The following is a 62,000-nucleotide window of genomic DNA, read 5'->3' as shown; positions in this document are numbered from 1 at the left end:
CCACGTTTAATACCAGAAGTAGAAGAGTTGTTGCTTTTGCTTTCAAGAGCTGGGGGGTGACAGACTGAGCAAAGAGGGACAAGGTGCAGGGCAGGCACTCGGTCCTTGCTTAGCTTAGCTTAGTTTGCTTAGCTTCCTTGTAGTAGTATTAGAAACCTGTTTGTGAGAAATGCATGAAAGTTAGCTGTTCTGTGAAGGATGCACTTCCTATCCCTTCAAAAGTTCATTTGGAAGGCTGTTAATCTGTCTTTTCACTCTTAGGAATGGATGAGAAGACTGCTGTTGATTCCCAAATCATGCATGTAAACATGCTAAATATAGCAATCCAGGCAGCCCCCCCCCCCCCCCAACAGACTGTCTTCCCTAGGAAAGATCAACTAGCTTTCCATATGAAAAGGGCAGTAGCTCACTAACCCACTGAAGCTCCTTTTATTAATTATAAAATCTTCTAAAATGCCATGTGGTTTTTAAACATAGCCTACTTCTCTGCAGTCCTAAAGCAAAGCCGAGGATGGTATGCAGCCACAGGACTTTCTCATTTATAGACCAGCATGCAGGTGTAGCTTGCGGCAGTCAGGATGTCAGAAGATGGGAAGCAGTGGTGGCATGAAAGGTTTTGTCATAGGATAATTCCATGGATGATTTCTCCTGAAGTAAGTTTGAAAACCAGACTATTTTGGTTTAAGACAACAGCCTTTCAGTGCAGAAGTAACATTACAGCACTTCCTGAGAAGTGAGGCCGAGATGGCTCGGACTCCCATTTTTCTCTACAGACTGGGCTCTAAGAGGGAGGCTGGGCATCAGGGGAATTCTTAGCCCTCGGGCATCATCACAGACATTAGCTGGGAAGCACTGGGTACCCCGTAAAATAAATGTAATAGAGCAGAAAAAACCATGGGGAGGAAGGTGGATTATTTTGTGGCCTGTTTTGGAAAAGCTGGGTGTTCCCTTTGGTTCAGGTCATGGTTCAACAGCTTTCGTAACAGGCCCAAAGGTACCACCTTAACCCTGCCCCGAGGGATCAGGTATTGGTTTTAGCAGGGAGGACAGGAGAAGACGGTTTCTTTCAGGCAAAGTATCGAGAAAGGAAGAAGCTTATGTCACTTAGCTAGTGCGCTGTAGCTTCTCCGCAGCCTTGGTTGTGTACGTTGATCAGTACATGCACTTCGCTCCTCTTCCTCCCCCTCAGCCACACGGTATTAATTGACAAGACTGTCAGACGCAGAGCTGATTCATTCGACCAAGCCTTTTATGAATATCTAAATCCCTGAGAGGGTCAAAGTGGAAAGTGGTGGTCAGGGTCACAGCTGACACTTGCAGAGAAACCTGCTGGTGAAGAATTCTAATCCTCGCGGTGAAGACTCACTGGCTGGCAGCCTAAAACTCAAGTGTTGATGCATCCAGCCCAGTTTATAAAGCTGTAGGAGGGAGGGCTGGTCTGTTGGCTAGATGTTGATGAATTCTGTGAAAAAATAGCCGCTAACAATATTTTTCAGCTCTTGTCTTGCATAACAGCTAAGGCTGGAAGGTCCTTGTATTTTATGAAGGAACCAGCTGAAGTTCCATCTAATAAACGGATCTGATCACAAGTAATAGATGTATCAGATAGATAGAAGAAATTAAGTCCTGACATTAAAGCTGGCATTCTTCATCCGTTGGGAAATGTTTGATTTTGTAAAGTGCCAATATTCGAGCCACTTAATTAAATTAAACATTAATATTTTACATGGAATAGGAAAATGGGTTTACTTTGAAACAAACATTAAAGGCTCAACACTACTATGAACACAGGTTTAAGCTCATTGATCCTGAACAGATAGTTACAACCACAAATTTCAGTGAAGTTTCAACCCATTCTCTCAGTGGGCCTTTCTCTTCCCACATCAATTGTGGAAAACCCAAGTGATGATTCTTGCACAAGCCATTCTCTGCAGAGGAAAATAATGCTTTTGCAAATTATACCTTAAACTTGTTCTACTATCAAAACCCAACTGGACACAGTCCTGGGCAGCCTGCCCTAGCTGACCCTGCTTTGAGCAAGGAGTTGGACTGGACAATCTCCAGAGGTCCCTTCCCACCTCCGTTATTCCATGATTCCGCTCACGCGGTAGTTTTTTCCGGCAGGATATTTGCAAATCACCAACCCGAACTGGATATATGCTAGTCCAAATAATCTATTCTGCATACCATTTCCTTACAGCTGCTTAGGAGAAATCATTTTAAGTGATCTAAGAAAAAAACCAGCTATTGCATTTTATGAGATTTAGGCCTTTTTTGTTCTAACATGGACCTCATACCTCCCCATTCCTCCAGACAGATTTCCAAGCCTCCTTCCCGAGGTTCTGGGGGCAGTGGTGCTCTGGCTGGATCAGGTCTGGCGACAGTAACTGGGGGAGACACATCCCAGTGATTGCCGGACAGGTCCATAGTGATGAGACAGGCCTGAGGTGAAGCCAGCCCACAGGCTGGGGTCAACAGGGTCCATGGCCATGGACAGCTGTGATGGAGCTCCTCCAGCATCGCCCGGGTGGGGGCCGAGGGCCCAGGGCTGAGCTGAAATAGAGCCCCTGGGCAGGGGGTGTGGGTGGAGGCCCCAGGTGAGGCTGGTCAGGGCCCTCCTTTCCACTTCTCACATGTGCCTTGCAAAGTGATTTGCTCTCTTTTGCTACCAGCAAAAATGACAAGAGCCACATCAGGGTCACTCTTATAAACACGAGGCACACGCAGCAGTCTCATCCCATCTTTCGCACTGCTGCACATCATGAAACAGGCACTTCTGCAGACTTTGGCCTCCTTTTTCTGGTCTTGATCTGCAAGTCTGAGTCTAGACAAATGTCTGTAAACTGGCCCGTGACACTTTGCCTTGGAAGTCCATAAGGTGTCTGGATGACAGGTCCCTACCACGTCACACTTCTTTCCTTCAGCTCTCGATGGGTTTTGATCAGCCCTGAAGAATGGATGGCTCCAAACTGCCTGTTAAGGGCTACAATTAGATTTGTACATTGCAGTGTTTCTCCTGAGATAAAATCAGCAGCAGGATGAACATGTCTCTTTATCCTGGCTATTAGAGCTCCCATGCTTCTCGTCCCTTTTTCCAGGTGTTCATCTTGACTGATGACCTCATTCTCCTTAGGAATCATAGTCTTTCCATGATTTGAGCCAACCTTCTGTTTTTCCTCTTCCAGGTCACTGAACGTCGTAAATAGGGCACAGAACAGCTGTAGCTGTCTGCTGTAACCCGTGTCCTCTGGCTTGCTCGGTGCTGTGTGCAGACTTCCAGCACCCATTACTATCATCCGACGTTCTTTACAAGGTGTTTTTCTTCACTCCTTTTCTTCAGCTCATCTCCCACTTGGTCTGCAGTACAAGGTTTTGTTGCCATTGCCAAAGACACAAACTCACAAATCCAGAGTCCAGCTCGGGTAAGCTGCATCTCATGCACAAACATCTGAAGTCCTCAATAACCCACAGCCACCGGCGGAAGGACTGTGTGGACAGGCAGTATTTGCACAGCGGTGTCAGCCGTTGTAGCCCAGCCGCCTTCTCTTGGGGGACTGTGTCAGCACAGCGAGCAAGCCTGAACGAGCGCTCCTGGTCTATCAGTAACACTCTGGCTAAAGAAGGCAGCTACACAGTCTGTAGGCTTACTCTGGTAAATGCACAGAGAAGTGTTTTTTCTCCGTGTAAGGAGGCTTACAAAAATAAGGTTTTATTTAGCTTTCTTGTTTGCATCTAGGTTTTTCATTAGATTTAGAAAATCATGTCCAAAATGTGTCTAATTCAGTCAGGGTGCAACTCCACTAACATAACCCATTTTACAAAACAATTAATTTACTAGGCTCAGCTAATTAACATCAGCTCTCTAAAACCATACCAAATCAGCAGCCATTTAGACTTTAGACCCTAAGCCTGTGATTTTTTAGGAGTGTGAAAAAGGATCTCACATTGGCAAGAAAAGTCCCACTGTCTTTCACACACTACATTTGGCCTACCAAAAGCCAGAGCAAATTTTTAAAACAACAAGAAAACCTGCTATGTTTTCACCTGACAGTAACTGATCCAACAAAAAGAAGTTAAAAGAAAACAAGATCTAATAAACAACAGCTGTTTAGAGCAATGAACGTCAGCTGTATTGCTGACCACTATAATGGCAGGCAAGACAAGATTCAGGTTGCGGTCTGAGCGGTGTATATTAAACTCAATTCTGATTATTTGTTTTGCTAACATACGAGGCAGCAGTGGACATATTTGCTCTCTGAAGACCCCCTGTATTTTCCCGTAGATTCAACAGTAGCGGAGCGGAGTGCTGAACGCAGGGCCAGCTGGTTTATGTCTGCGGGTGATGGAGTAAGCAGGACGGAGGGTTTCAGCACTGGGTGCTGAAGGTAAATGGTCAGCTTAGAAAATGTGGGACAAAATCTGTTCTTCCAAACCCATTCTATCCGAATCATCATCAAAGCAGAATTTTTCCTTCCTTTGCTCATGACAGCCGGTGGGCTCTGATGAGCTCATTTCTTGCTGGCGTTTGGCCCTCCTCGTTTGCCTCGGACACTGACACTAGCCTGGCGTGTGTTTCTGGTCGCTGTCACTACTTAACAATTCTGAGCAGCACCGTGAAGGTGTCACAAAGCAGCACTCACATTGAAATACGTCTTCAGATATGCTGAATTTCGATCGCTGCAAAAGCTAGCGCAGTTTTAACCTTGCCAATGCAACAATGTAGGAGTGGCTGCTTCAGCTAGATAGCTCCAAGGGGTTTAGAGAGCAATCTATTGAAACCCCAGGTAGGAAATTGGATATTAGTCATCGCAGAGTGATAAGGACAGGGCTCCTGATTCAACATCTATTTTCATATCTAGCTGGTCAGAAAAAAAGCAAAAGGGACCCACAGTTGTAAGACAAGATGCAAATAAAATGTATGTATTTTCAGAGGGCATTTCAAAATCCCGTGGATCGAAAACAAAAAGAAACCCAGCAAACATCCCTCATATTAGATGCAGTTGTAGGAGGAAATCTCTCTGCTGCCATCTTTCCTCCCGCTCCAGCCAGAAGAAGGTGCCAGGGCGTGCGGGACGGTGCGCTGTGCAGAAAGGGAGCTCAGACCCGAGCCCCCCGACGGGGCTCTCTCCTGGCCCCAGGGCTGAGGAGCGAGTCGGTTCCCGCTCCGCTCGGAGCAGCGGCTGCACAGCCCTTCAGCTGGTGTTTTCATGACCACACAACTGAAAGCAGAGGGGTGGCAAGCTGTTCTAGCAGAACAGCATCAGCTCTCTGCGACTCGTTGTGACATTAGGCAGGCAGAATACTAAATAATTATTTCACTGCCAGGCTCTTCTGGTCCAGATCTTTAATCATCATTTGAAGCTTGAAATAAGCCTCTGAGTGTTTCTTTCCAGCACAAGTTCCAGCCTGCACTGTGTCTCCTGCCCACCTATGTGTAAGTCTCCCAGCACCTCCTTGCCAGCTTTGATTTGGGAGAATTAACAGTGAGTCTGCTCCTTGGCTTTCCCATCACATCCATTCTTCCTCACAAAGCGACACAGCTGACAAGCGTTGGTTTCAATATTGAAATGAGTTTCTCTACTGAGAAGCAGCTTTGTAAAAGTAGCACCAGAAAGTTTTGCTTTTGTTAGCTGTCCGTAATGCTGTGCTCAGGTTTAAAAACATATATGGATGTTTTAAAAGTAATTTTCAGGGATGGGAAATGAGCTTCATTTGCATTTAGAAAGGATGCCTCTAGGACTATGCAAAGAGGCGCTGTGCATTGCTGGTGGTAAGAAAGGCAAGACAAGACACTCTAATTACAGCTGAAACACAGACAGAGGTGTGCGCCGCGGTGACCTTTATCATACACAGACTCCACACAGCCCGGAGACCTCACTGTCCAAGGCTTTTCATCAACATAAAAAGCCCCCCGAGGATCTCCTTTCCTCCATCTCTCTTCATCATTTGTTTTTCCATTCAGTCCCTACCAGCAGGACACTGCATTATTTCAGAAGCCATCGAGACTGATTTTCAGATCTCCTGGTGAGAGTTTCTCAGTGCCTTTCCCTGCTTTGCTGATGACAGCTCTTGCATAAGAAGCTCCTGATGGGCAGTAATTAATTAGCGCCTCACACAGACAATTCACTTTTCTTTTGTTTAGGATAATTAGCGAACAGAATGACACCTGCCAAAACCAAGCGGTTTTCCATCCATGAGGGTGCTGCGTATTTCCAGTTTGGCTCTTCTTGAAAGGAAAGGATTTTTGCGTGTCCTTTTGGTCTTCCTGGGGCTGCGTGCCAGTAGCGCAGTGCTCCGTTGTGAGAGCCACAACGCTGCCGCCGAGTCTTTGTGCCCAGCAGCATCTGGCCACTGCGTCACGTGCTGAATCTCACTGTTTTGTTGTTGCACGTCCGCAAAATCTGTATGTACCCCAGGGCCTGTGCATTTCATACAAGCCTTGACAAAATTAACTCCTGTTGCTTTCCCAGCAGAAGGATGACTGGAGGAGTGGGATCCTTCCTCTTACAGAAGGTCACACCAGAAACCTGCACTTTAATTACTTTTTCTGCAATGGGGAACACATAAACTGGAATATTCCCAGCAAAATCACAATCTGGGTAACTACTGGAAGCATGCATTGCTCACTTCTGTATTTTTAAATCGCCTCCCTTGACAGCCCAGGGTGCCGGGGGACTTCCTTGCCCCAGGAGCACAAGGCTGGCTCACGGCCAACTCAGTGTCCACCAGGACCCCCAGGTTCTTCCCTGCAGGGCTGCTTGCCAGCCGGTTGGCACCCATCCTGCACTGGTGCTTGTGCTGGGGGGTGATTCCTCCCCAGTGCGGGACTTGGCATTTTTCTGTGTTGAACTTCATGAGGTTCCTGTCGTTTCTCCAGCCTGTCCAGCTGTGTCAGGCGCTCCTCCGGCCCCGAGTGCGCGTTCCGTGGGAGAGAAGGTCATACAACAGAGCTGCTGAGCTCTTGCAGAGAGAGAGAAACGGGGTCTCTCCTGCCCTGTGCAGATTTGGGGGGCTGGTAGCTCACTGACAGGCTAAAGGCTCTTGGAGTGTCCTATGAGGCTGGCGATTTTATTACATGAAAGTAGTTTCGTGTTATTATCGTAAAACACTGGGTCGGCACACTGGGATTTAACCAGACAGAACAGATCTCACTGGTAGAAGCAATAGAAAATCAGACCCCGCGTCTCGGAGAGATGCAGGGATGCTCGGCGAGGCGGGGGGGGGTCTCCTCTGCCCCCGGCCGGCAGCGACCCACAAAAAACAGAGCAAGTGGGCGACAGCGGGGGTTTGGATGGAGCAGCAGAGCGGCTGCAGGCATGCAGGGGACATTTCGTCTCTACTTCATGCCATCTCCCCGCCACCAGCTCCCCCTGCACAGACCGGTGTTGTGTGCCACAGGCTGGATCCTCTGCCTCCGCTGCGGTGGGAGGTGAGGGTGACGCACAGGCTTGGTGATACCCCATTCCAGCAAAGAGGAATCAAGAAAATTAAGCACAAATTCTGGGCAGAAAGGAGGTACAGAAATAGCCGTTCTGCTCAGCAGCTTGGCCCCAGCTGGTACCCGCAGGTTAATTTGCCTAATTTGCCAAGGGGTGGAAACCTGCCTGAGGCCAGTGATTACCCGCCTCACCAAACCTCACCTGCAAGCCTCCTAAATATAAACTGCAGCGAGGAAGAAGATAGTGCATTTACAGAGACAGCGCTCCTTACCCCGTAAAGGCACTACAGCCCCCAAAGCCTCCGTGCTCTGGCCGTACCCTCTCATGTTGCTGTCTCCCTACACTCGTCCGTGGGGATAACTTATGATAGTGGTAGTTTACTGCACTAAAACTATAATCAAGTAGAATAATAAACCCAATTGTATTGTACAGAGTATTAGTACTCAAAGTATTAAAAGAACTATAAAAACATACTCCAGAAGTGCTGTAGTATTTACTACAGACAACCTTAGAAATCTCCAAAACTTAATACTCCTCCCCCAGTTTTTATTTTGGTGGGTTTTTGTTTGCTTTTTTTTACAGGGAGGCACATAAAAGGAGCGTGTCCTGTCTCCTCCTGCCTCCCCATCCCCATCGAGTCACTGGCTGCCTGGTTTGGAGCAGGTTCCCCGGGCGCCGGTCGGGGAGAGCACAGCAGCGGGTGATGCAGAGGAGGGAGGACGGTGTGGATTTCAGTCCTTTCCCATGGAGGTGTCAGGGAGATGGTGGCTATAAAAGAAATACCTACAGAGGTCATTTTACCTCTTCCGTGTTTATTTAAAAGCGAAAACCCCCACCAGCCCACAACAAACTAGCTATGTATTTCTTAGGACAAATCAACTTTTAATGTCTGCATTGCGTGCCTCCATCGGTCCCTCTTCCCCTCCAGCATCCAGCTGCAAATCCTGCTTTGCATCACAGGACTTTTCCTTACGTCTCCAGAAATAAGCGATCCATTGATCCCCCACGCTTCCAGGGGCAGAGGGGTGCCACCCGGGCTGGTCACACCTGGCGTGTCCCCCCCAAGGCTCTGTGGTGCCCGCGGGGAGGAGACAGTTCCTGGGGGGGGGGTAGACCCATACATAAAGCAGGACTTTGCAGCGCCAGGCGCTAGCCTGGGTGCAGAGCTTGTAAAGTAAAATAACTCGGTGTGGGGACATGGGGGCTCCTTCCCCACACAGCCCCACGCCAGGCAGCAGCCCGCAGGTGGCAATGGCTCCTCGGGCGAAGGCGTGAGCGGGGAAGGGGAGATGGGGACAACTTGGCTCCCGTGGGACTCGGTGGCTTTTCAGGGTGCTCGAGGGCTTCGTGTTGCCGTTTCTGTGCCAGATCGGCCGGAGCTCTGTGACTGTGGGGCGAGGGAGCTGCTCGCCAGCTGCTCACACCGATGCCTTTGGCAGCTTGCTCGAAATAACACAGACCCCCTTGCAGCGTCTCATCACAGGAGAATATTTCACTCAAAGCAGGGAGGGAAATGCCAAAACCCAGGGCAGACACGGAGCAGGTGACGTGCTGTGCCAGCCGCACTAACGAAGGAGGGATTTGGGCAGGGACAAGGGAAAGAAATCTGCTCTGTACATCAGTTAGTCCTGGACACAGAAGGACCAGGTGTGTGTGCAACAAATGAGAATCATGGAATCATTTAGGTTGGAAAAGACCCTTAAGATCATCGTCCTCGCGAAGGCGGGGCCACCTGCCCCTGATTCCTCTGAGCTCTGCCCTGCGTCCGGCTGCGCAGCGTGGGACACTGCAGGACAACAGTATGTTACATTTCAAGAGCCAGCCGATAGAAACGTTACGTATTACACAGCAACCCTGGTCTCTTCAAGGTCCAGTTCCAGTAAATGGCAAAGTGAAACACCAAAGATTTTCCCAATTTAAAAAAACACGGTCGGTGATTGAGTTCATCGGTGGGAAATGCCGGGGGGGCAGGACTGGCTCGCACAGGCTGCTGGCTCCCACACGAGGCGAAGGCTCCCTAAGACCTCACAGCTATTCAACAGTAAACATTTTGTTCACAAAAATAACTACAGAATTACTCTGACACTGTTAGAAAGTGGTGTTTCAAGTTCCACTCTCATCAGTGGGAAATAATTACTGTAAACGCTCCAGAAGTGAAAGCCACGTACAGAAAAGTAATTAATTCTGTTTATGCAAGGGGGAAAGAAAACCTCAAACCCTGTTTTAGTGCGAACTTTCAAACCCAAGGCTGATTGCATGGATCAATGGCTCAAAGACAAACAATCTACACAGGTACAAAATAGGAAAACCTGTTCCTTGCTGCGTCAAACGTCGATTGCAGGTTAAAAAAAAAAAAAAAGGGCATTTAACTGTAGCTGCAAGTGACATGTAAAAGGAATAATGACACATCTGATTGATTGATTTTCTTAGATAAATGAGCTATACTCCTGAACGCTCTTCAAAATTAATTTGCAAGAGCTTTATATTAGGGCTTAATACGTACTTCAGAAGCTGTGCATGTTTCCTGCTAATTGCTTGTCCAGTTTGAATTGAAAGGGCCTTTCCTGGTGGGTATGAAGCCATGGCAAAAAAAACCCCATCTCTCTGCAAAATGACCAGCTTTACTGGGAATTACCACTGAATTATTTGTAGCAAAGGCAGAGGTGTATTTATGGGGAAGCGTTAACAGTTCCACTGTTAGAAGCAAACAAGAACTGTGCTGGGTTACTCCCGCAGCCAAGCCGCGGGTTTTTGGTGGCACTGTGCTCTCAGGACGCTCCGAACTGTGTGTCTGCAGTGTTTCTCTTCCCTCGCCATGCCCTGAGGGCGGCGAGGCCCGTGGGCTCTCCCGGCACCCAGCCCAGGAGCGGCCCTGGCTGGAGGGGACCGCATCAGGTTGGAAGCGAAGATGGAGGTCATCCGCTGAAACACGCGTTGCCCCCAGCAACCCTCTTCCTCTGATGCAGACCACGGCCTGACCCCGTTCCCTGCTCTCTCCCTGTTTCTTGGCAGGGACTTGCCGGGTCTCTGGCCGATGGGGCCGGAGCCCAGAGGAGGCACCAAGCGCGGACTCATGGCTCCGTTCTGTTTCGGACAGCTCTGAGTACACAAGTCCCGGTGTAAACCTCTCCTTCCAGCCCTTCGCTGGGGGAAAGAGCTGCAGCCCTTGGCACCCGCTGCCTCAGCGGACAGTCATTTTGAAGTGAGTGGGAGCTCCTATTCCGGCTATGACAGTCCAGCTGTCCGGAAAAACCTTCCGTGGGAGATTAATACAGAAGTTTTTCCTCCTCTGATAACTTTTAATTCTAAACGTGTAATAGTATATTTAAATTTCACTGTCTTTTGTAAGAAATGTGCATGAAAGAGGGTTGTGTTTGCAGGTGGAATTGCTGTATAGCATTTCAAGTTCCTGTGTACTTAATGATGATGTATCTGCTCTTAAAAATCAACACTTTTGCTGGCACAAGCAAAACCCCGTTGCTGTGGGTGGAGTGCGTCTCCAGTACATCAAGGGGGAATTGAGTCTTGGGTCTCCAACAACCAAAATCTAACCCTGACAGACCACCAGCTGCTCGGCACACGCAGCCGGCCGGGCGCCCGCTGGTCCAGCCCTCCTTGTGACACGGAGCACCAGACACAAAGCCACGGAGAGAAGGCAGGAGGGCTGCCTGCTTGCAGCTCCAGAATTACCTTACAAAATGCCTTTTTCAGGCACCGTACCTACCCATCTTCGTCTCACCCAAGAACAAGCAAATGAGATTTTGCTCCAGCGTAAAGCACGTGTATCGGCTGCCCTGTGAAAGGAGGAGACCACTGTAAGCACAGCATAAAACACCATTATCTAACATGGCATGGGCAGTACTCAGCTTTGATAAACAAAGTGACCCGAAGTTGAGGGAAAAAAAATAACGGTGAGAAAAGAATGCAGTAACTGACCCCCGCTCTTAATTTCCTCTCCCAAAGGCAGATGCTGCCCGCAGAAGGGGCTGGAGCTGAAACCGTAACCGGAGAGCAGGGCAGAGGCTGACGGCAGCAGATGGTGCATTCAGGATATGCAGATTTTGGGTTTATACAAGGGGGAAGAAAGGTGAAGGGCGGGCTTGAACGGCCATTCGATACGGATGAAAATGCCAGACTGAGCGCCAGTTTTAGGAAGTATTTATTGAATAAACTCGCACAGCTGCGTCCTGCCCTGCACTAGGGGCTGGGACCTGGGTTTACCTGCACTAGCAGAAACGTGGGGATTGGAGACACAGTGCAGAGGGTGCTTCAGAAAAGGCACACCTACGTTAAGGGATTAAATCGCTTAGTTCTACAGTAACTATACTTCAAATCTTTTTGCTAAAGCAGAAGAGATCAGCAAATATTTGCAGTATTTCTTACATTCACAGCAGGGATTTTTGTAAATACCACACCGATTTGTTTTCCTAAGGAGCACCTCCTGCCCTGGCCGTTAGGAAAAACCCATGACTGGGATGGCAGAGGGACACCTGGGAGGGCAGGCTGGACTCCCGAAGGTGGCGATACCTGGGCATCCACACTTCCATCGAGGGAAGACGTTCTGCACTTCTTTTTTAACACAGCAACCCTCGAGCACAGCTGCGGGCATCGTGGCAAAGTCCAGGCTGCAAACACGCTCCTGCCATCAGCTCCGAAGCACGTCGGGGGACAGCAGATTAACTCCTGCGTTTTCCCATGTTCCCAGGAAAGCCTTCCCTGGTTCACTCAGCTGATCGTTCCCATGGTTAACGGTACTCCTGTCCTTACAGAGTTACTGGATAAGGACTTTGTAAGGGGAAATCAATGCGAGCTTTTCATTTCTCGAGAAGGACCATCTTCAAACGCAACTAAGTAATTTTTCTGGACACTGTAATTAAAGAAATCCAAACCTCACCATGACCCATGCATTTATTAGTCCCGTCTACAGAGAGCTGCACTACAAAGAGCTGCACTACCCTCTTCCCAACAGCAATAAGTTTCAGCAGACGGGTGTGCCGCAGGGGCACAGGGAGGGAGCCTCTCCTCCAAACGGAAGGTGATACGGTTATACTCCGGCAGCCGTCACAAAACCCCATGGCAATAGCTCACGTTACCTCTGCATCCCCGGTTAACAAGAGGTTGACGCGCAGGAATCTAGGTCTTTCACCCCAAACGCAGTTGCACGACATGAGGGATGCCTGTGGTGCCAGGGTTCGGTGGGGCGGCCGACCTACGCTAGCCTCCCCGCACCTTCAGACTTCAGGGGATGTTGGATCCAGTGGACAAACCCTTGGGAGAGGCAGAACCCACCACCCGAGTCCGTTCCCGGGGCGCTCCTAGGGCCCTGGAGGTCATGCCACGTCAAGTTCACGTGCTGCAGGAGTGAATTTCTTTTTCCAGATGAATTCTAAGTTCAGCATTCCCCTGGGTTCTAAGCACAGCTTTACTCCTGGAACTCTACAGGAACCATTTTCAAGACTTCAGGTTTGTCCCTGCAGCCTTCAATCACGTTTCCAAGTGTCAAGGAGTTGTGGGTGCTTACACAAAACATGTTTTAATTCCCCCCACCATATATAATATTTTTGAGACCAGTACATTAGATTTGCGTCACATTGAACAGCCAGAATCAGCAACACCCAGCAAGAGCCACGTTAGCAGCTTGTTTGAGAAAAAGCAGTGGGGTTTTTTGTAAAGCTTAAATTCAAAGTGCAGATAAATACTTGCTTTGGTCCCTTTTGCTCTGTAGGATTTCTTATCGCTAATATATTAAAGTGTTTCCACACCTCCCCTACCATTTCCTACTGTTGCTGGGGTTTGCCCTTTTAATTGCCTAGGTAAGTTTTACATAAATTTAGCTTTGGATTACACAATACATTCATCTTTCTTAGCTCCTCAAAATAGTTCTTTGAAAAGGCATGTATACAAAAATATTTACTAACTATGAAGTAGAAAAAATATATTTGGCTTGCAAGTAAGTGTGGTTTCCTTTAGCTGCTTATCCCAGAAAACACAGCTGAGATGTAAGATTGAATTTTCCTCCCCTCTGAAGCTTTTCAGCTGAGCGGAGCAGGGCTTGGGAAGGCAAACCAGCTTCTCCGAGCCCATACAGCCAGGCTAGCTCACCGAAGATGGAAAATACAGGATCCTTGGATCAAATTACTACCTTTTCTACTGCGGGCTCTTAGGAAAGGGGTTTGGAAGAGACGTTCGCTTTACAGCAGTACCATTTGTACTAGAATCTCATGTTCAACAACAAAAATGTGGACGTTTTACTTCCACATACATCATTTTACCCAGGTAACACCCCACAATTAATGGGGCCAGAATTGTGATTCTCCTCCTCTTCTTGCAGTACCGTAAGTTTTTAGCTATTGGAACAGGCGCTTCAGGGAGCGTTTTATACACCGACGTGTTGTTCAGCACGTCTCTGACCTCACACTCTCTCTTACAGCTCTTCGATGCTACTGATGAATATTTTCATTTTACTTTAAAACAGACCCTGTAACAGCAGCCACCCGTTCGCCATCACTGGTCAGGGCCTCCCTTTCAACAAGAAATACAGCGTTCTGACTGCTTTTTCACATGGACCATCCATGTATTTGCAGACTCAGTTTAACATAATGTCAGCTATGCAATAAATATATCAGGATTTTGGAGAGGAAAAAAAAAAGCCTAACAAATATATTTGGTATTTGTACAGCACATCCATTTACCACCAGTCCAAGCGGATACCGATGCATCATAACCTGGCAGTCCTTCTGAGTGTCCAGTGGCTGCACCGCACCCAGGTTGACTCAGCCTGTCCCAAATCATTCCCAGCAAAATGACACATTCAAGCTTTTCCCCCTCAAAACACCGCACATGTACATATTTCAATCTACATATTAGGTCAGTCCTTTCTACGTTGCCCTTGGGGCCTTGAACCAACCCTAAAACAAGAACAAGCTCTTTCAACACAGTTTGCTGACATGTTTGAATAAAAGAGATACTTTACTCCTGAACAGAGAGAAGCAACGCGCGTGTGGGTCTCTACTGCCACGGACACACTGTGCTCACCCCTGTGGAAAACATGTTTGACAACAATAAATGGAAAGAAGCCCGCTGCCACAGAACTGTGCGCAATCCACATGGGGACTGCAAAGGGCCACTTAGTAAACGCGTAAAAAAGTAGCTATGTCCATTTGGTGTAGGCTGCTTGAATCCTTCCCAGCCCTTGAATGTTTGGGAATCTCTACACCGAGGCCTGCAAAAGCCCCGACCCCTCGACCTCTTCCAGCCGGAGGAAGAGTCTCTTGTCATCACTGACAACACCCGGAAGGTGCTGCTGTGCTCTGCCTGCCGACGAGCAATGCGATGGCCGGGTTCCTTCGTGGCAGCCAGCGGCGGCTACAGAGGGCTTACAGATCCATCGAAGGCTCTGCCCCGGGGACAGACCACAACCTCGCCCAGAGCCTGCGGCCTGAGCATTAGCACAGCCTGCCTCGGGATCCCATCCCAACCTCTCATCCAAACGCCTGCGGCACGGAGTCCGATTTCAGGTGCAGTTCTTTATGGGGGTGCTCAGACATACACCTAACAGGCACCAACGATAGATATTTTGGCACCAGAGGGTAACTGGACACAATCAAATCTCTAAAGGAAGGCCTCACGTTTGAATTTCTTCCTACTAAAAGCCTGGCACTCAAATATAAAGCCAGTTACACAGCTTCAAAACAGGAGAGCTCCTGAAGTCAGGAGAGGGAAAAACAGGGGAACATGTCAACACCAAAAAACCCAAACATTAAGGGTATCAAATTATGGGGCAATGACTTAAGAGTTTTTCTCTGTGGTCTCTTGCACCTTGGCAGCAGGCATCTGAAACTGCGGCATGTATGGCACAACGGCTTTATACTTAAGGCTACTTTGGATAAATGCACTTAAATTAGGAGGTGTATGCTGAAGAAACCCCACATCTTTGAGTAGATCGGTTGTATGGAACTGACACATCACCCCGGAACTTTCTGTTAAAAAAATGTCATTTTCTCTTTTTCCCAATGATGTTACCCCTAGGTAATACAGGCTCCGCTCAGGACTATCTCCATCTGTGAAAGCGTCACCCTGATCTGAAGGCTCTGAAAATCCCTCTGAAGAAATAAGGGAAAGGGAAAGAGTCTTGCTGGGCTGCCTGCCAGGCGGGTCAGCTAATATGAGGAATGCTCCCTTTCCCACCGCCCAGGAGCTACTCGAAAAGGCGCCTGGAACTAAGGGATCTTCAGCTAAGAAGCATCTATCAAAACAACTTCTTAGATTCATTTTCTGTTCATAAAGCCCACTTGATCTGGAGTTACTGACGACAGTAGCATATTTAACATCAGACTGCCTTGTAATTTCTCCACTGATTTGGTCATCACAGGAGCTCTCAGAGAAGCTGCTACTATTGAAATGGCTGCTAGAACAAGCAGAGTCATGTTCAGAGTCTTCATTTTTTGTAAACATTGAATCAACTACTAAAAAATCTTGTGTGTCTTCTTTTTTCAAGGCTTTAGTAACACTGATGTCTTCCAGCACTATTTCTGGTTCCAGAAGAAGAGGCTCAAACGACATTGCTTCGGGGTGCTTGATAAAAAGATGCTCAAAAGTTTCAGGCTAGAAGAAAAGATATATTTTAATGCTCATCTATTATTTAGTAGGTTTATTTCAGTATGAAGCTACTGATTTTAAGAATCACAGACAAAAACCCCATAGTTTTAGTAAAAGTATATAGTTGAAAATCCTCTAAAACACATTTCCTATTTTCTTTATGTCTGCATGTAGGTGAAGATGGAGGGACAAGACAAAAAAAGCGAGAACCCGTTTGTGTGTCAAGTGCTGCCAAGCGAGCGTTCCGTGAAGCGCTCAGTACTCCAGCCAGGAGAGCTTATCACTTCAGCTGAAACAGCAGCAGCTGAATGGTCCCATTCATTTCAAGATTAATAAACATGCACATATTGTTAAAAACACGTGCAAGTGCTTTGCAAGACAATGGTTTTATACCCTTAGATTTCCTTGACTTTTTATTTAGATTGTATAAACAATAGTCTTAATCATTTACACATCAACTAAAGTAACCTTCCCCGCTAGGATTATATTATTTAAGGTCAAATTCAGCCTTTCCATAGTATTTTAAGAGCATTCCCACCTGAAGAGCAGCTGTATGTTTGAACTGCAGGAAGAAAAACACACAGTTATTTTGAAGAAATGTATGCTTTACTACTACCTAATATATATGCATGTAAAATATACAACAGCATGAACTAACAGCAAAACTGGAACTCCTAGCTACAAAGGAAAATTCACTTGAAAAACATATATTTCCTAATGAATTCAAGACAAAACAAATAGATAAAAACAGATTTTGTGTATACAGGCAAACCATATTTTACAGCAGGAAAGCTGCCAAAACAACTAGGAACATGTCAAAATACTCAGACTAGTATACTATTACTGAAAAGAGTAAACTAACTCGCATATCTTAGGCTACTACTTTAGCCTAGACTAGTTGTCAGTAACGCCTATGCCCTCATGCGGCAAAGCTGGCGAGCAGGTTTCTAACCGCTTTGGTACTTGCACGAGCCCGTCACCTTCCCACACTGAAACCAACCTGCAGACTGGGATTTCTCCTTGTCTTCAAAATAATCCAAATAACCGCATATAAAATTAAGTAACTATTGAAATGAGCTGTAGGCTGCTACCATACCGTATACATCAAGCCATAATAATCATAACTTATACTGCGCGATGAAAGCTATCTTCCCTCTCCCAGGTTTGCTATGAATTGACACAGGAACACAGGCACAGGGAAGCTTCTGGGCAACCAAAAAACCGTGCTTCGCCCCGATACACCTGCCCTCCTACAACCAGCAGCTGGTTTATCCTGAACAGAGATGGTTTATATTCCCTCCAAAACCTGCTTGCTCCCTCATCCCACCCCCAGTATCTGCTCTTATTAATGCACATGGGTACCACAGAAAACACACAGATATTACTGCCTGCAAAGATTAAATACATCAGCAATTACAGAGTAAGCTGGGTGAATAGTGCTGTATTTCCACAGTATATGCATGTATGGCATAATCTGGGCACAAACTGTGTTAAACAACTGGCAAAGTAGTTCCATAAAACTCAGGAGAAAAGTCATAGTCTCAGTTCCCAAACTCTGCAGACCAGAAGAAATGAGATCCAAACAAGGAATTTCAAGCAAGCTTGTATTTTGCTCTCCTGTTCAGCCTAGGTTTTAAGTTCTATTTGTCTCATAAGCACCAGACTACCTCTGAGCTGTAAGCCAGTTACCAGCCTGAGACAGGTTCGAGTCAAAATTACTTTGCACTCTGGTTCCTAAACACAGCTACATCAAAACACGCTATTGGCTGAATTCTGCCATGACCAGGTTTTGACTTTCACATATATTTAACTTTACATATTGCAAATAACCGCATGGCCATAGTCGGGTAATTTAGATATGCATGAGTATTTGCAAGATTAATATGAATTTCCCTGTAAAATATGTGTAGTTGTGCTTAAGTAATCTCTCCAACATTAGGTCCCTAAAGCTTTTTTGGTTTTATTTACTATTTTATTGAGCAAATAAGAGGAATTTTTAGGATTTTGACATCATGCATACATGTAAAGGCTTGCAAGATGGAGTCTAGATGCAAGACTTGCCTGGTTTAGATTATGATTTTAACCTCTTGCTGCTTTGAGCGATACAATCAGGATAAAATAATACTCTATAAATGCAGTCCTGGAGTACCAAATACCAAATGTGCTATATCGAATACACAAGGTAATGATCAGATGTTGACTCAGGGGTTTGGTATTGATATGCACCAGGACAAGACAGGAGTTCTACATCAAATGCCTTCAGAAAGACATCAGAACTTTCCAGTAGTGGTATATAGGTTATTGAAGTAATCGATGTTTATTATGGCTAAGGAAAAATACCACTCAAGTACTGCACACTGCTTTCTCTACTGGAAACTCCATGCACACATACAAAAGCAGGATTTGGCCCTAAACACGCCATTTCGAAGACTGTGTTCTGGCCTTGGACGCTGACGAGGTGAGCGAGAGTTGATCATGCTGATCTGAGGACAGGCACTGTGCCTTCTGTGCAGTTAACATTAAGCAACATTTTCCCGTAAGATTAGTACAACGTACGGAAGAGGCATGCTTTCTACTGCATAACAAGCTGTCAAAAATCACGTCAAACTTCAATTTCTTTCATACTTGCATGCATCATTTCTTTGCCATTAATTATGGAACAAGGCATATGAATACGGAGCAGTATCACCAGGGTGTCAGCTTTACCCTCCTTTCCTAGTTAAAACTTCAACTGTCATACACTTATTTCGGCTCTACCAGTCGGCGAGGAGAATCGCTTCCAACATGCTAAATCCAACATGCAAATTTCACGCACCTTTGCAATCGGGGACAGTGGGGATTGTCACAAGCTCCTTTTGCTAGAGATGAAAAGATTAAATAGACAAACACAGGTGCACCAGTGCAACTTATACTCCTGCAATTAACAGCTATTCAAAGAGCCCAGCCCTCCCCAGGATGCAGCCATGGAAGCAGACACGTCAGACTGATCTGGGATTTAACAACCTGCGCAAGTAAAAGACACTTGGTTTTCAAGACCAAGCCTGAGGCATGGGCTCTGCTAACGCCAGCTTTTCGCTCCATCCGACCACAACTGCGTCTTCCCCAACACAAGGATTCCCAGGAGCTTCCTTTAACATATAAAGCATACAGCATGATGCATCAGAGAAGGAAGTACTTCCGAGCATTAAAAAGCCACAAAAAATTATAAGTAAAAAATAAGCAGAATCTGCCCTAACACCACCAAAATCAGATTTTCCTTGAGGATTTCTGGCTCGTTTTTTCAAACACAGATCTAATGTTAGCGATTATTCAGGCATCTGCATTGATGTGGCTGCATGTTTAAATGCTAACAAATGAAGAAGCCATATAAATAACATGCACATGGGTATTTTCAGGAAAAAGCAAGCAAGCAAACAGAAAACCAGTAAGGCACAACACCCCTCCAGTTTCTGCATGCTCCGAGTTGCTGCTACACCCAAATGCCTGTAAAAAGTTCAAAAGACCATAATGGGACAACCAAGTACTTGTGCAAATAAGAGATTTGATCACTTTGATGTGCCTGGAGTCAGTGGAAACTCCCAAGCTAGCTCTCAATGAGAACAAATACTCAATTCAAATAAAAAGACCACTTTCAATGAAGTCAGTAAGTGGGCAGATCTTGCACTCAAGCTGGATAAATCCCAAACCAGTCTGATGTCTCTGCTTCCATGGCTGCTTCCTGGGAAGGGCTGGGCTCTTTCAACTCCTTTTGAAAGCCAGGGCTTGAAAGTATTCAGCCCGTTGCCAGTCACAGCCTTAGTCAGCAGGGCAGTAAACAACAGTTAAAAACGCCAAACCTGAAGTGTGTGCTCCTGCCTGTGCAAGTGACAAACCCTGTTCTGGTCTGTAGTACAGCACTTGCTCCAAATTTTTGCGAGGGCATTTTAGATTTTAGACAGAGCTACTTCCAGGATTCGTTACATTTAAACGAATCAGCATTGTATTGTATCTGCACTTCCTGTCTTCTGAATATGAACAGAAAAATCTTCTAACAATTCTGTATAGGAAGCCTGGGAGCTGGCCCAATGGTTCAGCAGGCAGTGACCATGATTAGACTTCAAAGAATGTCCATTCTCTGTTTAAATGAAATGAAATAAAAGATGAGAAAAGAAACTTTCACTGGGAACATAAATTAAATACCTGAAAGATCTTCTGCCATTAGACGCTCTTTCTTTTAGAAATAGAGACCTGAATTTCAATTATTGTCTCAATGGTTAGACACTGTCAAACTCTGGGACCATGAGAAACTTCGCTGGTGCAAACTGGCTAAGTCCATTTAAAGGCTCTTACTTGTCACAGCTCATCACACCACAGCTCCCGATTCACACGCCAAACGGAGAAGCAGTTTACCCCAGCAAAGAATTTGGCCTTTGATACACACAAGGCACTCAGTGAGGTGCATAAGCATCACACCTCTGGGATTCTGCAACTGATTTACTAATTGCCCTGAAATTTAAACACCTCCTGCATTCAGAAGAAGTCTCTGGTCCTGGCCGATTTCCAGATATTAGCTTTCTGCAGCGGAGAACATCGCTGTACTGCTAACTTCAGAGGCTCTAAGGTGCTTTGTTCAGTGATTCAGGTAGGGTCTAGAGTCCAGTACTGAGTGAACAGCAGTCAGACCCATAGGTAGGGGAAGAAGCATCACCAGGGAAATACACACCTTCTGAAAATTAACTCCTTGCGCCCAGGAGCAATTCTTGGGGTTTGGAACATCTTCCCAAAACAGCTTCTTCATTCTGAAATATCAGGTAAATTCTGGAGTTGGTACTGTTCTCATATATTCTGTACTGCTGTCATTCAGTTTTGCTATGTCAGAAAAGGAACCTGTGTAATTTTATTTATCCAGAACTCTATGACAATGAAACAATCATTTTAGATATTATACATGGCCAAAATTTAACAGAAAAAATAAAGAAATAAAGAAGTGACATACCAGGTGGCAGTTTTGCAAAACATAAAAGGTACAGGCAGTCTTTGCTGAATATGACCCCAACCCACCTTCCACAAAACTCTGAGGGATCTTTTTTTCAAATGGCTTTTACTTCAGACCTTAGTTTGTGATGACAATTAAATATGGAACTCAGAGTGCTTTACAAATTCAAAGCACATGACACTCATTAACTTGCCCACAAATCACTCAGCAGAAGTTGGAGTATGTGGTACAGGCTGAAGCAATGCTTCCCAGTGAAACAAACAGCACTGATCATCACCTCACTGCAAGGACACCAGACCCGAAAGGGCAATGGTCTGACTTGTACAAGGTAACAAGCCTCTGCGCTGAAGACACTTTAATTCTTGGTGCTGTATTCCACAGCGTCCACTGCCTTTCAGTACAGTACATCAAATATAAATAAAAATAATTCCTAGCTTTCCCCAGAAGGAGCCTGCCCACCAGGTCTGCAGACAGGCATCATCTAAACTGCATCACCTTCTTCTAAAGGCCTTCCGGGACTTTTACACGACAATGAACAACCTACCTTTGGTGTGAAACCAGCAATGCTCCAAGCAACACAACTGAGGTTGAAATAACTATTGGCAGAACCATGTAGAGGCTGGCATTATTCTCATTTTCATATCCACCTGCAAATAAAAGGAATTCAGATAATAATGCGGTAAAAATAATTTGTCTGTGAACAAATAGTTTGTGATAGGGAAATAACAAACAGTAGAAACAACAGCTTAAACACAAAAAACCTTGATAAACAGTTTTATTGCACATCAGCAAACCTTTACCTTGAGAACAGACAGACAAAAAGGAAAGAATTATTTTCAGTACCGAGGTGACTCCTCCATCCCTGTGGGAGGTGCTCACTGCTCCTCTGCTACTAAGGAATTAAATCAAAGCATATGAAATAAGAGAATAGTCCACAGTTGGAGAAGGAAGAATCACAGGGACCTGGGATCTCAGCTATTAAGTTAGATGCAGGGAATTCAGGTCCCTCACTCAACTAATCCCACAAAGAGTTTTCAAATTAAAGCAACTGAAGCCTAGACCACTGTTTATAGTTGTATTACAATTACTTTATTACTGACATTTTTTTTTCTGATAAGATACAGACTTCTCCTGCATTTAAAGTTTACTTTTACAAGCTCCTAATTCATCAACAACATGGAGAAAGATCCTGTAAGTCACCTTTGGTAAACTGATCCGTTGCTCTGGATTTGCCAACTCCTCCAGCAAACACAGGGTACAGGCTGAACTGGTACTTCTCAATCAGAATAAAGTGATCTAGAAAGAGGAAATCAGCCTTTTGAATCAAAACTATTAACCTACTTTTAAACAGTTACCTCCACAGAGGCTCTGGCCACATATCGGAGTTCAGGTCAGCCCAGAGAGGGGAATAATGAAAGCCATCTTTTATAGACACATACTTCAATATCAGAAGATTAAAACTATTCATCTATACTGGATAATCTAGCATTATCCTGTCATGAAATTAACACCTTTATGGAGCTATTGTAAAAATTTCGAAGATTAAAGCCAAAGTGCAAATGGAATGCACATGTTAACTTAGATAATTAGCTGGTGCATTCAATATTCCAGAAGTAATTCTATTGTATTGCCAAAAAACAAACACACTCCTGAACTTCTTTGTTAACCTGATGATTAATGGAACAGTCGATCCTTTACAGTCCGTCCTCTAATGACAATCAAGAATTGCTCTACTGGTCCTTACCATAAAAGCCATCAGAAACAGAGAGGCGGGAAAAAAGGAATCCGAGAGCTCAGTATTGCTACATTTTTCTGTTCCATAACAGTTAACATAATGTATTGTATTTTCAAGTGCACACTCACCATAAATAAAATATTTACTAATATTTGGAGGAACTCGCACCCATTTCATCTCCTCTTCTTTGTTAAGGTTCTTCCATTCAATAATAAAAGATGTTATCACATATATTGGAGATGAAAGCGTCCAAATCAAAATCACACAAGTGCTGTTCACCGGGTAAGCGCTAAGCGACCGCACAACATTCACTGGCAGAACAAGGAGAGAACAGCCCTGAATTACATGAGCTCGGGCAGAGGTGAGATGAGAGCTGGGTTAGCAGGAGAGGTGTATACTATCAACTACGTGCACACGAATGACTGCTACGGTTTCAGCACTTTATCATTTACTTGTTTAATTACTATCTTCTACATAATAAAGCCTCATCTTTAGTTCACATAAGCAAACACATTTCTCTTTAAGGCAGCAAAGCTTGGTTTACACCAACTAGTCCCAAACACTAAATAGATGAAGTTTCTTACCAGACATCAAACAAATATCCTGATTCTCACGTGCACCTCCTTAATTATTACTCCTTAACCAAAGAACTACCACCACCTACTGAACTGTCAACATTTAGCTAGTAAAGCATGCATTGAGAGCCCTGTAAGCTAAATCCTATTAAATCTCGCTAATACACCAAGATCACAATCCAGGTGGACAAACGCTTCACATTACATCTGTTACCAACCACACGGTTTCCAGAACACGCTTACACACAGTATCAGAAAGAATTTTATCCATAAAAATGCTTTTAAAATTGCATTACAGCAGTAAAGTTCTACGAATAGACTGCAGAAATGTTTCCCGCAGCATATATTTGCATATGAATATTACATAATTGAAGTATTCAAAAGCAATAACCTTTGTTTTATTAATAAAGCAGAGTGCAGTCAAATCAATGAAAAGGCTGCTTAGGAAGTAAAGCCAAACCTCTGAAAACTATGTACTCTGGCAGCCTGTCAGGTGAGCAGCCAGAGAAACGAGACCATAGTTCATTTTGGAAACAACAAAACATTCCCTAGGAGGAATGTTGGGTGTTCCCAAGACAAAGCAGATGAAAGATCGGTTCTACAGTTAGATTTTATTTTTCTTTGATTAATTACTTTATATTCTGTTAGGGGAGGGAAGATAGCCCAGTGAAAGACAACTCTTTTCCCAACCCAAAGATCATTAAGATTTTCATGGGATGGAAATTTCATTTTTCAAGTAGCTCCGCTGGTGAGATACAGAATCTGTTTCCCATATACAGCCGAACTTATCACCATAAAACACTTTTTATTCTAACAAAGATAATGTTATTAAAAAGAAAGCTTTGTCCAAAAGCATCACAAGGATTCCTAGCATTTCCCACATCTTAAAATGGTTACTAATTGATGTTCTTACCTGTGCTCATTTGCTGTGACAGAGTTAAATTAAAATTAATTGAAGAAACTCCAATTGAATTCATGGCTAAAACTGTAACAGTATGGGTGTGTTCAGTCCATGGAAATGAACAGGTAGTGCCATTATCAACATATTCTGACCACGTAGTGTTTCCTGATGTCTGATGCTTTATAACGTATTGGCTCACACTGCACAATGAGTGATTCTTCATCAGCGGCTGCAGCAAACATTGGCATTAATTAATTTCCCAGTCTTTGATTTCAAAAGCAAATGTTATTTGGGCAGAAGACATTGTTCCAATTTTAAGAAAATATGACCCAATAAAGATACTCTATAGACTGGCTACTGTCCTTTTAGCAAAGGCACTGTAACTGTAGTCCATTTAAAGACTTCATTTCTTCTGTCTCTGAGAGCTGACACACTTCCTTGCTATCTTTCTAGTGAAGGGAGGGCAGGGGGGACAAGGAAATACAAACTTTCAGACTCCTGTAGTAACTCACTGGTTTATATTAGTATTTTTCAGGATTGAAAACCAAAACAGATGACTGTTTGCATACTAAACATGGGCAAATGGGAGTGGGCAGTCACTGAGGTACTTTTTTTTCCCTCTGTCCTGCATTAACCTTTTAACGTAGCTTTGCCCAGTTTACATGCAGTTGCAGTGGTGTTTATATGGGCAGCTGTCTAGGAGTCAGTGGCACATTCTGCTCAGAGATCTTGGTCAGCAGAACTTGGCAGCTGAAGACTACATCTCTCTTTATGACTTACAGTCTTTGATTCCACGTTATTCTTTTTTCTGAGTATTAGAACAAATTGCATTTTAAGTCTCTGTTTCATAGCATTTGCACAACTAACACTGAAAGCATAGGCTGACACGCATGTGTCATACAGCGTTGACACTTCAGCTGCAGTAGTGCAAGTCAGACAGCAGGTCTGGTCCCTGCACAAACGCAAGGAAGCCTGCAGCCTGCTCAGAGATCTGAGGGCTCTCCTAAAGTAGCAAAGACTGTAAGACTTCAGGACTAACAGAATGTTCCACATGGCTGCGATGCAGCCCCACGTGCAGTTCAACATGGCTGTGGTGCACGCAACTGAACCTGCGCAAGAACAATTTGACTGCAACCTCAGATGGGGCCACTGTACAAAAATCAGCACACTTCAGAGGGCTGGCCTGTGAGCTTCCTCAGCCTGGAAACACGCCTGCTGCCAGCGTATGTCTGTCCTGAGCCTCACCTGCCTCTCAACCATCCAGAGCAATCACACAGCACTAGGGAAGTTTTTGTCCTACTACGTTACTATAAACTCAGTAATGATTAGGGTACAAAATGAGGTCCACTCGTGCCAGCTAGCTGCAGGAAAGATTACAGAGAATAAAAACAGAAGCGGGGGGGGGGGAAGTAACAGCAACAGAAGGGAGTAAAGTACAAGACAGGCTGACTGAGCAAAGAAGGCGGAACCCTCTCACCTTGTATCACAGTATTACAATCCATATTCATCAGCAACCTCTACCTGCCTCTAGTATTAGCCAAGCAAGAGGCAGTAACACAAAAGAAGTCATATCCCAAGTGCCTTGCATAACAAGGCCCATGAACAGTGACTGCCCAAGTTCGCCCCCAGGGCAGCACGTGCTTATCACACCCCCTTTTTAGCAATTCGACCAATGGTTTTTGGATCAAAGCAAAAGCTCAAAATCGTTCTCACCTTCCACAGGAGCGTAACATTCTTCTGCCTCCTTACCGGATCTTCAATAATAATTCTCCAAAATTCAGGGCCTTGTAAGGGAGCTGCAAGATTAGACAGTTTTGAAAGACCAGCGTCACACCTCAGTCAGAAACTGGAGAGACCAGAGTGCGCTCTGACAGCACACGTACCTTTGATATCTTTTACAAGCGTATAGGCTGATCGGCTCCAGTTGCTCCAGTAACCTGACCCATCCAGTTCTCTGCACCGGACCTGAACAACATACTCAACACAAAGTTTGTGAACTTCTATCACAGCTGATCTTGTTGGTGCATTTGAAACTTCATAAAGCTGTAAGAGAAAAGTCAAAATATTCAGAGTAAGAACAAAAGGCTGTTAGGCATCTGTTACAGTCAAAACTCCTGAAAATGAATCCAATGAGAAAGTGACCTAATTGGTAATATTCCTTTGCTAGATAACACAAATGTTTATAACTGTGATTCATTGCAAGCTACAAATTCCACAAAAACCAGCTAAGACACTAAATGACAACACTGCAACAAGTCATGCTTCAATCTAGATTCAGAAAGACAGTACCTCCCATGTAATTTCTTTCCTGTTCACAGCATACCGAATCTGAAATTTAAGATCATTGTTTGTAAATACTGGGTTTGTCCAGCTCACATTCAGCAGCCCAACATTCCTGGTGATTTCTGCTTTAACGTTGGAAGGAGGAAGTGGCTTTACTAGAAAATTGAAAGAAAAGGAAAAAAAAACCCGACTGTAACGGCTGCACCGACATTTCTCATTAAATCCAAACATCTCGGTTTACTTTCTTCTGTCCTAAGGGTGGCAGGTAACACATTGTGGCCTCTGCTATTCCAAGTAAAGCTGGACTGTAATGCAAACATAACAATTCCCCAATCCAGGCTGACTGGCCCATTCACTGCAGACAAAAGCATTGCTGACTGAGAAAGGCAATGTTTGTCTAACGGGAAATTCATTCCAATTTTGACCCAAACTAAAAATCATCAAAGAAAATCTTAAGTTGAAATGTCAAAATAAAAGTTTCTTACAGAATAAACATTTAATTTGTAAAAAAAAAAAATCCATGGGCAAGTTTCAGTACATTTCATTTTAACTACAACAGCTTATATTGGTGCTAGCACCTAGTACCTCCCCCGGTACAAACAGCAAAAGATCTAGCCTGGCACGAATGGGGAGCATGACTGTGGAAAGTAGCGGCACACATGGCCCAGAAAGGCAGCTCCTATAAAGGACAGTGACAGCCATTAAGCAGTGATTAATGGAAATACTAAGTTAAATTTTTATTTTACTAACAGGAAATTCCATCAAAATTGAGCTTCTCCAGCAGACTGCACACAAATGTCACAAAGCCCTAGTTTGTTAACAAAGCAAAGTTAGAATAAACTTGTTCTGATTAATCAGATGGTGAATAAGGAAAAAACAACAACAACAAAAAAAATGCAATAAGCTTTACATTTTGGGTGGTGCTAGAATGAGTATGTTTTGTTTTACTATGATACAGAGCACCTGTCATCCAGTGTAGGTCAATTCTCTTCATTGCTTTTTATTTAAAGTGATGGCTTGAATAAACCAGACCTCTAAAGTTCTGCTAGAATTCCTCACTGGGCAGCACCTTTCCCCAAAAGAACACAGCCAACTGAGAGCGCAGACGTGCCTGACCCAGACTAATGCTACAGCTGACAAGGTGCCAGGTTCTCCTGGCAAATTGTCTAAGCAGCAGAAGTGCAGGATCTCCACCCGCCATCCCTCACACCACCCTCCTTTCTGACACCCAAGGCTGCCAAGAGTTCTCTGATAATCAGTGAACTTGCTTGGCAAAAAGGCAAAAGCAAAGTTCAAAGCCCTCTTTGAACTAGACAGGAGCGGCCTTCAAAACCACAAGGCCACCAAATTAATAGTAATAGTAGTAATAATAATTCCCATACCCCACTTAGCTATAATGCACTGAACTTTGCCCTTCCTTCCTGTGACATTCATTTTTGCTTGCTCTATTCAAACTTTGAAATCCAAAGTTTGGTTTGGTTTATGTCCTCTGTATGCATGCTTCCCCACACAGATAATAAATGTATTATATTATTCTGCTTTATTTCATGTAGCACTTATGTAGAGCGAAAACACAGCAGCTAGACCACAGATGTTCACATTTGTGTCCAAAAAATACATAGTCCAATGAACGCTCCGAGTCATAGACCAGATATTAAGACGTGCTTTGCACATTTTGAAGTGTTTGAAAACACTCAAACACTGTTCCTGCCTCTTGCTTTTATACAAATTTAAGTGCTCTATGTGTCACAAAAGAAACTTTGCAAAAGCATGCAAGAGCCTGAACAGTCCCTATGATTTTAAAATAATGTGTAACTGTGTAAGTAATATATATAGTGCTACACTGCATCAAAGTATAAATTTAACTAATTGAAGACTTCAGAAAAATTAGATAATCAAGAACCTTAAAAATGAGACTGCCTTTTGAAATATAATACTTGCATTTTCTGTAGATGTCTTTGCAAAACGCCCGAGTGGAGAAACATGCAAAACTGGATGTTTCATTTTATAGGTATTAGCTGCAGCTACAATCTGTTCCTGTGCCAAGCAAAATGTATGGAAATCACATTTAATCCAATGTTTTTTAGAAGACAATATCAAAGTTCTTGTGCTTTTATGTTCTTTCCACAATCTAATTTATTTAAAATGCTATGAAGAAGTACTTTACCTACACCATATAAGGAATGAAATCCAAGGTCACAAGTGAAGAAAGACGTGCACGAATCTTGACCTACCCACATCTGCTGGAACGACACAAGTTGGTGAGGATTCAAGTGTTCCTAGTAAGTGCTTAAACTCTATCCACATGGTATATCCAGATAAAAGAAAAATAGGCTGAAATGTGCACTCATAAGAATGATTCTTCTGTAAATGGCATTCTTTCACCTCTGATTTTGGAGAAGTACTTGGAAAATCAGAACAATAAATTCTGCTCCTTAAAAGAGAAAAAAAAACATTCAGTTAATGCACTGCAACTCTAAGCTGCTCATGGCATCAGGAAAATAGAACTCTGAAGGCAATCAAAACGAATGGTGTCACTGGAACCATCTTGAACTTGAGTCTGCCCTAAATGGATAAATACCACTGTGGTGTTACTCCTTAAAGTTTTCACTCTTAGCGTGAAAAAAAGGCAGGACATGGAAGGCTCTCCCCAGTGCAAAATCTCTTGATAACAGACTAACCACGGGAAGAAACAGATACAACAAGAGCAGGCATCTCCAAATACTCATAAATCATGTTACTTGAGTGGTATGTATTAGCAATAAATGTAGCAAGGCAGATCTCTAGCCAAGAATTTACTCCAGCCAGGAATACGACTTTCAAAATACCAACGGGCATCCAGGGGAAAGCTGCCACGTGGACCCATCGGACACATACAGTGAAGTCTCCAGGAGATGGAAATCCCACAGAGTATCAGTTCTGGAGGGTGGTATTAGAATCCCACATACAGTCAGTATAATCATCTGGCAACAGAAGAGAGGAGACCTGGACTCTGGATAAAATGGCACCGGACATCTTATCGGTGATGGAAAGTTTTCAAATTTCTCCTAAGCTTCTGCACAGCTCAGGCTTGTGGTGAGGATGGCTAGATAGGGTATTAGTTATTCAGCTGAACCACGAAAGTTACACTTAGCTGAATCTCTCCTCTTCCTGTCAACATAGCTAATACCGATTAAACCGGTGCCTTGTGCTTTGAAGGTTTAGCTTAGCATTCTGCGTTTTTACAGGATGATCATTTCTGTGCTGTTTCTGTTGGCAGCACTGACTGTAGAGGAAGATGTAGTAACAACCCAACCAAAACAAAACACCAGCAGCAAAGCTATCACACATTACTGTAGAGCGTTGGGTTTCAGCTGTAAAATCTAACTGCATCAGTAACTAAGAAGAATAGCCACATGCTCCTGGAAAACCTGATGTGTCTGAAGTCGATGCAACACATCTGAGTTCCAACTTTCATCCTGAGGACTTGCCTGTGTCTAAGCAAATACTAGCAACTCTAATATATTTATGGTGCCTCTTACAATCAAGCTCGAGCAATTAAAAAACCTGACCATTTCATTTGGTCTCAAGCTTGTAAACATGCAAGTTCTTTTTGTATTTTTGTTCCCAGTACGCAACAGAATGTTATGCAAATGATACTGCGGTTTTGGTAACTATAAATTTTTAAACATCTTGTATGTCAACTTTTTGGTAGTCACTACATTCATGTGGTCCCCCCCATGATTTTTTTTTTTGATTTTTTAATTTCTCCTCTTTCAGATCTTACTATTAACAAATCAAAATAAAAAGAACAAAAAGAAAGATCACAATAAATACTAGCATCTGGGAAGCATTTTCAGTCTGTGTTGATGATGTTCACTGATCTAGTACTGTAAGAAATGTACAGATTATCACCTCCTATTAGAAAATAACGTTTTTAGCTAAACTTGAACAGTGAAAAAATGGGAATAAAAAACATGGCTAGAGCAGCATGGTTTTTATTTCAAGCTCCCTGCCCAGCAGTACTCTCATTATATTCATATTTGTGAAGACAGTTGAAACAAAGCCTACCTTAGCAGTCAGCTAGTCGCTAATCCTGCCCTAAAAGCCTCCACTTGAAATCTCAAGCATTCCAGTTATTACTTTAGTCCACAAAATCCTGAGAAATATTCACCTGGCTACCATGATAGTTCAAAACTTCAGTCCACCTCCAACAGAGAAGACAGTCCAGCTTTCCAAAGGATTAGGCCCTCAGGGCTGATCTAAGCTTGTTCGCCAAAACTTTTGCATATCAGCGGAGCAGTAAAACAAGATTTTTTTCTCCGGAAGGGCTGTCTGTCTGTCTATCCTGTTTATGTAAAGACTAACACGGTTCTAGGACACTCTCAAGCTCAATACATTAGTAATTCAAAGGGATTTTTTTAGTTTCATGGTAAAACAATACTATCACAGGCAATATTTGTGCACATGAATGAAGATAAGAATGATCATACCACTGATTTAATTATCAGCTTTGTATTTTGCAAACAATAATGTGTTTGCCCCATACCACACCTCAGTTCTCCTGCTCTGTCCAGAAGACAGACAAAATTAAACCAACTATCTCAAAACAAGCTAGGCCAAAACACCTGACCAAACCCAGGAAAACTAAGAATTGCTCTAGCCACCAAAGATGCTACCTTCATAAAGCAATATTCCCTTTATGAACCAAGACTTGATTCTCTCTTTATAAGCAAGTTTATTTCCATCTGGGATGAATGAAATTCCATCCCTGTATTTTTATCCACTGTCTGTATACAGAAAAAAACCATACAAAATTATAGAAAAATTGAAGACTGAATGGAGACCTCAGGAGGTCTAAAGTCCTACCTCCAACTCAAAGCAGGGTTAAATTCAAAGTCAGATGAAGTTGCCCAGGGTCCTGTCCAGTCGAGATCTGAAAGTCTCCAAGGACAGAGATTCTACAGCCTCTCTGGGCCACTGCTCCAGTACTCAGTCACTCTCACTGTGAAGGGTTTTTTTTCCTTATTTCCTTACAATTTGTAGATACGAGCAACTAGAATAATAATTTTTATAACTGATACAAGCAAACACATCTACTTTAAGAGAACTGACTTCCAAACTGCATCTACAGGTTTTACAAAAGCTGAAAAACATGGTAAATAGAATCCATGTTACATACTTGGGTATCCATTGTCCCCTTTTTGCACAAGTAGTTAACACCTCTGGAGTTCCAGTTGGGAAAAAGTCCAGCTTACAGAAACTGAGCACATTTTATAATTACATCTATTCAGAATTCTTTGTTGTAATAGTATTTCCAGAGTCATGCTTTCCAAACATACAGAGTGCATTAAAAGCTATACACACCTGTAGTATCTCAGCTGCAAGGAACTCCCCAGGAGCAACGTGTTTGGGTTTGCAGACCATCTGCAAGTCATTTGAGTTAAGTACCCATCCGTTTCACATGTGATATTGATATTCACATCTAATTAAAACACATTGGAAGTTTATATTAATAAAGATATACTTGTTTATACAAAAAACTACGCAATACAAGGCATAACTGCTTGATAAAATCTAACTGGCGCTTAAAATGGAAATATTCTTACTATTAAAATGCACCAAAATTGTAATTTAAAATCATCTGGAATCTTACCTACTACATATAATTCAGCGTATCTATGATGACATTCCCTATTTTGATGACAACAGTACAATGCGTTATAGAAGAAACTTCCTCTAGGTTTTGTTGCTTTCAAGTTGAAAAGAGTAACTTTGCTTACGCGATCATTCACAAGCGTATACTGACTTTCTGGGATTTCTTCTGCTAAATTCAGCCACCAAACAATCTTCTTGGACGCTACAATCTTGGTTTTGTTTTTATAGATGCAATGAAAGGAAACGTTAGAACCAACGCTGGTCAGTATCTTAGAAGGGAAGTACAGGACTTCAGCTACACAGAGGAGGGAAAAAAGGAAAAAATAATCCATTGAGATTAGAATCAGAACCAAAAAGATAATATAAAAGCGTATGTCACCAAAAAAATATTATTATCATTCAGTTGTATTTCTAAATTTCCCACTTCTTAATTATTATTAATGACTATAGGGGAGAGGGGAAGAAATGAGCCCTTGACTGTCTCCCCCCCATAACTGGCATTGTAAATTCTGACAATCTTTAATATCCTCAGGCAAACAGGAATTAAATGAGCAGGAAAAAAAAAAAATCACTGGAGGGTACAGTGAAAGCAATACACAGCAGCACAAGGGAAACAGGGAATCATACAGGCTCCTGTAAATTAAATCTTGGGAAACTAGATTAACACTGCTGCTTTTTGCTCAGCCCACTTTAAGGCATGAGGTCAGCTTATTTAAATGCTGCAACAAGTACTTGCAACCTAGACAGGGTTAGCTTCTGTAACTCGTCTCACAAACACATACAGCGCAAATTTTAAAACTGTAAAATTGTCCTCAGGTAAAAGTGAGAGAAGATCCAAATAAGAGAAGAGCAATGTGTTAGTTCAGGGAAAAAAATAAACCAACTCTTTGAACTTTGCAAGGATGTTGAAATCATATGTTAGCCAAAGCACTACTATAATACCGAAACACAGATTTTGAGAAAATTGCTATTCAGAACTGAGGGAGAGGAGATTGGAAAAAATAAAAAAAATAAAAAAATTAAAATCAAGCTTTCCAATAGTTACTAATCCTGCTCCTATTGAAGTCAGCAGGAGACTAACATCTCAAAAACTTGTTTTACAATCTCAGCAGTGTAGTTAATACCAAACGGTAGCAGTGACACAGTAAGTAATTCACCTAGGCATAAAAGACACTGAATTTACAAAGTGTGTAAATATGCATAAGCTCAGCCTCAATCTGTCAGGTACTTAGGGAAGCTACAGGTGTTATACACCTGCTGAAAAGGAACAGTTTGCCAAAGATCAACCCAAAGCCAGCATGAAAATCCTTAAAAGGTCAGGTTTGCTTTCCATAGTCGAGGAACCACGTCAGATATTTTTAGGATTTTTCCAAAGTACAGGCCTCCTCAGATAGCAGAGCAGACTTACAATATTGTCTTTGTCAAAGACTTTCATGTTAAATACAAATCAGAACATGAGGCTCGTTAGCCGTACAAAAACGTAACTGCCTGTTTTCAGCATTTACTCTCCCAGTGTTAATGTGCCTCCATGAATGCAAGGCAGTGCTCCTGCACCAGCTGCCTCACTGCTCCCAGCTGCGCTGCATGCTCCACTGTTCCTCCCTCGGCTCATCCCAGCATTGCCCATTGGAAGAATATGCCAATTTGAGCTTCCTGCAGTGAAGAAATTAATCCCTCTAAGCTGCCATCACGTTTGTCACAACAGGATTATTCTGCTGCTGAGATGTATGTTTAATACAATTACATATCCCATAATAGGATTCATAAAAAATAATCTAACAGTATCTACTGCACTTCTTTTACATCTATTTCTCAATACACTCATAAATCCTTTCTGAAAAATAAGAGTATATGTGTAAGACAGAACAAGCATATGTATTTACCCCCCAAAAATCTGAAAGCTATATAGTTTTTTATATATATACACACACACAAACACTTTTTTTTTTTTTTTTTTTTTAATATCTAGAGATATAAAATCCAAAAGACTACGGGGCCAGTTAGGCCTCTAGTTGTATAATCAGACATCCTGTGTTACATGCTCAATAGACATGAGAGTCTGTGTACTTCCAGCTTTCTTGGACAACAGTTCCTTCTGCAAAGTTTATTTATTCACCTTGGTACTTGATTTAAGCACATGCATTAAATTATTTTGGGTACAGCAAGCAGGTGTACGTGTATGCACCTAGGTAAAGCACTAGTATTGCCGTGTAATAGTTCAGAGGTCTGTGACAACACAGACCAAAACATTTCCAGTTAACTATAAGCAAAGCATGGGAAAATACAATGCAAAAAATCCCGAAATCTTTAGGCTGACCCAAAACAGAGCAATCTGCAAAGCAAATCAGCAATCCTGATAGCTGACCAAGGATTTGCCAAAGAAAATTTCCTTCCCTTCTTATATACTCTGACCATGAATAGAGAGCCATTATGATCTATCATTTTAGCAGGAGCTATGTTGATATAAGGGACCTCATTAATTCGTAAGAGCCCTTTACTCAGTCCAGGAGAGCTCCTACTGTGTGCGACACGTCAAGACCTCACCCTATTTGGGTAGTAAATTGATTACAGTATGTAAGATTATATGCTTAACACTAAAGCCACATGCATTGAAACTGACTGACCGGGGCTATTAAGCAGTTTATGAATGGGGCTCAGCAGTACAAACCAAGATGGATCATGTTAAATCTACAAACCCGAAACGGTGTTCTGCACTTTTAGTTCAGCTACAAAGCCTCATACTGAACTAAAAGTTAGAGAAAGCATTAGGAGAAACATCTTGTATTGAGTAGAGGTTAAACACTGCCAACTGTCTTTTGAAATGGAAAAACTCTTTAGGTTTTTTCTGGGTCTGAACAGGTGCTTGGTGAGCAAGCAACAGCGCCAGACAAGGAGGTGTCACAGAGCTGACTGTGCAGTCTACACACATTAGTGCAGAACTCTCTTAATGCAAGTCTTTTATAAGAAGGGAAGAGCAGAATCTCAGGCAAAGCCATGCAGGAAGAGAAGCAGAAAGGGAAAGAACTTCCATAGGATTTTTCAGCCCAACTTATGCATACTGTACCTCCCTGGATAACACACGCTCTCAAATGCTCATCCCACAAAACAAAACAAACTGGGAAAATCTGTTCTATTCCAAAAGACTACTTACCGCACATCAGTGACTGCACGTGACCTACCTCCCAAGCTGAGATTATACGGTGTGCTCCAGTCACTCCAGAACCCTGGACCATGACGATTCCTGCACCGCACTTGAACTAAGTATGAAGAGTCAAGTAGTGTATTATCTATGGCCAGTGAGGTTTCTAGAGCAACTTGAACCATCTGTTGGATTATCAGAAGCCGTTATTGTTGTGTAATGAAGCAGGAAAAAGAAAGAAACAGAGGGATCCAAAACAAATACTCTACAGAGTAGTTTTTAGGTAGCAAGTTGGGTTAAAAAAAGCTTTCTTCTTTAAATTTACTGTAAATTTGAATATGGTCGAGGTTGCATACCTCTGCAGAAAACATGTTATTTCATTATGGAATGCTAATTAACAGCTGCTTTTTATTCCAGAGCCAGTTGCGTGGTAGCAACAGAAAAAGCAATTCACTAGTAAAAGCTGTAAGTATTAAACATATACATGTGTCATGGAATTCAGGGTTTGCTGAAAGGAGACAGCTTTGCCTTTAGACTTCACAGAATCTAGCATTTCATCCAAAAGGAAAGATGGGAGTTTGTTTGTAAGACCCAACAGGAGACGGGGTCTTTCATCATTGTGAGATGGCTCTGCTAGTGTAACAGATGTGAAGTCCAGCTTGCCAGCTCTACCACCCTCTGTTGATGTTTACCAGAGACTACTGCACACCAGCTCAGGAGAAACCAGTGTGCCATGCCCAGCTCCACCAGCCCAGCCACGCTGCTCAGCCCACCAGAGCCACTGCCCAAAGACAAGGAGGGTGGTAAGAAATCCTGAGCTCTGGAAGAGACCCACCGACCTGCACCGCTCCATCATAAAACAGAGCGAGCAGGGCTGACTCACCTGCCAGCCATTTTGACGTGAATTTGCAGAGATCTTCACTTCGTACTGAAGTGGGTATGGCACCAGCACAGGGTCAGACCAGCAGATTCTCACTTGACCCTTCTCTGTCATTTCCAGATGCAGGTTCAAAGGAGGTTCAGGCTTTACTGCGGACAAATTAATTGGCAAGTTTACCACTAACCTTATTGCCTGTGACTGCAGGCAGTAATGGCTTTTTACTGAGTCAGAAGTCTCCTTCACGCCTTTTCTTCAAACTCAGCTTTCAAGAGCGGCTCTACAGCTAGTGTATGACAGACTAACATGTAGTATCACTGGAAAAGTGCACCCTGCACTGCGATATAGTTAGTTATCAGGACACGCTGTTCGACCTGACATTTGCCTTAAAACTACATGAATTTCTTGCCTTGGGCCATGATCCTCCCCAGTAGCCAAGCACTAACTTACCTGTTCTGCTGAAAAGAGGACTGAGAGGGATGGGACTGCTGAGCAAAGCAATTAGCTCAGCTCCCTAAGAGATAGGAGATAATGTCCTCATATTCTATGCAAAAAATTTCTAAATATTCCCACCCCTTCTACAGTGATTATGGCTATGAAAGAAGGTCTCCAGGAGACCTACATTAGGGCAAAGTAAAAACGGAGCGTTTCAGAAATTTCCCACAAGGATGAAAAGAACTCTCTGGAGAGGGAAATGGATGGGCAATTTACGGGATTACACTCTCTCTTCCTCAGAAAAAGGCATAGCTTTTAAACCAAAAGGCAGTAACTTCTACATCACACTTCCGTGACTCTTACAATACAAATGATGTCTGTTCTACTGATGCCACCTGTTCTACTGATATCATCTATAAGCAAGTACAAATTGTTTATACATTACAGAAGCATTCATAGCTTTACTTTCAAAATAATTTTAATTGAGCTAAATCTTGGCAGAACATATACTAATATAATGTATTTTTAAAATATACTTCACTAAGCAGAACAAACTATGTCATTTTAAACACTGGCAGACGCAACTCTTAATTTTTATTTTTTTCCTGCAGCGTAATTTAAAAGCAGCATGATGATAAATGCAACCTCTCATCTTCAAAACTAGCCCACCCAGAGACTTTTAACTTAGTCTGACTGCAAAGCACATCAGTTAGGGAGAAGTTTATAAAACTTCTGGTTTTTTCCCCACAGCTGACAGAGTCCCTGCCTTTTTGAAATTTGCCAAGATCTGCAATAACTTTGCATATTGGATAGCAACACGTATCAAATCTGTAATGTCAGTATGCTTTTAACTTGATTAAATACGGCAGAATGTTTTCCAACTTGGAAAATGCTGAAACTGTTATGTGTAAGGAAGAAAGCATCAGGACAACAGAGCTGCTTGAAAGAAGAGGTAGTTTTATTTCCTAACTAACTTTAGGAACAGCTTTTTTTCCCCTCACTTTTTAATTTAAGCCCTCAGTAACATAGACAAATAAGCTCCACCACTGCCCCAGACTCAGGCACAGAGCGGTCCAGATTAGAAATTAAAGATCAAGTATGTTGACAGCCTGGCCTTTGCTCAGTATGGTTTTGTACCAGAGCCCAGACAGGCATTAGGCGGCTAAGAAACGTGTGCAGCACCACCCTGAGCAAGCCAGACAGCACCAGGAAGCCTTTTCCTGTTCTGTCTGTGCGCTCCTTCTCCAGAAGAGACATCCTGCTGCTGTTCTGTGTTAAAAAAGGTTTAAAATACAGGTCAGGCTTACCTATGTCTATGGGCTTGACTGACATCAAAGGTGACCACAGAGGCATTACACCAGTCATCATCTTCAGCCATATGATGTAGGTGTAGTTGAGTCTCAGAGAAGGCACGCAGCACTCGCACTTGTCGTACCCACTACAGTCACACTGAGCAACCATGACAGTCCCCTTTAGAGAGCTCGTAGATACATCTGCCAGTGACAGCTCTGATCTACAAGGGAAAAAACAAACCATAAACCAAAACGGACCAGCATTTCTTTCTATACTCTATCTCAATAGAGGAGGTTTGTCCATCTGGATAAGGTTTATATACCAAAAAAACCCCCCAAATTTAAAAGTAAAAAAGGCAGTAATTGTAACCGATTGCTTTTACATTTTTTAAATGGTTTCCAAGTAAAGTAGTTCAAATGAATTCATGAGAAGTATTCCTAAGGTTTGACTTTAAAACAAACGTGTTACGATACTAGATGATACCCGTAGCTTGGCCAGTCTACTTTCCGATTCCTGATGGTAACTATTACTAGATACTTCTTAGGCACACAAAGTTAGTTTACCTTACAGTGGACTACTTGGCAGCTCTCTGCCACCCCCACAGAAATTATGTTCTAATTCCTATTCATGAGGCACTGAAATAAAATCTAAACAGATTTAATATTAATATTCCTTCCACCTTCTGCTACAATTAAGCATTACAAGCAATATAACAACCAAAAACAAGTAACAAAAGGCTAAAGAACTCCACCATTCAGAACACATTTTAGTACTCATTTTCAACAACTTCCAGTATGGGGGGGCGGGGGGTAAGAAAAGACACCTGTGTCCTCCAAAAGTCTTAACTTTCTGCAGTTCATTCTAAGATAAGGCTTTAATTATTTTTACGCACCGCATGTCTGTCTCTTAGACAGTCTGATGTTTCCTAGGAAAGCAAATTATTTACTCACATGCATTACTACTATTGTCTTGGATAGGCTCACAGAAAGTATTTAGTAAGTAACTTACTGCATTTTGCTTTTATTGCTTCTCAGAGTAAAGCTCATGGGACTATTTTTGACTGAACTTCACATTTACTTTCAAAAGGGGGACTTGCTTTTTTTTTTTTCCTTTCTATTAACACTCCTTCCTTGAGAGTTTAACATACGCAGTTTTTGATTACAGAATCCACTGCAAAAATTGTATGGTCTAAGATAAACTTCTGAAGTTTTAAACAACTAATAGCTGCATGGGCATAATTATACGTTTCATAAACAGTTTAATCAGATTTTCTAACAATATGATTTCAATATACTGTAAATGAAATAAGTTACAAAGTAGTGTATACTGACACAAGCAGTCACACTTTATGTCTCTTGATGCTAGCAAATGTTTTATAGGATACAAAAACAACATATGCATTCACATTGAAATACAGGCCATCACATTTAGATTGTATCTAAAACATACGATTTTCCCTGGGTCAATGTCAAGAAGAAGCACGAAGACGACCCATACTATTTCCCACATACACATCAGTACACAGATGCTTTTCAAGTATGTTTTACAGGCATTTTTAGAGCAATCCTCATGTGTATGATTACTCTTTTATACATGTTTTCAATCTCCATTGACTTCAGTCAAACTATTCTCGATTTATGAAATAAATACCGCACAAGTGGGCACAAAGCTGCTTCTATTCTGAGAGCAGCCAGCAGTACCCAAAGTATTTTTCTTTCTCATTGCTATCCCACAGGTATTCTTTAGGCTCTTTCAGACACAGATACACGTTTATGGTGTACTGCAGGTATTCAGTGACACAGGTCTCCTTAAGGTAGTGAATTTAATAGCGTGAATACTTTGTGGCCAAACTTCTCACAGCAGCAAAGCCAAGACAAATTCTGACAGTTAAACCACCCTGGATTCTTTCCTGCTTTTGACATTTCACCCTTACAAAAAAAGCTTACGTTTTGAATTGTTCTGAAGTAATTTTGGAATTATTTCTGTATAGCAAGGGTTTTGTTTTACTAATTCAGAGAAAGAAGTTGAAGTTAATAGAATAAGAACCTTTCTGTAAAAGTTTTAAGTAGTTTTACAGTTGGTATGACTCATTGTAACACTTGAATTCAGGGAGGGCAGAGAACTCTACATTGGAGGAGAAGAAAGGACAAGATTTTCTGCTTTTTTTGGTTTTAGTCAATTTGGTATCTAGGACATTTAATCGTCTGTAGAGCACAGGGGAAATGGGCATGATTCACCGATGACGTTACCATAATCTGCCTTACTTAAAAAAGAAAAGGTCAGAAACTGAGGAGAGGCTGGAAAGGAATAAAGGGCTGATGAACAATGGGGAAGAGCGCGTGCAAATCATGCTGACTGGGACCGCAAGGGAACCCACAACGTATGCACATGGATCTCCTCGAATCAGAGCCCCACTCCCCTCATTGTTCACTGATCACACACACGCACATTATGCATCCACCTTGGTTTTAGGACACTCTTTGAAGCTGGTAACACAAGGATCTTCAAAAACACTATGCCCTCATAGCACCTGTACTCTGCAGTAATGACCCCATAAGCTACGCAGGTTCACATGAATATGTAGTTTACATTTATTAGTGCTACAGTCAGTCAACACTGACATCCCTAAAATAATTTTTACCAGGACTCAAGAGATTTTAGGACATGAGAATTATGGAACCTTATGCTGATGGTATCTGGCAGACACACAGCTTTTAAATTACTTGGAATATTTTTGTTTTTATAGTTGTGGCTCCGCTTCTTTCTCCTGAATTTCCTTTCAAAAGACTTCACAGAATTTTCTTTTAAGTTTCCCTGCCTTCTGTTGTTGCTTACAGATTTTATTAGTCTCAAAAAACCCACAATCAATCCATAAGAATGTAGTCTTTTCATCAAACCGTGTCTTTAATCTGATCTATCTGGAAAGCAGTTACCACCACACCACCCCCCCATCTTTCTCCTAATCACTCCTAACAATTATTTCAATTTTTAACTGTCAAACTGAGCTTATTTGTACCCAGAAGACCACCTGTGCACCGGGGAAAAAAATGCTAGAGAGCTCCTCCCCATGTTGTGTTGTGCCAGTATTGTGTTTCAAAGGCCACTGATTTGGGAGTAAACAGGCATGGGTTGTTATTTCTCGCTGCTCCCATCGCACAAACCTTTTCATTTGTTTACTGTATAAAATGCTGCATGTAGGGCTGCAAGGGTAACTGGAGGAAAACCCTGTGGCTCCATGCCAGGCAGGTCTTCCACCCCTTGTGACAGAGAGAATTACCAGCATCTCCCTTCTACGCTGAAGACTTCTCTTATGGCTCACTACCTCTGCAGGCAACCAGCGCAAAGCAAGGGGAAAAACCAGGCTACGTTATCGGACGCCAGGTCTGCTCCCAGAGGAAGATCCGCCGACACTAAGAAATAGGGTAACAATCTTTGCATATCCGCCAACTGGCAAGACACAGGGACTGTCTCACAAAACTGAGTTTGGGATAAGAGAGTAGATCAATGGAGGCCATGATCATGAGGGGCCCCCACATCAACTTCTTCCAAATTGCCAAGCCTGGGCTAAATGTCTGAGACCTGATTACAAGCAAAACGACAGAAAGCCAAAGTATTCTGAAGCCTGGGTTTGCACGAGCAGCCTGTCTTCTTCAGTTTGGCTGCAGATGGATCCAGTCACAGAATAACCATTGTTCCTAAAACTGCAGATACTTACTTTAGAGGAGCTTATGCTTATAAAGCACTCACAAGTTCAGGAGAGGTCAGTGCCTTCATTCAGTAGAATGAGAGGAGAAATTTTGGGTAAGCTTAAAACAAAGCAACAGGCTATTAAAACCTGGAGTTTTCCATCAGACTTGCAGCATACTGAGAAAGGCTATAAATCCTGGTTCAACAAGCACTTTACATCACGCAACAGTGATCAGATCTAAGCCAGATCCAAACTGGGGGCGGGGGGGGGGGGGGGGCGGTGGAAGGAAAATTAGAGTGCTTATAAAATATATGAGTATGTACTATGTCCCCATTCAGTTTTATAGTGCTGGCTGCTGCTGGAATTGGAGAGATTTGTCTTGGCACAGAGAGGTAAGCAAAAACCAGATCGGTACTAAGTGTATGAACTTCTGTGAATGGATTACCAGAGCCCACCTCTGAGATTCAACAGAAAACTAGTGAACTGGACTTAAGTTTTAATGACTGGCAGAGAAGGGAGGGAGAATGTGCAAAGGCAATATGACTTTAAGCTGGAAACATGGGACTAAAGCATAAGGCACTGCAGAAGAGGGAAAAAAAAGTAATACTGCATGCCCTGAAACAGAGAAGTAATTAACGTTGCAACAAGGGCATGTGTCCAAGGCTTGCTTTTCTTTTCCACTGCAAGCACTGCACTTTTCAGTTGTGCACAGATAGTTCTTTTAGTCAACACCTTAACACCTCCTAAATGTTTTGTATTTTTGGTGCACAATTCAACCATACTTCAGAAGGTGTTGTTACTTATGCTAAATTAATCTGTGGCCCTGTGGTGAACTTTTAAACTTTAAATTAGAAGCTGCAGAATGTCTTTAATGAGTTTCAATCAACTTCTTGCAGTTGGAACACCTCACCAAAACCAAAAGATCAGCATTGTTGTAGGAAGAAATACATGAATTTCTACAATTCCTCTCATTTCAGGAAAGGTACATCATCACATTTAGGGAGCTATGTTGAGGCATATCAGAAATAAGGTCACCATTGTAACTCTGCTTTCAATATTTCTACATACTGTGTTTGTGCAAGCGCTACCTTGATCAGGAATTGACGTAGCAAAGCTGTCTGGGGTTCTAAGGATTTTCAACAATTATATCTCAATGTATTTGATATATAGTAGCTCTAGGACAATAGTTATTTGAACAAGCTGCCCCATTACACTGCAGAACATCTGATAGCTGCCCAGCTCATGAGAGAGTAAGTCTGTAATGAAAAGTTAATGTTCTCCAGCTGAAGAAGGCTCAACGTATAACTGATGCACTCAAGCAAGCCACCAGTCTGGAGGCAAATTGCATGATTTATCCTTAAAAACATGGGAGCCTAGGCCCAGAACTAAAGGAGAGCCTCACAGGTACGTCAAATAGGTCAGAAATATGAGCACACCCTATACACCACCATCTGCTGAAAGGGCAAATTATAATCAGTGCTCAAAATTGAACTGGGAGCATTCATCTGTGTCACTACGAAAGGATCCCTAAGGCTAAGTGATTTCAGTTAATGTAATTAACCACCAGGGTTTACAGCATTCCTAGAATACATACAACTGGAAAGATCATTCACTTTTGGTAGACAATTAACCTCATTTGTCTAATTAAGTTTCAGAACAGTCTTTCCCCTCCCAAAGACATGCTGCTAGGGAAGGTAAAAGCCCTATCACTAGCCTTGCTTGAGCCTCTTACAGAATACTGTCATAGCACCGTTTTGGACAGAACAAAACATTTCCTATTCAAAGTAACTTGGTATCATTTACCAGCAGGCAAACTGTGGATGTGTAAAATAAGAGGATACTTCTTTAATGCTGAAAAAATTAAAAGCTGTTGAGGACCCAAGGGGTTTTTTTGGTAGATTCTTCCAGGTCATTACTTTTCTACATTGCCTGTCCTATATGTGAGAATTCTGGCTTGATCTCCGGACTCCTGGGGAGTAACACATGCCAGGAATGCATATTTTTAAAACTGGGAATGTTTTCAAGGTATTTTGGCTCATGTGAATAAAATGCTAAGGTGTCAGCAAGCCAACAAGGAAAGCTGTCACCTTACCAAAATCTGAAATGCTTTGCTAGCTGTTCTCTGAGAATGTAGGGACCCTAAAAGAAAAATATTAATATGGAATCTGGGGAGTGAAGCAAGTTCTCCAACATCAGGGACTGCACTGCATCTCGCCTTTGCAGCAAAAAGTAATCAAATACAGAAATGCCACAAGGACTCTACTGAGTCTATAGGGCCTGCTCCCATAAATTGCATGACACTTACTGAATTCCCTGCGTAATACAAAGAACCTCTTCATCCCAGCTGGGACTCGAATCTGTTGTTCCACGGATGTTATCAAAAAAATTCAATATAGAGATTACTACATTAGGGTTACTGGCAAAGATTTTTCTATTGCAGTTGAGACTGAATGGAACAGAGACAAATTCAGATCTACTTCTCCCACAAACACACAAGTAATGGTATTTCAGAAGTCAAAGTCATGAGGAACACTGGAAATGGGAACCCACTCAAAATCTGATCTCAGCTTTAAAGTATTATGTCAACTAAACAACCATATTTACTACCAATTAATACACTTCTTTTCTACTCTTGACGACAGGGATAATTTATGGCAAGTGATATCTGTCATCCAGTTCTGGCTTTTTAAGCAGAAGTCATCACCTGTAAATTCAGCTAATTCAACTATTTACGTTTAGCCTGTTCCCTAAGGAAATTAAGTCTGTGTGTTCATGCCATTCCTTGCAATCTGTGAGTAACACAGAAAAAACCAGTGTGGTTTCCGAAGTGGAATCAAATAGATGTTTTTATGATCAAATCAGGCAGATCATGTATACAAGACATGCTCAGCCCGCAGTCAGTAAGATTACCATCTATCACCATTCCAGAGAGTATTTACCACAGTGGCAATTGCATAGATGGGTGCCCCTCAGAGGCAACAACGTGATCAGAGTAGCATTTGGCATTGTATTAAATGTTGAGTAACATAATTACTTCAAGAGAGAGAACATTATGGTCAAAAGCATAAAAAAGCCAGAACCAAGATCGCAGCTTTAAAATTAAGCAACTGTAAAAGCAGAGATATTTTATCAAGTCAACACCAATTTCATTAAAGCATTTTAAGAAACATGGAAAGGACAGAGGAGGGGGACTCTCCATTCCAACCATTTTTCATTCAAAGACAGAGACATAAACTTCCCATATTGTTCAAGATTACTTTTAGATAAGACAAAGGTACAGAATGTATCATCTGCTTGCAAAGCTACTGCTACCACTGTGTGGCAAGCTTGAGAGGCCCATGTTGATGTTTTAGAAAATGCTTTCAGATTTCTAATGTTATAACAAGAGTCTGTACTTACACAGCATATAAAAGATTAACCTTCAAGTCGGCTCTCAAGTACAACGTCAAAAACCGCAGGCTACAAACTAACAGGTCCAGCTTGCCTTTAATCCAACATTCAATGTTCCAATTTGAATCTAAACAAGATTAAAGGGATTAAACATTTCTGAACTATATTAAAACCAAAAAAAACCAACTGAAGAGCCATGATAAAATTCACTCACAAAGAGAGGACAAATAACAGATATTCCTGAAGGTGAGGCTGGACCCCAAGTGTGCAAATGTTTACAAATAATCCTTGCTGAATTGGGCACCAGTATATGCCCTTCAACACTTAAAAGGCTACCAACCTATGTGATGCTGCTGCATTCTAATTATTAGAGAAGGAATATATTTTACCTGGCTTTATGGACAAGGCCACAAGGGGAATAAAGAAATTCAGCTGCTGCTGCTGGTTGAAGGTTTTGGTACTGTTAACTGGTACAGCCTCTATGTGGCTGTCCTGCATACACTTTGTGCACACATATGCAGCTGTACTCCATGCACAACGGCAGCACATCTAGCGTGGCAGTCTTTAACAGAGATTTATTTGTTCCATAGGGCACTTCTTGTAAAATGAAATTCTACTCTAGTGAGGTCAGTGACATTCCTGCCACTGATAGCAGTATGCCAACAGGCCAGTATGCTGCTTAGAGACTGTGGTTTACAGGAGGAGAAAACAGTCTAAGAAAAAATAATTCAATCTAATCCATGTACAGATATTTGCTAAGGCCTCACAATCCAGGCAGAAAAGCTGGCACTTGCTCTCCATCTCCCCCACCTCCTGAAGGAGTTTAAAGCCCACATCCACAAAAATATTTAAAATATTTCTAATAGCGTCTAAACACCTTTGAAGATCTGGGCTTACGTCCTAATATGCATTGCTACATACTTTATTCAGCATTCCCCTAGACAGACAGCCAACTATTTTTTTTTCCCTTTGAATCTGTGCTATACAATTTCCTTCACCCTCCACTACAGTATTTTGTGAGGAAGGATTTTACCACACTATGTTGACTGCTCTGGATAAAAATGAATATCCATTAACACAATCCAGCCCCCTGCTCCCCAAACAACAAAAAACCCCAACCTTTTTTTTTTTTTTGAAGTGACTTCTTATGCCCTTGAATGGAAAACCTACCTGTTACCTGAGAAGCAGAGATAATTATTTCTGAAGGAATAAACTTCCTTGCTTGCATGCTTGCTCTGTACAAAGAACAATCAATGTTGTTACCACTCCAAAGGCAACACAGAAAACTTTCTTCATTCATTAGCAAGGAATGCTTGGTTTCAGATGCTCTCCTCAAACCAGACCAGCTCTCTACAACTCCAGCAGAAAAAGGATTCAAAAACGTCTCATTCAGAAGCATACAGGGTAATGTAAAGTTCCTGGGAGGAATCTGATGGACCATACAGTGGGCAACTGCCATGTGAAGAAGGTCTGCAAACATAAAGGCAAAGATAGCGGAAATAAAAGAAAAAGTTCGTATTACTTGACAATGAAAAGGAGGTGGCCGATGTTATACAAAAGCACATTCATTACATAAGAATCAGACTATTGCCAGGGGCTGTTCTCCTCTGAGTGGGAGACAAAATTACCAAAAACACCCCCTCTGCACTGGTGTCACATCTGACAGATGCCAGCCTTCTCCCCCAAAGTCACCACACCTAACGTTCTGTTTTCTCAACCTCCTGAAATAGGTCAAGACCAAGACTGTAAGGGAAGCATCTCTTTGGGGTGAATTGGCTTATAGTAACTCAAAATACAGTGAATCCTAAACCTAAGTTCACACACTATACAGGTATGAGTGTCATCCCCCTCTGCAGTGCTGGGACACTCGCAGTCCAGCTCTTATAACACAGCTCCTTTACTGTACAAAAAAATAATCCCACTGTAAATGTAACAACTAGTCACACTGTAACTGTTAAACACCGAAGAACAGTATTACAAGAATATGTGACTGTATGTAACTACACAACCCCAGGGCATTATCTGGGAAATGAGATGTAGGAAAAGAACAATCTTTTCCATCAGACTTAGAATCTTCAAAATAAAATCACTCTGACCACATTTGTAGCCCTTGTTGGCAAGTCATAGCTTGAATTACGCTAACAATGATTTTGAGAATGATACGCATGTCAGTTTTGGAAATAGCTTACTGTAAAATGCTGCATGAATTTCAAAGATTAAAGCTTTAGTTACAGAAAGGCATGTGGGTCATTTGTGCACTTTGCATTTAGCTTTTCGCTCAGTAAGGGCATAAATATTTTAAGCAGTTCATTAGATAGAAATTAATTCATGCTCTATGCCCTGCAATAGCCAAAGTAAGAAAAACAGAATTTCTCTAGCACTGTTTGATTAACAGCACATAAGCATAAGCTAAGTAATACAAAAACACAAAATGAAAGCTTTTAAAAAAAGTAGATGCATGCTACCTTAACAGCAGACGCTGTTTTACTATGCAGTGTGTTTAAGTGTTTCATTTTCTCTTTACACAGATTTGTATTGCCGGATTCCTGAAGGGTTCTGCTCTTTCCTCCTCTCCAAATGAACAGAGTTTGTGCCTCTGTAAATAGCAGCTTCGTTAGACCTCCTGGCTACACGCGGAGGATTCAGCTGACCGAACAGACTAGTAGTCCACAACACATGATTAAAAAAGGACAAATGAGTAAGTGACATGACTGCCTATGAAGCAGGACAGGTAACTAACATACTACCCAATTCACAGAGGCAACTGCAGGGTGGGAAGAGATTCCTGCCAGTCATCTATTTTTCTAAAAAACCAGACTCCCCCCTCGCATATCACACCAGACAATCTCACAGGATTAATTAAATCCTATAAAGTCGAAAGTGTGTGCAGCTACTTAGCACTTCTGCAGAAGTGTTAAAAAAAGAACAGAACTATAATGCATTACAATACAGAAGGTTTACCATAGGATTGCTATAGCTCTTAAATGCCCGTTAATAAACTGCAGCATGCAGTAAGAATGTTTTCCAGCTACAGGTGTTAACAGTTTGTCCATGACACAGATACACAGGAGGCCGTCACTTACAGTTCTGCCCTCAAATAACTGGCTGATTTCATGTCTGGGTTAACAGGGCTACAAAGATGCCAGCCGTGGCTATTTGCTTATTCGGAATCAGATGGAGATGGCCACTCGAGAGATGCACTGACTTTCAGTCATTACAGGCCATCAGATAGCAACAAACTGCTCTGAAGCCTAATGAAAACTCCCTGAGGCATCCAGGTTTTCTGATTAAAAAGTACACAATATGTTTAGATTACATAAGGTATTTAAAAGAAGAATTTGTCAACAATGCAATATAGAAAGATACAGAAAGATGTTACATATGTATATAGAAAAGATATAGAAATCTAATGATTTATTCATCTTTTGTGAAGACGACACAAATTTTGAATCTAACTTCACTGGATTACAGCATCTGCTTTCTCCTTAAGCATCATCACCAAAAGTCTTTAAATAGCTTTTTTTTTAATCAAAAAAAAGAAAGGCAAATACCAGCTGTCCCTGAACAGCATACACCAATATTGTTACAGACACTCGCCAATTAGAAAACCAGTTTATTATATTCAACATTTGCAGTTAATTGAGCACCCTTTAACAGCACTGTGCACGTGAAAGCAGGAAGGTCAGCCACCTAAAAAACAGAGCTCAAACTCAAAGTGACACCCTGGCTACAGTGAACTAAACAAAAAATTGACAGTTCTGATGGAACCGGGATTTTCCCTTCTGCTTTTGGACCGATTAGGGTAACAAAACAAATTGCCCATAATCTTCTATCCTATCAAATTTTGACTGGGGCAAGGCATTTATTTGAATGCGTCGTGACTCACCACATACTTTCTACTGATGTTTCCTGTTCTTAAAAGTCAGTTGCACTGCTTTTTGGGACAAGACACACACAACCCTGAGAGTGTCAACATTTCAATTCCGCACAACGATAACACCAGGTCCTTTGTATATTCTACTTGCATGTTGTGATAAGATATTAATCCAGTAGCATGACTTGAAACACCACTGTAAGACAGAAATGGTGATTACTCTTCATTATACATAGTATCTAAGAGACTTGGTTTTTTAGTAACTTACCCAATAGCACAAACATGGTCAGAATGATTTGCCAATACATCTTGTTTTGTAGAGCTGATCTGAAAAACACACAGAAAATTAACTGAGAGCTGATAATTAGCAGTCTATTATTTCATTAGGGTTTCATTTTGGTTCATGTCAGTTAATTTGATACTCATACTTTGGTAAGCATAAAGGAAGAGCAAAATCAGGATGTCATTTGAGGAAAAAAAAACATTGCTCAGAATATCAACTAAATATCAATACAGCTCTTCTTTCATCATTGGAGCTGTATAGGTACCTCACCTCTCCAGGCTTTTGCTGATCATTGTTCACCTTCTGGGTTTGGTCATCTGAAAAGCACTACAAATCCAAACAATCAAAATGCCCAAGAGATAGTCAATTTTCAAAGTGGGGCATACACAAAAGCAGTTGGGCACCCATTTCAGTGGTGAAGACTTCACTACACTTTACAGCAATATTTAAATACTGTTCCCAAGTATAAGCATTTTTAGATTTTAAAAAGAGCTCAACAGAGGATATCAGAGGAAAACACTCAGAGTTTGGTTGCCTTTGTAGTTAACCAGAACTGGATGATTAGTAAAGTTTACATATCAAGTCAGACAGAAAATGCTGGGGCAGGAAGTAAGATTTGGGGAGTCCCTCCAAAATATTCCCATTCCTTAAATATTTTTGAGAACAATTTCCTTGAGAACATCTACGTTGCCAAAAGAACTGGTGCCGATGCTATGTAATCCACTGGTCTTTCAGTTTGGGGGGGCATGTACTGTACTCTATATATACACACAATGTACGATACATACAGACTACTGTGATGGGAGACTCTCCGTACCAGCTACACAGCGGTTGGCTCTGTAGCCTGGAAGGAAAGTGTATGTGGACACAGAAGACCAGAAGAAGAGAAAAAAGGTGATTCCTTCCTGGTTTTTACCACTCCTGTCAGTGCACAGTCTGAGCACATCCCTGTTGACTCCTCCAGGGCAGCGCCTCAACAAACCGGTGCAGAGCAGAGGGTCAGCCCCTCAGAGGAACCAGCCGCTGCTAATAAAACCAGAGAATTTGGTTACAGTAAGGAAAGCCTCCCTCTGCTCACCACAGCTATCTCTCCTCTCCCTTTTGCCCTCACCAGAGACTTTGATATGATCATCCAGTGACCCTGGCACTGTTTGAAGCCCCAGCCATGGCTTAAAGCAGAAGTGATTCAATAGCATAGCTGTCTACTTGAAACAGCAGACAACAGTATTTCAGTATTCTTGTCTCCCTGTAAGCTCTCCCGCAAGGAAAGCCCTTGCAAATCTAGCTGGGGCTGGAGCTGGAGCCGAGCCATTTCTTCAGCACAGACCATCTTCGTTTTGGTCTGCAAGATGAGTCAGTCCCATCCACTTTTCTCCCCATTCACCCAAGTGATAATCAGAGTACATTTTAAGCTACATTTTGAGCAATTAAACAGGAAAGCTCAAAATTTCAAAAGCAGTGCTTCACAACCCCTACTTCCGAGGAAAATCTGCCTCTCAGCACAGCTGTTAGGAGGCCAACCTTACCTGTACCTCTTCCATTAGTCTTTTCCTAATCGGTGAGCCATGAAGGCCAGAGGAATTATCTAGCTACAACTTTCTATTAAGTCTGTCATTTCACAAAGATACAGGCCTGGATTACTTCCAAAAGCCTATGATCGAAGGCTAGCTTTTTTCCCAAGTTTCTGAAAGAAAAAAACCCCACAACTTCCAAAATCATTTACTTGACATAAGCGTACACTATTCATACTATTAAATGTACGGTTTAATGAAAAACAATCCATGTTCCCCTTTTACAGGTGCAAGAAAAATTTGCTGTTCATAGCTCAACCACTTCCAGTAGGAAACTGGCAGAGATCGCTTCCATATGTTGTACAAGAAAATCAGACATATATTTCAAAGGCTTATAAAGTCATCCATGTGTCATGGATGTTATTGCAAATGCTTTAAAGCTCTCACTTTCAAAACAAGTAAAAAATGTCCACCATGGAAAGCTGTAAATAAACCATAAAGTTATGGTCCATCACTCGCTCTCCCATCATCGGCACTGCAAGAAGTAAAAGCTATCACCCAGATATCTTAGCCATATTGCTCCTAGATGTTTGAAGGAAAGAACCACTATTTTGGTAACTACATGTATTTCATTGCACTATTTCAAAGCAGAACATGAAACATCATCTCGTTTGTTCCTGGAAGTAAGAGGACAAATAGTTAATTGTGTCAACAGCAGCTGCTGTGTTAGCTTCACCCATGCAATACCTACGGCAGACTGAAAAGAAAGCAACCACAGATTCCCAGAACCACATACGCCTCAAAGAAGGGAAGTTACAATTATGTAGCCTGCTGAAGATAAAGGCATTTTCACTCCCTGCTGCTGTGAAAACGACCAGATAGAGCAATCAAAGAGATTCTGATACCAGCACTAACTTAACCATAATTAACAGTATTTGGACCACAAAGCAAAAATACAGTTCAGAACAGCTCGAGACATCTTCTTTTCCTACTTCTATTGCATCGATCTAGGCTGACTTTTACAAAGGTGTTATTTTTCAATCCCGGTTCCAGCAATATTCATGAATAAAAAAACCAGCGCCGTACATGATCAAAAAGCAATGTAAGCTACATGTCACCAGCATTAGCTCCATTGCTGTTCAAAGTTCAGTATCGCTTGTGTAAACTTTACACAGGAATTGGGTAAAAAGAGATCTCTACAGATAACTCCCAGCACAAGATGAATGTACTACTGGACCGGACAGGACTACCCAGTATCTTTTCCGGTGAGAATATTGAACTTACCAGAATTCCTAACTTCATTGTAAGAAAGAATGTAAGTTTTACAAGAACAGTTACAGGGAACCAGAAGTTAAATAAAGGAGAATTATTAAAACTTTTAACTATATCTCTATCCCGCAAAGAGTAAGTTAACACAGCAAGGACAAATGGTTTTATGCATGGCTGGGGAAGCATCCATACAAATGGAAGGAATCAGGGCCCATTTTAACGCCTCCTTCTTAAGATACTGTGTTCTGAAACCAGCAACTGTGCTGCTGCGCACAAGACATTTTCCAATTTCATGTGTAAATAGTATATTCCTCTCCATGCCAACCACGGTACAAAAATCTTTAGTAAGGACAGTCCCTCTCATAACAAAAACATCAGATTTAAAACAAAACACAGCAGATATGACAAGCAAGGGGGCCAACAATGAAAGTAAGATTTATTTTTTTTACAGGCTGGCTGAGAAGTCCTACAATCCACTGGCATATCAGCGTGGGAAACATTTTCAGCACAGCCTGAAACAAGCACGGCTGGTGATCCTCAAACACCTGCTCACTGGGCACGGAAAATGTACTGAAAGTTTTCCTTTTCCTTCTGGAGCTGCCTTCCCGCCTCCCCCCCTCCAGTTTCTTGTCTTGACAACTTACATTTCTGCACGTCTCCTTTCTGAACTAGAAAAAAACCAAAAAGGGTTGACGTGAAGAGAGGACTGCAGCGTGAGACAGGTCTACCTGTCCAGTCTGAATATCAGTGAACAGAGGGTGGCACTGGTGACCAAGAGTGCCAAGTCTCTACAGCCTGTCCCGGACCCAGAGGAGCAGCACAGCCCCGACACTGCTAAACTCAACTGTAAAATTCTCACCCACTTTTACAGGGACAAAGAGACTAGATGAGCAAATGGTGCAAGATCAGAGCCTTACATATTAGTGGTTTCTGCCTACAGAAATTTATGGAAACTCAGTTGCCAGGATCTCCTCTTTTTCCTCAAGTAATGTACCCCACACACATACAGGGTCTGGAGTTCTTTTTTTCCTCTTTCTTATTCCCACCCTCCCAAAAAAACAACAACAGCTGCTAGTTAATGGGAAACAGGAACATAATACTGCAAGCATACAAACTGTCCCTGACTTTTGCAAGCACTCTGCTACAGCTGTTTTTAAATATTTAAAAGATCTCCATAAAGCATAAATATATTTTAGTAATAATGCCTACGCACAGCCCCGTCTGGCCTGTGCTTTAAGGGTGCCGAGGGCTTTCCAGTCCTGTTGGTTTTGGCAAGACCAGCGGATCTCGGTCAGCCCTCTCGGGCATGGAATTTCATTGCGGTTGTTTGTCATTTAGTATATTAGTAAACATTATTAATAAAGAGTTCAGAGTAAACGGAACATGCAAAATTGCAACGAATATGACTTGCATTGAGTAAGTTTGCTTTCTAATACTAAAGCTTTAACCAAGGCAGCCCAAGTTGCATGTCTCCCCACACAATTTGCATTGAATAATTTTGCTTTCTAATACTAAAGCTTTAACCAGGGCAGCCCAAGTTGCATGTCTCCCCACACGCTAAGCACAGTAGAACTGGCAGCAGAGCTACCCTGGTCTCACTCGTGCACGGCTGCTGGGCCATAGCACAGCTACAAAACCAGGCTCCAAGTCTGCCGGTGGAACCTCTCTTCTGAAACTCAACGGCAAAACATCCCAAACTTGAGAGAGTTTCTCCAGATTGTACACTTTCTCTTGATCGTACTGAAACTGCCCCTCCGTTTCACAAACACCCACGGTGCTCGAAGACAGGGTCCCTCCACCAGCCCACCGCAGATACGGAAGGCAGGGACCCAGCTGCGTTTGCTCCCGCACCTCCACTACCGCAGCACGGAATGCAGCGCTGAAGTTTGTGCACACTCACGACGCACAGTTTGAGAGGCTGAAGTTTCATAAACAGTGCTGATTCTAAGGCAGCAATAGAGAAAAGCGTTTTTAATAAACGCTTGCTGTCCCGGTTTTTCACTGCTGAACGTACGTTGGTTTTTCCTCACAGGCGGCTGTAAGCAAAGCTCCGGTAATTACCTGGCACTTAGAGCTCCTTCATATCATAGCCACGCTTGGTAGTTGAGGGTTCTCGGTGTTTTCATTACAAACTCTATTTGTAAACACTGCGTCAGTAATTAACATTAAATTTCCCAAGTGCTCTCTATCAGAACGGACTATAACGGCTTCTGCAGCACCAGTGACTCACAACCCACATTCACGGAGATTTCTTTTTGCTTTTGCTTCAGACACTAAGCTTTAAGAGAAAAAAAACCCACCCAAACAGGTCTGATTTGGGTACACCATGCCAACCTCCGCAGCTGCCCGCTCCTTTCGAGAGCTGACCTGTGAGGGAAAAGACCACACTGCCTTCCCTTCTCAACGCGCATTTCGGCAAAAACCGGCTGGTTTTTGCCCTGGGGCACCCTCAAGCTGCCCCGCTTTCCCCACTGCCCGGCGGGAAGGAGCCGGCCCGCCGGGCGGAGGAGTGCTTCGCCCTCCCGGACAGACCGCGGGTGGAGGGAGCGCCCGGCCGGCTGGGCGGGAGGGAAGCGGGCAGCGGCCCCCAGCCCCGCGGGGACAGCCGCAAATGAAAGAAACAAGCGAGAAAAAAAGTAAATTCACCGACCTACTTCGCTTCGTTCCCGCAGTCCTAACCGACAGCCGAAGTTACGCCGCGGTGGTCGTGCCTCGCTGCTCCGCCGGGCGCCTTCGCCCGCTGGAAGCCCCAGCCGGGGCGCAGGAGGGCCCCCGCCGCCGCCCCGCGGCACCCAGCGGGGCTGCCCGCGCCCGCTCCCCTCAGCGGCCCCGCCAGGGCCCGCGCTGCCGCCGGCCGGCGCTGCCCGCGGCCCCGCCTCGTCCTGGCCGGGCCCGCCCCGCCCGCGCTCCGCCGCTTCCTGACGGCTCCCCGGCGGCGGCGAGGGGCCGGTTCCCCCCGCGGGGCCCGTGACCCGCCCGGGGCCGGGCCCAGCTCCGGCTTCTCCTCACACGCAAGATGCCGGGGCGGGGAGGGCCTTCAGAGCGCGGGTCCCCTTCGGAGCGCGGCCCGAGGTCCCTCACAGCGCGGGGACGGGGCGGCGTTCCCCCGTGTGTACTGTAATTCCTTAAAAAATAGCACGTCACCGAAGAAAATAAAGTTTAAGCCTTCAAAGAGCTGACAGCCAGCGAGGGGGGACGGGTGCTAAGCGAGGGCCGCGACAGGCAGGTGGTTCGGCTGCAGTGCTTCGCCCCGAGAAACAAGTTAAACCACACGGCATCACTTCTCCCTTCGTAAAGTGCCCAACTACTAATAGCCTCACGCATTATGACTATTATAGAAGGAAATTTAATGACAGTTCTTACCTTTTTTTTTTTAAATGCAGAGTGGGACTACCTTACCTGAATAGAGAACCGTCAGGGAACAATCGGTGCTGTCTGGATCCACACAAACATTTGTTAAGAATTTAATTAACGTTCACTGTAAGTATTCCAGTTAGTGGTTTTAACAGTGGAGGCTGTACAAAATAGCCAATTGTTAATGTAAAAGGTGACATAAACCAGAAGTATAGGGAATGCGTTCCGGCTATTAAGCCTATTTGTTGTATTTCCCCAAGGATCTCTGAATTTTCACAAAATAATAAACATAAACATCGTGAATTATTATTCATAACACAAGCATATCCACTTGTCAGTAGACCAAAGATTACTGTTTTTTTTTTTAAATCTGATTCAGATACACTTCTCTCAAATGGCACATTAAGCAGCACTATCCAATTCCGTTTTGACAATTTGTTGAATTACCTACTAGAAAATGAGTAAAAGTGTCAGAATTTGGTCTTGAAAAATCTCATTCTTTAAAGTTGTGAAAATGTTTATAGCCGCTTGCCAAAGACTTCTGAGGTGTATTAAGTATGTGAACATACAACATAAACAATTTGTAATACGTAACTATTTTAATCCAAAAGTGCGAACAACAGCTTAGTGTTCACCAGTAATGCAAGAATACAATTTTGATCAAGAACAGCAGTTTTACAATCTCAAACAACACAGATACAGGAAATTTATAAAATAACCCGAGGGTAGATGATTGTTTTAGAAGATCAGTTGTTTATAAACTCTTATTTAAAAAACTTTCTTTATACGAGACAATGTTGAGCAAAATACGGGAAGTTTTGCCATCATCTTCACTGCAGTGATGATTTCACCTGCAGTATTAGGTATCATTTGAGTTTCTATTTTGATTGATTGATTTTTAAACGGTAATTTGTCCTCAGATTGTTTAAGGTCAAAAAAAATTAAGAGCTTTATTTTGGAAGTAACTCACTATCCTGTGTCTTCTGATTTTTCTAAAGATACTCAAAAGCAAGATAGCTTACTCTATCATCTTTATTTAAGCTGTGTTGGTTATATACATACATAGAGTTCGAAGTAAAAGATACATGCATAGTTCTAAAGTAACATCTGGTACATACAGATCCTCATTAGAAGGCTACCCTGTTGCATGCTTTTCATTTTTTGTTTTTAAACAAAGGCAATCCATATGGAAAGTCACAGTGTTTTTAGATACAGGATGATTCACAGAGAAGTCTGCTCCTCTTTTCATGTCACAGGTAAGGGTTTTCAACCGATTTACCAGTCCAAGTGCCCACGTGCATTTGCAAGTACAAAACTTGGATCATTGCTTTTGCACGCACTGGGATGAAACCTTCATGTGGAGATGATCCTTGGTATCTTTATCCTTCCAGGTTCCTTCTTACCCTATACGCAGCCCTGCTCACGGAAGCTCCTTGTGGGCGTACGCCGCAGTTCAGCAGGTTCACTGTCCACAGAGGACTCACTAGTCCAAAGACATTTGTTCCGAAATGTAATCTGAACAGACTCTCCAGAAAAAAAAAAAAAAATCTACAGAATTTATTGTCTTTTTAGAATTATGACATTAAACAATGGAGTGGTTTCCTCAAAACACCTAGATTTCCAACTGGAACTCATTTCTGCATCATAAAGTCATCAAAGATAATGTGTTTTAAAAAAAAGCACTGGGTTTGTAACTCAGTTATGAACCGTTCAGTTGAAAGACAGAGATAATTATTTCCCATTATTTTAAAAATTACACATTTCTGTGAACAATCTGGGTGCAGAGAGGCTATTTTCATCTCTTCTTTACTATACTACTCTTCTATAGCTAGTGATGTTTTAATACCAACTATATATGGATTGTTACCACAAAGATTGTTTAACTTAAAAATCCTGAGCCATACTGATGAAATTGACAGTGAAAATTAATAACAAGAACTAAATTGAAATCCTGACCTTGAATTGCTAAAATCAGTTTTGCAACTATTAAATTCATCAAGAGCAGGTCTGAAGTTGGAAAAGTGAACATCCCCAGGCTATACAAAATGGTTCTAAAATGAACCTTCTCCCAAGTGACAACTGATAGAATGAGAGGAAATGGCCTAAAGTTGCGCCAGGGGAGGTTCAGGCTGGATATTAGGAAAAATTTCTTTACTGAGAGTGGCAAAGCACTGGAAGAGGCTGCCCAGGGAGGTGGTGGAGTCACCATCGCTGGACGCGTTCAAGGAAGGTGTGGACGCGGCACTGCGGGACATGGTTTAGTGGGCATGGTGGGGTGGGGCTGGTGGTTGGACTTGATGATCTGACAGGTCTTTTCCAACCTTAGTGATTTTGTGAACAATGAATACACCATAGCAACCTGTACTTCTTCAAAAAGCTATACCGTATGTAGCTTAGAAGCTACCTTCACATGGAAGTCAGAAGCCCAGTTCCTAAGATTAAAAAAAAATGCCACTTTCTCATAGGTTTGTTCTTTCTTTTAACACATACCTGTGGGCCCAGTTATGCACGTGAATTTCCAGTTTGGATCAGGCCCAGAGTAGAATACGCACCCAGAGCACCTTGTCTCTAGCAGTAGTCCATGCCAGGTGCCACTAAAGATATGGCAAGAAACCCAACCAAAGGAGACTTGGAAAAAAATACTAAAACAAACAGCAAAAGCAGAGATTAAGCTACAGATGAGAGATAACCCCCTTAAAACAAACAGCAAAAGGAGAGATGGCAGATTTGCTATAACCCCACCTTAGTTTGCCATAAAGATAACGATGTTGACCGTAGCGTTAAGAGTAGGAAGGATAACGAGAGGGTAAGGAAACTAAAATTACTATAGCCACAGTAGGGAGAAACTGAGAGAGTTTAATACGTGAAAACAGAGTTACAAAAAATCAGCACATAAAATTGCAAGATCCAGGCACCGGTATTTTAACCAAACCTGTTAAGTAATACAATAAGGGTTAAGGAAAAAAAAACACCACCAAAACCAAGGTGTGATAATATCTAATTTCTAAAACATACAAGACTTTTTAACAAATTGTGGGGGGGAGAGGGGTTGAAGAGTTGGGGAGTAAACCCCAAAGAGAAGGAATTATGAACTGTTCAAAGCAAAGGACAATACTGGCACTAAGTCAGAGGGTTATAAACCTGCCACAGAAACATTTAGGCCTGATACTAAAATCTGAGACTTGGCCAATAGAAGACTCATTTCTGGAACAATCTTCTAATGGGAATAACAGGACCAAAATGAAACAGTTTAAGCGAGGGTTTAATAAGTTTATGAAAAGAACTATTATACAGGTTTGTGCCACTAATAAAAAGAAAACTCCATAAAATAATCTAGACAGACTCTTCTAGCCTCACGTTTCTTTGCTACCAATGGGAGTTCCTTGCGTGATGACCCATTTCACCCACACTTCAGACCAGTCAGTACCACTCCCTTTCCCACACACGCAGATTTAAATTCTTATACTACCTGACAGTCAATTATCCCTCCCCCTCCCTGTTTGAATATACCTTTAATCACGCTGCTGCTTGAAACGAAGCTACGCTTTATCTCACAAGTAGTGGTGTAAATCACATTTTGACCCTTTTGCACTTCAGTGTTTGTCCTCGTGAATGAAGAGCTCTTTGAGAAAAGAGCTGACACATATGTAAAACAATACTGCATATTTAACAGGAACTTCCAATTAAAAAACAAAACCCAGGAATTATGTCAAGGAACTAAAAGTGAGGACTGAGCCCTGCTAGAAAAGATCTTGCTTGTGCTCATCCTTTTTCTTGGAAAAGGCAGGAAAAGTTAAGAACCAATGTACTGGAGACTGGTAGGTCCCAGATACATGCAACTGAGGGGGTTCTTTTTACAATGTTTTTTCTTTTCAGCAATATTATTTTAAAATAAATGCCAAAACAGTATCTCTGCTTCATAAGGTATGAAGAAAAATATTTTTATTTACCTGCTGCAAGCTCTTCTCAGTAAACACTTGAACATGATAGCATACTGTCTTTTCTATGGTGTAAATAGTTCTACCACGGCTGTATAAACAGACCTACTGATTGGCTTTAATTTATTTATTGACTTTCCATAATTCGTGATCCATTTCCTCAAAGTAGCATCAGCCCATTTCGCTCCTTATTAAAAATAACCACCATCTCTAATTGATAAATTCTATTTTAAAAATATTTCTGTATTCTGACAGTTTGGGAAATCTGACACAATTTGTGTCTGAGGTTAGGAAGCCGTTGAGGTTTTTGTATCCCAGACTTTCATAGCGTAAGCAAAAGCTGTCACAAGCTGTCTAGTCTGCCATGTCCCTGCTAGGCAAGATCCAAAGAGGGACTACTAGAAAATAATTTTCCATTTAGGTTAGAACATCTTGAGACAAGTATTTGACAGAGTAAGTTTTCTTTCACTTCCCCATGTAGCACTGGTGTTCAGTGAACCAGAAAAAAAAAATCCCCTACCTAACCTACACTAGTGCATATTTATTTATTTCTTTTTAAAGTTTTTTTTTTCCCCTCCCTTAATATCTAAACTAAATCTTCCTCAAGTTTAGTCCTCTTACTTTTTCATATACTTGAGAAAGACAGAAGACAGATAATTCTTCCTTTCAGCAGTCCTTTGATGTATGTTAAGTTGTTGTCTCCTACTGATCATCCTTTGTGTAAATGAAAGCTCCAGTTCTTTCTGTCTTTCTTTATCGATTGTCCTTTCTGGAGACCTGCTAAGGCTTCCTGATCTCCTTTGGACTTATTCCTCCTGCACTGTCTCTTTTCTGAAGAGCAATGCCCAAAGTACTCCAACCAAAGTCTTGGTAGTGCTATTTAGGGGGAAGAAATCTCACTCTTTACATGAGACACCCCTGTTGACACATCTCATAAGAATGTTTGCTTTTTTCCCTTCCAACCGCGCCTGTGTTGACTCAGGCTCGCTTTGCACATCTCCCTAACCCTCAGATCCTTCCTCCAAAACTTTTGTTTGTGCAGTTGATTATTTCTCAGTTAAGTGCCTTGCACTTGTGTTTATTGAATTACAGCCTATTTATTTCAGACCACTTCAGCAATTTGTCAAGATCACTCTGAATTCTAATCTTGTTCTCTAAAGTGTTTGCAACTGTTGCTAGCATTTTGTTATCTAAAGATTTAATATAACATGCACTTTTCAACTATTCAAGTACTTACTGAAAATATCAAATAGTTTTCAACTTCAGGGGTACCCCACACAACCACCCCACATACCATCCTCCAATCTGTGAATTGTTGACTGCTTTTTTTTTTCCCCCCAGAAAGTTCCTTTCCATCCAGCTAAACACTTTGCAGTCATTTAACGTAGACTTAACTTTCCTAGCTTGCTTTGGGGAAAGTCATATGAGACGGCACCAAAAACATCATGAAAGATAATATGCTATGATGTTGCAAGTTTTCTGTATTTAGGAATTCCCCTCACTACCAAGCACATTTTCTTGGTCACCCTGGAGGACCCTTTTGGTCCTATCTCTTCTGTCCTTTGTCTTTCTGATTTACCCCTACATGCTTGCATTATTCTTTTACAAGTCCTCTTTAATAACTTAACCTAGCTTTCAATTCCAACTGAAGGGTCACATTACTGAGGAAAATATTATTTGCTCCTCTACTAACTTTCCTACCTTTAATTCATGTTGGAGCAGGTGCTTTCCTGCCTTTTATGTATATTTTTTTTCAAGAAAATGTCAAGTCTTCTGGACAGCTCTTCTCTTTAGGCTTACTTTCCATTTGATATTCACCGTAGTTTGAGTTTATTGAAGTTTTCTTTCTCAAATACTTTTGTCTCTGTTCTGCTGTGTCCTTACATCTTCACATTCTCAACTGGTTCCTCTTTCTCATTCCAAGGGGGGGGGGGGGGGGGGGGGGGAATCTAGAAGACTCTTCTCTCAAGATGTTAACCAGCTCTGGTCAAAAAGGTCCTCATCCACCTGCCTTCTTTGGCAACATACAATAAACACTTACCTTGATCTTTTCTTCATATCTTTGCCCAGATACTGCCAGTTACTTCATCTCCTATATATGCTGCATCTCGACAAAAATCATATGCATCCTTGTGAGAAAGACTTCATTCCTCCCCTGCCTTCAGGCCTCTCTGAACAAACCTTTCCTTTCACGTCTGAATTATCTCACAAAGTTTCTATTTTGCCAGTGCAGTTATTTTGACTCAATACAAAGATTTTCAGTTTCTCTATACTTTATGCATTAGTATACAGACATCCAGGAGGTGAAGCAAACTGACCCATGATTTTCCTTCTTTTGCTCCTGTTACTGTATCTTGAGCAAGCTCCCTAGCTTTTGCACCTTTTCCACGTTATCAAAATTTGTACTTAACCATTGGACCTCTGACACTGGCCCCTGCCAGCCTGAATTCAAAGGAATCCACTCCAGTTTAGCTGCCCTGTGACCAAAGACGATGTTCTCCAGCCTCAGCACAGCATCCCCTCTTCTTAGGGCCTCACCCTTTGTGGAACGGTTTTCGGAGAGTGTCTTTTTATAAATACAAGGAAAGGAACAAGGAAACAAGGAAAGGAAATTTATTTTCTCTCAGTCTCTGCATTCACCTCAGACTTTCTCCGTTGAAGCATTATAAAAGTAACGAAGGTCCAGAAGCCTTTCAAAGAGTTACACATTGAAAAACAACAAAACACCATAAAATACCAAGTCCCAAGTGTTTTTGCAAAGCACGTGGGAAGATTTCAGTGACCTACGGGTATGCTTTGCAATTGA

At 42.5% G+C, this 62,000-nt stretch overlaps 1 protein-coding gene across 1 annotated transcript; it reads right to left on the bottom strand.

Moving 5' to 3' along the window:
• Positions 1–15,227: 15,227 nt before the first annotated feature.
• Positions 15,228–49,159, bottom strand: LEPR (leptin receptor). Its single transcript, XM_059821780.1, has 18 exons — positions 49,108–49,159; positions 46,136–46,435; positions 44,975–45,092; positions 37,902–38,107; positions 36,166–36,311; positions 35,323–35,467; positions 32,142–32,438; positions 31,853–31,970; positions 28,741–28,940; positions 26,513–26,661; positions 26,107–26,266; positions 25,937–26,019; positions 24,236–24,452; positions 22,876–23,058; positions 22,213–22,308; positions 21,557–21,659; positions 20,740–20,815; positions 15,228–16,043 (listed from the first exon to the last, which is right to left on the bottom strand). Exons 1-18 carry the CDS (start codon positions 49,145–49,147, stop codon positions 15,228–15,230), a joined length of 3,453 nt encoding a protein of 1,150 aa, XP_059677763.1. The 5' UTR covers positions 49,148–49,159.
• Between the last annotated feature and the right edge of the window lie 12,841 nt (positions 49,160–62,000).

Source organism: Gavia stellata, chromosome 10 (genome assembly GCF_030936135.1).
Source record: "Gavia stellata isolate bGavSte3 chromosome 10, bGavSte3.hap2, whole genome shotgun sequence".
In the NCBI taxonomy this organism is placed as follows: domain Eukaryota; kingdom Metazoa; phylum Chordata; class Aves; order Gaviiformes; family Gaviidae; genus Gavia; species Gavia stellata.
This window is presented reverse-complemented; position numbering and strand designations above follow the sequence as displayed.

Coding starts and splice junctions, on each gene's coding strand:
- LEPR (XM_059821780.1), bottom strand. CDS start 49,147: ATGTATTGGCAAATCATTCTGACCATGTTTGTGCTATTGG. Junction 45,093..46,135: donor CTCTGCTTCTCAGGTAACAG/GTAGGTTTTCCA, acceptor AATCTTGTTTAG/ATTCAAATTGGAACATTGAA. Junction 22,309..22,875: donor TAGTAAATATTTTATTTATG/GTGAGTGTGCAC, acceptor TCCTCTTTCTAG/ATCACTTTATTCTGATTGAG.